The sequence below is a fragment of the Pongo abelii genome, chromosome 2, assembly GCF_028885655.2.
Source record: "Pongo abelii isolate AG06213 chromosome 2, NHGRI_mPonAbe1-v2.0_pri, whole genome shotgun sequence".
Taxonomy (NCBI): domain Eukaryota; kingdom Metazoa; phylum Chordata; class Mammalia; order Primates; family Hominidae; genus Pongo; species Pongo abelii.
The window spans coordinates 194532517-194602639 of record NC_085928.1 but is presented as its reverse complement, the minus strand read 5'-3'; the positions used below and the strand labels follow the sequence as shown (position 1 = coordinate 194602639).

The following is a 70123-nucleotide window of genomic DNA, read 5'->3' as shown; positions in this document are numbered from 1 at the left end:
ATATTCTTTCCTCGGCCAAGCATTGAGAGGGGCTGTGGTGTAGTGTCAGAGGATGCCAAAGTGAGGTGGGACCTCTGTAAACATCTACTTCAACCTCATGGCCCCCGCATCCTGCACCCTGGGGGATGGAGACCAAGGCCTGGAGAGGCGAAATAACTTGTCTGAAGTCACAGGGTTCCCCAGGAGTTGAACCAGGCCTCAATCCATGGCAATAAAAGTGTTCTGAATTGTAGACAAGTGGGCACCCCCCTTCCCCATAGATCTGTCACAGCTGTGAGGGCTGGGCTCCCATAGTTGTGAGGCCTAATTCTCAGACCCTTCCCCCACCACACACACACCTGTTGTTTTGGGGGGCTGGAGGCAGAACCCTCTGGGCAGGATGCTGCCCCTCGAATCAGCCTTTCCTCTCCTGAAGTCCATCTGATGATCTGCGCCCCACCCCCACATTGGCCCCCAAGGGACCCTGGGTCTCTGGTTTTTGTCAGGCCTGAGACGTTGGTGGGATTGATTTATGAGAGGAGCCCCTACCCCCCCTCACCCTGAGCCCTTGGTCCTCCTCCCCCTTCTCCTCCTCTTCCTCTTCCCACTCCTCCTCCTCCGCCTGACTGCCTGCTCAGTTTTCCACAGAGTCAGGATTTCCCTGGGGCTGGGGGCTCCAAGCCAAGAACAACAGAAGACCGGTTCCCCCACCTCTCCTGCCCCTCCCATCCCCCTCCAGCTCACTCCCCCACCACAGCAGGTCCCCCCTTCGTTGAGAGGAGGGGTTGAGAGTGGAGGTCCAGGTCCAGCCTGATCCTTAAGGAAGGGCCAGAAGGGAGTCCCCTCCCAGCAGGCGCCAGGGCTGGCCACCCACTCCATGGCCTGAGAAGCGTCTTTCTTCCAGGGCTCCCCTGGAAGTCCACGCTGGGGTGTGGAGACAACAGAGAGAATCCTGAGGGCTCGCTGGGGTGGGGTAGGGGTGTTGAGAGTAGTGAACAAGACTGAGACCCACACTCGGAGGGGCAGGTAGCAGATCCTGGGACTCCACGTGGTGGGGAGCAGAGAGGATTCTGGAAGCCTCCACTGGGGCTGGGAGGGGGAAGGGCAGAGGCCTCTGAGACCCCACACTGGAGGTGGGTAGGAAGTAAGGTCCCCTCTGGATGCTTAGTGGGCACAGAGAAGAATAAGAAGGGGAGGTCCCAACCAGTCTCTGGCTCCCTCTCCATGGGGCGAGACTTCAGTCTAAGGAAAGGCTATGGGGACAGAAAGTGGGAGTGCCTGTCGTGGAAACAAGGGCAGAAGCCTGCACGACGAGGGCAGTGTTCAAGGAACGGGATGCCAGACAGACCCCAGGATTGGGGTCGCAAGAGGGAAGGGTCGGGCAGGAAGCGGGAGGTCACGGCTTGTGTCTGAGTTCGGCTTCTGTCTGGCTCTGAGGCTTGATTTTGGCCCTTCAGTCTAGAAGAGGAGGCGTGGGGGCTGGGTGGCTAAGGAACCCTGTTTTCCTCCCTGAGAAGGGGCCCAGACACTCAGACCACTATAGGCAGACAGACAGAGCTTCTCCCTAGAAAGTACTCCCTGGGGCTCTGCCTGCAGCCTGCCAGCTGGACAGGAAGCTGGTCCTGGCCGAGGAGCCTACTGTCCTGCGCCTGGCCACTCCCCACTTAGTCAGTCCATCCCCAGCTGCCTCCACCGCTCCTCCATCAGCCCAGGCCTCCATCCCTCTCAGCGGCGTGAACCTGGCTGACCCTCCAAGGTTGCCTGTCTCACACAGCAGCTCCTTTGATGGGTCTCTGAAGGCCTCATTTTCTTCCATGCATACTCTTGCCTGGCCCCGCAGTGAACCCCTAGTGTCCACCCTCCCCAGTGTATGACCCAGGCCTATCCTCAGCTCTGACTAGGGAGGAGAGGCATTCCCCTAGCAACCCTACGAGAGGGTTCCAGACACCCCCCTAGTTAGGACAAGGAGTGAGAACCCATTTGTTAAGGCATGGGTTAAAGCCTCAGAGATTCACCCCTCCCTCTCTAGCCCCCAGCCCAGTTCATCCCTGGAGCTGCTGGCATGGGACTTAGAAGGGAAACAGAAAAGTGAGAATGAATACTTGCTGAGCTGGGGAGCCACAGGGCCTCCTCTGCTCCATAAAAGGGCAGGGACAGGACTGCGGCAGGGTCACAGCTGGGTGGCCCTGGAAGGTGTCAGCGATGGACTGGATCCCTTCGCTCCAGGACAGGCCAGAGGGTGGCTGGGGCGCCTGGCAGCTCCCTCCTAGGTCATGGCAGGCAGACCACAGAGTGGCAGGAAGAACAGGGATGACTGCCCCCTTTTTCCCATCACAGCCCAAGGCTAGGCTCCTCTTGGGGCCACACATCAGAGTCCTGTCCAACCCCTCCCCTGCTCAGCCAGGGCCCAACCTCCTCCACTCCCCGTGTACTCCCGGCCCCAGGCCAAATCTGGCCAATTTGTTCTGAGACAGGGTTCTGGTTTCATAGCCTCATTTGAATGATTTCCAACCAGAATTCCTGCCTCCTCCTTTGCAAAGCTCTGCCCTCCCCTCCCCCCAGCCTCCCTTCTGCCTGAGCTGCCGCCTCAGCCAAGGCTGGTGTGGAAGGAGAAGGGATGACCCACACACACACTTGAAATGACACCACTGTCCCCACCACTCCTTCCTGGGCACTTCAGCCTCTAGGCAACTTACAGCCCCCAAAGAGAGGCCCCTGAGGGCTGGCCACTCGCACTGTCTGCCTCAGGCTTGAGAACGTGGGAGCTCAGGCTCTGCTGGCCGCCCCTTCGAGTACCTCAGTCACCCTGCCTGTGCCAGGAGCAGATGATCTAGAGCTGAGCCCAGTGTCCAGCCTTGACCACGGGAGGGTTTAGCTGCCACAGCAGAGCTGATCACTATCCCAGGAGCCATGCCTGCCTGCCCCTTAACACATCCTCTATTCCTGCAGGAGCAGATAAGGCTCTGTTTCAGATCCCATAGCAAGGGTACGAAGAGGAAGCTGCTCTTTATGCGCAGGCAGAGCTGTGAAAAAAAAATTCCAGGCAGCCCCCAGGGTGCTGTTTCGTGCTTCCTAACACTCCTTGCCAACGGGCAGATCGTGCGGAGCTCCCGTTCCCCCACCTCTTTCCAGAGACTGGGTTGTGATCCACAGTTAGATCCCCATGGGGTAGGAGGTCTCTTTCTCCAGGCCCTTTGCCCAGAAGGTAGACAGAACACATTTTCTCCTTTTGTTTACAAAAGAGGAGTATGAGGCCCAGAGATATTTAGCAAATTGTCTAAGGTCACACAGCAGGACCTGACCCACAGGCCCATGTGCCCACCACACTACACGGCAGGGTCTGGGCCATGGAGGGCACTCCTCCACCCAGGAGGCCTGGGCCTCCTCCCTGCTAGGGGCTGCTGAGCCACCATCTGCAAACCCCTCCCCTGGGAGGTGATGCTGGAGACGGGTCCAACAATCTGTTCTACATTCAGGTGTGTCATTTCCTGAGCCCTCTGGTGGGGGCTGGGGCTGGGTATGGCCCTGTTGGCACTGCTTCAGCATCTTCATTTTGCACACAGAGACCTGGGGCTCCTGGCGCAGAGCTGCACACTGAGCCAGGAGTCCTGCCGCTGAGTCAAACCGAACAGTACCTGGGTCCTCATGCCTCCAGAGCCTCTCACCTCCTCTCTCAGTCCCCATGGGGTCCCTGTCCTCAAGGCCCTCTCTCTAAGGTACCACTCTAGTCAAGAGTCAGACACCCTGGGTTCTATCCAGGCTTTAACCCTTACCAGACATGTGACCTTGGGTAAGTTACTTCCCTGAGCCTCAGTTTTCTTGTCTGTAAAACAGAGTGGCCGAGCGTGGTGGTTCACGCCTGTAATCCCAGCACTTTGGGAGGCCAAAGCGGGTTGATCGCTTGAGCTCAGCAGTTCGAGACCAGCCTGGGCAACATGATGAAACCCCGTCTCTACTAAAAATACAAAAAAAAAAAAAAAAAAAAAAAAAAACAGAAAATAAAGTAAAATGGAGCAATAAAGTCATCCTTGCAGGATTGCTGTGAAGATGAAATTACATAAAAAGTCTAGTGTAAGACACAGTCTTTCTCCACCTATCCTATGTACAAGGTCAGTACAAGCCAGTTTAGGAGGAGGAAATGCCTCCAGCAGAGCCAAAAGTCCAGGTGTTGAATATTGTCAATATCTGCAAGACCCAAGGCAAGCTTCCCAGCCTCTGTTCTTCCATCTGAAAACATGTCAATGTGATGGAGAGAAAATGAAACAAGGGAGGTAAAAGAAAGTCGTGGGGAGGAAAAAGGTATAAATCCCAGTTCCTGGCTCCCTTTAATCCACATGCTCCACAGCGAGGTCCAGCTGTGGGAGAAGTCATGTTCCTGGGGATGGGCTGGGGGAGGAGCCCTCTCCCCACTTCCACCCAGGGCCATTCCGGGGTCTCCATGACTCATCCTCCACAACAAGCAGCTCTTCTTTGTTTCATACAGAGCTGGGTGCCCTGCCTGCTGGCACCTGGCCCAGAGAGGGAGGGTCGGGCTAGAGGGAGGGGCTCCAAGGCTAGCTCCTGCCCCCACCCGCACCCTGATGCTACTTCCTCCAGCTCTGGCCTTGGGAAATCTCCAAGGACCCGAGCCTGCGGGAGCAGGAAGCAGGACGGGGCTTCTCGAAGAGAACCCTATGAGGCTGTGCTAATGCCCAGAGGCCATGGGGACCCTAGACCATGATACCATCATCCCCGCACACCAAACTCACACTTCTTCCTAAACAGACACAAAGTGAAGCTTCCTTGGTTTATCTTCCCCTACCAAAAATGAAATCTACATATTTTATTATTTCTTGAAGGCATTTGTGCTTTCTTTGCAACATCTTGTTTTATTCTCTCAGTGACCATGTGAGGTAGATGTTGCTGGTTCATTTTACAAACGAGGAAAGTCAGAAAGGTTAAGTGAAATTGTCCAAGGTCACACAGCTCCTAGATAGTAGAACTGAACTGAAGGCCCGCAACTGGGCCTATCAGACTATGAATTAGGGATTGCCACCACTTCTCCAGATGCCTTTGGAGGTAGGTCCTATCTTTTAACTCAGCAAGTCCTCATTGCTTCCTGCCTGCCTGAATGCTACTTCCTAAAAACCACTTTTTTACTTGGGAATAGATATGGCTGTCCTAGCAGCCCCACAAAACACTTTTCCTTCCCCTGACACTTTCTGTCATGCCGATAAGTTTCCCACTCTAATCACAACCCTCCAAACCTGGCATCTGCTTTGGTCCTGGGGTTTCTGGATTAGGACTGTTAAAGAGATTATAACAGGGGAGAGAGGGAGATGCCATCCACACATCCATTAATCCATCCATTTACTCATCCACTCATTGATCGAACCATTCATTCATCTAGGGATCCTGCTATCTAGTCCTTCAATTATCCATCCATTCATTCATCTTTTCATCCATGTTCCCATTGTCTATCCATTCATCCATCCTACCATTCATTCATCTTTCCGTCCATCCATCTATTTATCTACTCATCTATTCATTCACCCATTCATCTACTTATCTATCTTCTCATTTCTGCTTGGGTATTGATTTAGTTTTCATTTCTTCTTTCTTTTTTCATTATTCTTTCTACTTATCCGTTCTTCTATCTATTCATGTATTTCTCTGCCTACCCATCCATCCATCCACCCATTCATCCATGCATTCTCTCATCCACACACCTGCTTGTCTATTCTTTCATCCATCCTACCATTCATTCAACCCTCCATCCATTCACATGTCCATTTCCCTGTCCACTCACCTACCCATCATCCATTCAGCCAACTATTCATCATTCATACATAGTTTGTCTATCTACTCCTCTACTCATCCTTCCAATCATCTTCTGATCTGCCCATTCATTCACCCATCAACTTACCTACTTGTCCATATGTACATCAACATATACATATTTTACTCATCCATCCATCCAGGTACTATATCCTCACATCCATTATTTCATTCATCTATTAATTCATTTATGTTAAATGGAATAACCTAATAAGGTTCTTAGCACAGTGCCTGACACGGTAAGCGTTCAGTAATGGTAATTGTAGTTGTTCTTATTCTAAGATCTCGTTTGAGAAGCTGATGGTGTGGGAGTAGACAAACAGGAACATTTACAATGCGGTGTGGTGAAAGCTCTTGGAGAGGCATGAACAATGCCTGCATGAGCAGCCAGGAGGCATTCCTTCATACCTACCTCGGCTTCAACTCTTCTCTCCACAACTCTCCCAGGCAATCCTGCCCACTATCCATACTTCATCCCGGGCTTCCATGCTGTGCCTAGTGGCTCCAGATCAGATATTCAGTGGCTTATGGGGCATCTCTCCTGGCAAGCCTCAAACTGAACTCATTATTCTCCTTCGCACTTACCATTCCTTCTCCTGTACTTTCTGGATCCACAAGTGGTGCCAAAGTGTGCCCTACCGCCAGTCCCCAAAATCATCCACGCTCAGACATCTATTATCTCTCCCCTCCCGCACCCCATCAGTCACCAAGCACATTGCTACTTACCTTTGCAAGATCATTCACACCCGTCACCTGGGCAGCACCTCCTCCTCACCCCATCTCCAACCAGGACTTTCTTACCCTTCACCTAGACTGTGGCATCTTTCTCTGCCTTCCTGCCACTATCTCTACATCCTCCAGTCCCTCCCACACCTGCCTCACTCCTCTTCCCTAAACACTGTCCTCATGACGGCACTATCCTCAAAATCCATCAGTGACACCAAGAATATTCCTATATCACCCTGTCGCATTTCCTTCTCCTCCATTGGCCTGTGGGCTCCTTGAGGGGGCTCACTTATCTCCATTGCCTGGCAAAGAAGTCTCAGTGAGTGTTTGTTGAGAGGCTGCATTATTTCAGTACATTTGAAGGTGAGAAACTCCGCTGAGAATGGAAGAAGGTACAACTGGGGCCTTGAGTAGTGTAGAAAAGCCTGTACCAGCTGCTGTGGGGGAATGTTCCTGGAAATTAGCAAAACAAGAAAAAGATTATTCAGAGAGATGGTAGGGGGGATGTTTGGGAGTGGGAGTAATCCAGGTTGGGCTGGGAGAGAAGAGCATCTCAGAAGGTCCACAGGTGGGGAGAAGAAGGGGTTTGGGGACCAGATTTTGAAACTAGGCAGAGAGGAGGAATGGATGAGAGCCTGCAGTATCTGACTTGCAATCTTGGAGGAGATGGTTACGTGATGACCAGGCTCAAAGGGTAGCCCAATGTGCTGTCAGGAGGCCAACTAGGAATGGAGGAAGTCACGGCAGGTGAGAGGTCAGCATCGGGTAGGAAAGCCAAGAGGCTGGAGCCAAGAAGAATCTGGTCAGCCAGATACCAAGTTTCAGAAGCCGGAGTGTGAGCTGACCTGGGCTTGGAAAGGCCATGGGAGGTGAGGCTGGGAAGAAGGCAGGAGCAGGGAGTATAAAGGAAGACCTCTGTAACAGAGGGGGCTTCGAAAGGAAGTGTAGGGGATGTTTGGAGAACAATGGCCGGGAATGGTGCTGGGGTGGCTGTGGGGAAGGAGTGGCAGGGTGTGTGGGAGGCAGTGGTGTCTGGCCAAAGCCAACTCCAGTACCCCTCACATTCCTGCAGACACACCCTTTCTGGTCCCTTCAGGCAAGTGCCACCTTTCTTACCTGTCCCAAGTTCGGTGCCCCAGAAGGGAGAGGGATTCAGGGAGAGTTGACTCTTGCCTTTCTCCTTCTCTCTGCCAAGCCACGACAAAGTAGGGAAGGAGGTCTCTTCAGCCCCCAGTAGTCAGGGTCAGGGCAGCCACCTCTGGGCTGATGTCACCGAAGGCCTCCAGCCAGATCCTGAGTCTGTTTTCATTCCTGCTTTATGAGATGGGAATAATGAATGAGAAACAGAGAGGGGCAGGGAGAGACGGTGGAGAGAGAGAGCCCCTCGTCTGTCTGCCCCACCCCCAAGCTAGAACCTGGGCTGTGCTCTTCACAAGTGCCTTCAGTGTCTGGGTGCCCAGCTTCCCTCCAATCTCTCTGCTCCCCTCTCTGAAAAAAGAGAAAGCTGAGGCAGCCCTTAAAATATGTGCAACTGAGGGGCAGGAGGGATCACTCCAAAGTGGACAGGAAGGGCCTGAGTGTGTCATCCAAGTGGAGCACTTCTGGGTTCCCCTGGACCCCCTTCCTAGGTATCCTGATGTAGGAGAAGAACACAGAACTGGGGACAGGGTAGATGGGATCTGGATTTTGTCTCTGTCAGGGACTGTCTGTGATCTTCAGCAAGTCATTTAACCTCTCTGAGCCTTTCCTTGGAGGCACAGAGTGCATCACATATTCAGAAACCCTTGTGGACAGATGTGCCTTGCAGCAGGGAAGAAGTAGAACAAAGGGCTGAGGAAGTAGCAACATAGAGGGTGCCCGAGGAACTCTGTGGAACCAAGAACTGCTGAGGCCAGAAGCCCAAGACTGCTCCTCTGAGCTGTGAGAAGCGGGTGGCTCCCGCCTGGGGATGACTTATGGAAAAGGGAAGGCTTGGGCAATATCATATGTTCATGACCGTGTTCCTTCCTCATCCTCTGAGCTGGAAAGAGGGCCCCTGGCCTGCCCTGCTCTCATCAGCCCTAGGACCTCTGCATATACCACTCCCTTCTCTCTTCTTGCTAACTGCAGCAGAGCCACCAAGATTGAATTCAAGAATTGGGTTCAGCGGCTCACGTCTGTAATCCCAGCACTTTGGGAGGCCAAGGCAGGCGGATCACTTGAGGTCAGGAGTTCGAGACCAGCTTGGCCAACGTGGTGAAACTCTGTCTCTACTAAAAATACAAAAAAATTAGCCAGGCGCGGTGGCAGGCCCCTGTAATCCCAGCCACTTGGGAGGCTGAGGGAGGAGACTCGCTTGAATCTGGGAGGCAGAGGTTGCAGTGAGCTGAGGTTGCGCCACTGCACTCCAGCCTGGGTGACAGAGCGAGACTCCATCTCAAAGAGTGGAAAAAAAAAAAAAAGAATCACCTTCTTGGGCAGCCCTTTTTGACAATATTTTGGCCTAGGTCCCTTCCTTACAGCACTTGGAATGCTTACCCAGGTATAGAACTTACCCTGTGGCACTTACCACATTGCATTCATTGGTTTATATATCAGGGACCCTCTCAGCTGTGCACACCTCCAGGGAGTGGGGGCTGTAAGCTGGTTTATCCCCACATCCCCAGCTCCTTACACTGGACCTGGTCTATAGAACTCCCCAGTTAAAGTATGTTGAATAAATGAATGAATGAGTGGGGGAGTGAATGAAGATATGCTCAGGGTCAGAGACTAAAAGGTTAAAAGGACCTGGAGGGTAATGGGGGGTCCCAGCTCCCTCTGCTGGGCATCAAATAACTGGTCAGAGAGCCCCCAGCCCTGCCCAAGACTAGCTGAGGTCCCTAGAACTGTGATTTAGTTCCACAACACTCAACTTGGTTTCTGTAACATTTACCTCGACCTGTAATTAGATACAATTATCTGCATGTATATTTGAATCACATCCCTGTTCCCTATTAGACTTGAAGCTCTTTGAAGCATCGATCTTCTATGTTCTTGCTCATTGCAGTATCCCCAGTGCCCAGCACAGTGCCTGGCACACAGGAGTTCTCTAGTACACACTTGAAGAATGACTATCGGAGGGAAACAGTTCCATTTCCCCAAGCGGGCCCAGGATCAGTGTGCTGAGAAAAAGCCGGGAGCCTTGAGCCACACTTGCCCTCTCAACAATGAGCCACACTCCTGTGGCCTTCAAACGACCCCCAGCAGCCCTACCCCAGGAACTGATCCAGGGCCCGGGCTAGGCCTGCAGCAAAACATCCAGCAGCTCTACCCCAGGAACTGATCCAGGGCCCGGGCTAGGCCTGCAGCAAAACATCCAGCAGCTCTACCCCAGGAACTGATCCAGGGCCCGGGCTAGGCCTGCAGCAAAACATCCAGCAGCCCTGTGGGTGGGGCCTCTTTCTCTGCCCCTGTAGCTTCCTCACCCTCTTCCCTTCCAGAGAGACCTGAATGGAGTTGGTGGATTTCTCCTAGCGCCTTGGTTTATTCCGTCCCTGCTATGTGCCAAGCACTGTTCAGCATTTTCCTACTTGCTTCTATATTTTCTTCAAACTTCATACAAATAAAAAATAGCTAACATTTTTGAGCACTTACTACAATCCTGGCACATACTTTACGTGTATTTACTGATTTGACAATCTCATGATATAGAAATGATAACTATACCTTTTTATAACTGAGGGCATTGAGGCAGAGAGGTATAGAAACAAAAGAGCTGGGCTTTGAACCCCGGTCTGCCGGTACATAAATAGGCAGCCCTTCCCATGGCACTACCCACATTTTCTGGGTTATAATCCAGGGTCTGGCCACTCAGGCTTAGGTCTAAGGACTGCTATCCAGGTCCCTCTCCCTCACCTGCTGTCCTGGGGACCTCTCCCTGTGCTCAGGGGCTGAGCACAGACTAAAGCACCTTTGCTCCCTAGCTGTTCCTATTCTCTGAGCTCAGGCATAGAGAGGGCAAGAGGTGGTTCCTTTGCGGCTATAACTGCCCCCCATGGGGCAAGTGGAATGAGGGAATCAAGGGGGAGCAGCCCGTTCCTAAGCCTCAACAACCCCTCACCCCCACCGACTTCCTTTTAGCCCTAACTTGGGAGATCTAATTTTCTGCCCCCAGGACGTGTGAAAGTAACCAACACTAGGCCTACTAAAATCTCATTCCCTCTCACTCCTTATCTGTCCCCAGAAGAGCCAGACAACTCCTGAGGCGCCTCTCTCTTCTGTCTCTTCCTCTGCTTTAATCATAGCCCTCCCTCCTTGCAATCCTGCTGGGGGGTCTGAGGACTCCTCCCGGCCCTTTCCAGTGAGACACAGGTTAGCTAGGTGAAGCGGTTCGGGTAGGAAGTGCGCTGGGGGCAGGAGGCGCCTTCCAGGAAGTGGATGGCTTTTCTTCCCTCTCTGCATCCCTTCCCCTACCCGTTCTGTCATGGGAGGCTCTCAGGGCGTGTGGACTTGGAAGGTGAGGCCTAGAGGGTCAAGTGACTGAGGACGAATGACCGTGAGTGAGGGAGTAAGGGCTGTGCTGTGGTGTAGCTTGGGTCAGTGAAATGTGCCCTTCAGCTGTTTCCGTGGGTAAGTGGCAGGAGAGGGCGCGCATGCAGGCGAGGATACCTGGATACAGGAGGAGCGAGGTATGCGTAGTGGCTGCACAAGGCACAGCCGACAGAGTACCTTACTTCCCCCAGACCTCTGGGCTCAAGACGTCCCTGGAGATCCTCGGCCTGGGGCGCACAGTCCAAGAGTTCCCCTGATTGTCTGGCTTCCAGGGCCCCTCCCGCCTTGGCGCTAAACGACCACGATCTTGCCCTCCCTGCGGACCCAGTAGAGAGCGATGTCACACTTATGCGGGTGGAGCCCCCACCCCAGCATCTCCGCGCCCTCCACCCAGACTCCCGCTATAAAGGTCAGGGCGACGGCACAGGATGGCGAGGGAGGCTTCGCAGGACTCACGGGCCACGGATCCCTCCCCATTCCCTAGCTTCGAGAGTAGGAAGTGGATTCTTGAGCAGGAGCTCCGCGCGCCCCTTCCGCTTTATTTGCGCCTGCAGCCGGGGAATGCTGAGCGGCTGTGCAGGAGGCCACTCGGCACCGCGTTCCCTCCCCCGGCCGCCCGCCCGCCACACCTCGCCCCGTTGACAGCTGCGGCGCCTAGTCCAAGGGCCACCTCGGGCCCCCTCATCGCCCCCCTCCGCCCCCGCAGAGCCCCTTCCCCCAACTAGGGGAGGAAGGAGGCCTCGGCCGAGAGGCTGCTTCCCCTCCCCTCCCCTCCCCGAGTCCGCCCCGGGGAACGCAGAGAGTGTAGCCGTGCGGGGCGCCCCTCCCCCGGGCCGGCTGCGGCGGCGCGACTGGGCTCCGTGGGGGGAATACTAAGGAGCGGGCGTCGCCGAGCAGCCCCAGCGCGGGAGCGCGCGGTGAGGGACGGGGGCGGCCTGAGGAGCCCGCGCCGCCGCCAGCTGTGCCAGGGCCGCTCCCAGGCTCCTCCGATCGCCGCCGGCTTCCGGGGCCGGGACTGCGCCACGCAGCAGACCCTGCAACCTTCGCCCGCGGCCTCCTCCGCGCGGCCTCCCTGGGCCTTCACCCCAGAGCCTGAAATCACGGTCGCATGCTTCCAGGCCTGCGGCTCCGCCGACCCCTAGGTGCAGCCTCTCGCTTAGATTTCCCCTGGGAAGCTCTGCGCTGCCTGGACGCGTCCAGGGAGAGGTGCGGGGCCGCGACACGTGAACAGCTCATCTACATGGCGTGGTGTCTGTCCATGCCTCTGTGCCTACCCGGGGACCCTACCCAGGGTATGCAGGTCTCTCGGAAAGCACAAAGGTTTGCTGCCCAAGGATGCCTCCCGATACTGGGAACATGACTGTACTTCCCCCCTCCCCCGCCTGTTCCTGCGTCCGAAGGGCCTCTGAGGGCCCCCCACCACGCTTTCTCCTTTGACATTTCCAGAAGCTGTTTTCCTAACCCTCTCCCCGATTCTTGTTATTTATCCTCTGAACCTTTCAAGTATGCAGGCAGTCTCTGGGTGGGAATCACAGCCGCGGGCCTCACTTACTGGCTCAGCGACTTTGGGCAAGTTACTTAACCTCTCCTTTTCCTCTTCTGTAAAAAGCAGTTAAAAATACTTCTTTGCCTGGCTGGGTTGTTGTGAGATTAAATAAGATCCGTGTATAAATGGAGCATTTAGCCCAGCGCCTGGGCATAGGAAGCCTCAGTGAGGAGCAGCCGAACTTCCGGGCCTCAGCCTCTGAACACCAGTGGCTCTCCTTCCCTTTGTCCTTGGTCATGTGACCCTGGGAACTGATCAACCCCCTCTACCCTCAGCTCCCTTAAAGACAAAGGCTGGGAACCGACTCAGTAAAACACCATCCAGACACAAGAGCCTGCCCCCCACCCAGGAAGGCCTCTGCCTTAGAAGGAAGGAGCTCTGGGGTAGTTTGTTCTCCATTGCCACTGACCCACTTCCAAGAAGTGTGTTAGATGTTCAAAGCAGTGAGGTCCAAGCACAAAGGGGAAACTGAGCCTGGATGGGCCCGGATCTCGTTTCCCAGTGCCTCCAGGGAGTTGTGAAGGGTTGGCAGCCAGGGACTGTGAACTCTGAATCGGGGAATCTTGCTTTGGGAGGAGGAATAAGAAGGGGCAAGAGAATCATCTTATTGCCTTTATTCTGCTGTCCGCCCAGCTGGCCCCATTGCAGGGCACAGGGCCAAGCTTTTACACGCTCACCCATGCTCTCTGTGCAGGCCAGTGCGTGCACACACACACACATGCGCACACACACACTCACACATCCCATCTCTGGCTCTGAGAGTCAGTCTCTGGGGGGCAAAGGGCAACTCCTCAGCCTGCCCCTGCCTGCCCTTTTATGACAGCACCAAGGGCGGGGGTGGGGACAGGGCCCTCAGCCCCCAGAACAAATCCCTGTGCAAACTGGAGGTGCCAGCTGGCTTCAGGATGGGGGTATCACATTTCCCCATTCCTGGAGTCCCCTCCTCCAGTTCCTGAGGGAGGGACTGCTCTCCGCCTACCTGGGGGGCCACACCCCTGCCAGGGCTGGGCCCTGTGGTACCCCGGCTTACCCCAACCTGACCCTGCCAGGACCTCCAGCACTGAAGAACAGACAAGTGTGAGGTTGTGGGGATCCCCTGCTGGACAGCAGGAAGGTCTGGGCCCTGAGGGGCTTGGGGAGGGGTCATCACCCCCTCTCCTAATCCATCTTCAATATGAAGAGGTTTGGGGCACACTTCCTGGGGAGGGAGCACAGGCCTGGAGAAGTCCCAGCTTGGGCCTTTCCCAAACTTCCAGCTTCTGGGCCACAGCCTAAGGCCAGGCATCCAAAAGTCCAAGAGTCCGAAAGTCCAGCCGGCTGCTTGGCATCCCTGCACGGTCCTCAGCGTCCCCGTGGGAGCCGGTGTCAGACCTGCACAGGCAGCGTCTGGTTCATCTGCAGCCGCATGTCCTGGATACTGCTCAGGATCTTCTTCTGGTGGCCGGCCAGGGTGACCCCAATACGGAGCAGGTCTCTGCAGATGGAGCAAAATCAGGATCAGTCCCTTGCCTTGTGCCCTCAACTCTGGGCCCAGCCTAGGGCCCCCTGCCCTGCTCCTCCAAATCTGAGGCACACTTACTCTGCCGTCATCTGGGCCACCAGGTCAAATGATGCAAACCCCGCACTGACGAAGCTCTCCTTGTACCGCCCCATCTTGATGGCATCCAGCCAATCACCAACTGTCGTGAAGGTTGTGTAATCTGGGACCGTGCGGTCCAGGAGGGGCTGTGACATGCTGTGGGAAGAAGAGAAGGACCTGGTGAGTCTTGAGGGCGGGAGATAGGGCTACTGGCTTGGTGGGAGCAGAAGCAGAGGTACTAACCCAGACTGAGCGCTGGCGATGACCTTGAGGCTGGCAGCATTGCGGATGAGCTTGTCTAGGGTATTGACAATCTGGGAGAATTTGGGCCTGAGGTTCCGGTCCCGCACCCAGCAGTCCAGCATGAGCTGGTGCAGTGCTGTGGGACAGTCCATGGGTGGTGGCAGCCGGTAATCCTGCTCCACGGCATTGATGACCTGGGCCGAGGGCAGGGAAACCCAGAGTGAGCCGCTGCCATGATCCCCAGCCAGCACCCACCTACCCAACCACTCTGGCTTAGCCTCACTCACATCCTGGTTGCTCATGTCCCAGTAGGGTCGCTCTCCATAGCTCATGACCTCCCACATGACAATTCCGTAGCTCCAGACATCACTAGCAGAAGTGAACTTCCGATAGGCTATGGCCTCCGGGGCAGTCCAGCGGATGGGGATCTTCCCTCCCTGGTGAGGGGGGCATAGGCCCTTCACCCTGTGACTCCAGGCTGCCCCCCAGGCCCGAGCCCCTGGCTGATAGGCCCCGCCCCCAGTCTCCCTCCCAGCGGCTTCCTGTACCAGGGAACTGGTGTAGGTAGGATCGGAGGGGTCATCCTCCAGGAAGCGGGAGAGGCCAAAGTCTGAGACTTTGCAGACCAGGTTGCTGTTGACAAGGATGTTGCGAGCAGCCAGGTCACGGTGCACATAGTTCATCTCGGACAGGTACTTCATGCCAGCAGCAATGCCCCGCAACATGCCCACCAGCTGGATGACCGTGAACTGCCCATCGTTGAGCTGCAGGCAACAAGCAGGCTCAGGTGAGCCCACTGCCCCCATCAGCCCATGGCCTGCCCACCTGCCTTCCCTCTCCGAGTACTCAGACTCCACCTCGTCTCTCCTGCAACCATGTCCAGAGTGCCCTGAGGGTAAGTGAGCTGCCCTACTATGTGTCAAGTATCTTGTAGACAACATCCCAATTAATCCCCATGACGACCCACTAGCTCTTACCACTCCCATTCTACAACCAGGCAGCTGAGACTCAGAGAGGTTAAGTCACTTGCCTGAGGTCGCACAGGCAGTAAGGAACAGTCAAGATGTGAACTCCCATACTTATGGCTATGAAGGCCCTGCCATTTCCCTGCACCAAGCCACCTCAGTAAATGCTTATGGACTTGAATAGGGGCTATCTGACTTGTGGGAGGGGATGGTGAGCCCAATCCAACTCTCTGGGGGAGGGAGAGGGCCTGGGGGCTGGCTCTTACCCGGAGGAAGGAGTCCAGGGCGCAGTTTTCCATGAACTCAGTGAGGATCATAACTGGCCGACTTTTGGTGACCACGCCCTCGAGCCGGATTATATTGGGGTGATCAAACTGACCCATGATGGAGGCCTCACTTAGGAAGTCCCGCCGCTGCCTCTCGGTGTAGCCCACCTTCAGCGTCTTGATGGCCACAAACACCTCTCGGCGGCCAGGCTGTTTCAGTCGACCACGGCACACTTCTCCAAACTCCCCTGCAGGGCACAGGGCACAGGGCACAAGCTATGACTCACCCCTGTACCCAGCCCGCCTCAGCTTCTCATCTCTACTGTGCCCCGGGAGGCTCACCAGCTCCGATCACCTCCTCGATCTTGACGCAGGACACGTCAATCTCCTTGGCAAACTCCCGAACAGCCTCATTAGGGTCCTCGTAGGTAAAAGGGTCAATGTAAACCTTCATTCCAGGAGCAACTGGAGGGAGAAGAGGTGGGCGTGAGAGGGTAACAGTCAAGCCAGCCTCTCCCTGCGATGGGCACAGCTCCAGCAGGCTCCCTGCTGAGCCCAGCCCCATATTCCTCTGTGTTGCTGCCCTAACCCTCCAGCCCCCGTGAGAACTCCTGGTGACCATAAAGGCTAGACACCTAGGATTCTACTCCTAGTTTTTCTCTCTCATCTCTCATCACATCCAGACCTCTCTCAGATTCATCCCTCCCCCGGTTCCCACTGCCCCGACCTTGTCCAGGCCTTCAACACTCACACTATTCCAATCGCCTCCCAGCTGGGCTCTCTGCCCCTGGACTTTTCCCACTGAGCTATCCTGCATACCGCGCTGTCTTCCTGAAACAATCCTTTCATTGTATTACTCCCCAGCTTCAGAGCCTTTCCAATTACCTATGGTGGAGTCAAGTCCAAACTCCTCTGCCTGCCTTTCAGGACCCTCCAAGGGCTGGCCACAGCTACCCAGCCTGGCTTCCCAGCAGCTGTCAAACCAGTCTTCTCGCCGCCCCCACAGTTGGGCTCCTTCCCCACCCCACCCACTACCTTCCAGAGGCTCCTCTGGCCAGGAATGCTCCCCCTCACCTCCCAAAACCCTGCTCATCCCGCCTGGCTCAGCTCACGTCCACCTCCTCGAGGAAGCCTTCCTCTTCTCTAAACTCTTAGTGCCCTTTACAACAGGAGCACCCAGCTCAACCCTTAATTGTTCTCGAATTGTTTCCTGTGTGTATGCGTCTTGTCTTTCCCACAGGACTAACTGCCTTTAGGGGCAGGGGCCACATCTTAGTCATTTCTGGGGCTAGCAGGAGTGAGTAGGGGCCCAGGGTACCCGGAGTGAGATACGGGTCAGGAAATGCCACTTGACTGGAAGTGGGAGGGGGCATTCAGGGTTTATCTCTAAGGAATGAAGTCCCAGGCAGGGAGAAGGGTGTCTGCGAGCCCTGCAGGGGGCTGGGAGAGCTTGGGGAGAGCGGCGGGGACAAACTCACTGTACTGCTGCAGCTTCTCCGTGTACTCCGAATCAGAGCCGTGTCGCTGCTTCCTGTAGGGTGGCAGGGTGGAGGGCAGGCCTGAGACAAGTCATCTGCCTCCCTTTGTTCAGGGCACCCTTGGGCTCACAGAAGGGGCAGAGAGGATACAGGGGATGGCCTGGGGCCTAGTCCCACAGTTGGTGGTCACAGCAGTCTCTGGGTCTCTGAGCAAGGGGCTCAGTGGACTCAGTCCCTAGGGGACCTGCCCGGAGATTCAGGGAATGGGGTATGGAGAAAGGGCAGGATGAAGACACAGGCAGGGACGGGAGAGGGCTTCTCCAGCAACGGCTGGCCCCCGGAGGGCTAAGGCCCTGGGTCTGAGGGAGGTGGTGGCGGCTCATCTCTGTGACATGAGGCCTCTAGGATGCTAAAGGCAGTTCGAGTCGGCCCATGGAGCAACAGTGGGCCTGGGAGTACCTGAGGCAGACGATAGCGATGACCACGACAGCCACCACGACGACAAGCCCAGCTGTAGCGGAGCCCACGATGAGGGGAAGCTGCTCCTGGAGCTGCTGGGCCCCGGAGCCTGGAGATAGAGAAGGGGCTGCTGAGTGGAGGGACAGAGAGTGAGGGCCGCGATGGGGACAGGCGCAGGGGGCTACTAACCTCTCTCACTTGTGGTCTCAAACTCGGCAGGGCGGCTGTACTGCCCATAGCCGGCTACTGTGCGGGCACGGACCTGGACCACATAGCGGGCGTCGGGCCGAAGCCCGTCCAGCTGCACGGAGTTCATCTGGCTGGTCACTGTGGAGGCGATGCCCTCACTCTGCAATGCCAGGAGGGAGGGGGCATCCTCAGGTGGGTCCTGAGGCCAACCGGCCCCTATTCACACCCAGGCCTGACACATGCCCCCTCCATACCCAAGGCCTTGCTCCCAAGGGCCCCGTCATGATCCGGGGGTAATTTTCTCAGCCCAGCTCAGCCCAAGGCCTCCTCCTGCCCCTTGAGGTTCTGACCTTCTCAAAGTACTTCATCTCGTAGTCCAGAATGACTCCGTTGGGCCGCTCTGGGGGTGCCCAGGATAGGGTGAGGCTGCTGCCTGAGCTGCTGTGCAGGCGTAGTGTGGGCACTTCAGACGGGGCTGGGAAGAGCAGAGGGCTCACCAGGGGCTCCCTGGACCCTGGCATCCTTCCCAAAGACCCACTTCCCATGGGACCCCCAGTGGTCCCTTAGTAGGCCCTGGGACACCTCATCCAGGAGAAAGTGACCCAGGCCCTACCCTCCAGTGTCCCCTCCTCACCAGCCTGGTTTGTGGTGATATTCACAGCCGCATAACGAGGCGGCAGAGGGCTCTTGCCCGAGACACCGTTGACCGCCTGCACCTCAAAGGTGTAGCGTGTGTGGGCCAGCAGATGGCTGATGTGGACCCGGCGCTCCGTCAGGCCCAGCTGCCGAGGCACAAACTCCACGTTGTCATCACAGCGTGAGCAGGCTGAGGCCCCTCCAGCCCCATGGCACTTCTTGCAGATGACATTGTACAGGAGGTCATCCCGGCCACCCAGGTCCCGGGGCTCACTCCACTCAAGGATCAGTGAGGTTTCATTCACGTTGGAGATCACACCTCGGGGTGGAGATGGCACGGCTGTGAGGAACATGGAGGGAGAAGGTAGTGAGCTGGGGGCTCTAGGACCATCCCTCTGCCCAGAGTTCCTGCACACTCCAACCTGCTTTCTACCTCCTTGCCTTGCCTCTGCTTTGAGAAGGAGAATAACGTTCCTACATTTCTTCACCAGGCAGACTCCTATTTATCCTTCAATATCCAGCTTGTGATATCACTTCCTCTTGGAAGCCTTCCTTGATTCGTCCTTGCCCTATACTCTACATGTACATAAAACAATTCCTAGACAGCCTTCTAGCCCAGCTGTTAGTACATTACGGTCATTATCTGTTTTTACACCTATTTCTCCCACCAGGTTGCGAGCTCCTTTAGGACAATGACTGTATGTTATTCACCTCCTCGCCCTCGATACCCAGCAGAATGCCCGGCACACCAAAGGCCAGGGCAGAGAGGAAGTGGGGCACCAGGCCACCCTCAGGAGGTGAGGCCCCCTCCATGGTTAGAGTGGGGCTGGGGAGAGGCACCTCTATACAGACGGAGGGGCAATGGACTAGAAGGCCAACTGCTAAGCTCCTAGCCAGTTCCTAAGCATGGCTAGGAACAGGTAGGTGCTTAGCAAGTGTTGGTGGAAGGGATGAGCCAGCTGACCTGGATTCTGGCTCAGGGGCAGTCACCTCCCACTTGTGCTATCTTGAGCACAACATCTAACTTCCCTGAGCCTCAGCTCCTTCTCTGGAAAATGGGGCTATTCATAGTGACTGCTTAGGCTTCCCAGGCTGGCCCCCCAGAGGGAAGGCCCGCAGAGAGAAAGAGAGGTCGCGCGTTCACTCACTGGTGCAGGCACTGTCCGCAGAGTCCGAGTCTGCACGGTAGAAGTTATTGTGGCAGGCGCAGATGCTGGCAGCTGGGGAGGTGGTACGGCTGTTGGGGGGACATGGGAGACAGGGCCCCTCTCCCTGCTTCGCCTTGTAGCTCCCAGGGGGACAGGCTGTGGGGGAGAAGAGGATGGATGGGGCTCACCTCCCTTCCCTGCAGACACCAGACCTCCACAGCTCCATGAGAACCTGGCTTCTCCCCAGCCTAGGTCTGGCCCCTCCACCTCCTAGACTGTGGGGGCAATGCTGGGATTGCCTAACTCCAGCTGCAGGTACAAAAGGCCCTATTGCCCCATGGAAACCCCACGTCAGCGGATTCCTCCCCGCCCCTGCCCCCCTCACCCCTACCCTGGGGCCTCATGGACGAAGACGTCAGCCCCATCACCTGGACAGCCTGGGCTTGTTGAGGCAGGGAAGACAGAGAAAGGCAGAGGAAGAGGTGGGGATGGGGAAGAGACCACCGGTGGGCTAACATCACCCAGCACTGTGGAGATGCCCCACCTCTCCCTGAGGCTCCAGAGAAATCATTCCTGAGGACCCTGAAGGACACCCTAGAACACCCAGGAGACGGGGCCTTCACAGTGAAGCTCTCGCCCCACCCACCAGGCGCAGGCAGCAGCTCCTGTCTGCCCTTGGGCAGGGATGGGGGCTGAGAACGGGTGAGAGGAGGAGAGAGAGAAAGCAGGCAGGAAGGCTGGGGTCACCTGGAGTTCAGAGGCCTCAAGTGTCCACAAGGGGACTCACCCCAGAGCAAGCCCAGGGCCTGAGCATCCCTTCTCCCCAGTCTCCCCTCCTGCCATCTACCCTTGGCCCCCTGGACACAGGCTCTGTGGATTTATGGTAGCCTTATCGTGTATTCTTCACACTGGAACATTTGCAAGTCAAAGGAGGCACTAGTAATAACTGTGTTAGGATAATGGGCATAAACCAAGACCCTCCTAGACACTAAAGTGGGTCACTGCCTCTCCATATGACTGCCTGTGGAGGGGGACACCCACAGGGGAGAATGCCCAGCGCTAGGGCTTGCCCTTTTCTGGGGTTTCATCTGCCCTCACGAAGGTGGTATTCCACCCTAGCTCTTTTGAGCTAGTGGGGGAGGGGGCAGAGGCCAGGCCAGCCTGGTTGCTATGGGAACCAGCATGCATTTCCTGCTGGGGACCTGCAGAGTGTTAGCCCCTCTTCAGGCTGTCAGGCTCATCAACCCCACCCCCTTTCTCCACTTAGGAAGAGGAAATCTCAGGACAGATTCCCATCGAGAAGTGGAGAGGGCCCGGGAAAGGCACTGTTCACCTTCCCATGACAACATGGCCTCGCAGCCAGCTTCATGCTGCCAAGCCCCTCACACCTAGGGCTGCCGTAAGAGTCATCACCTATCCCTCAGAGCTGTAGGCTGCAAGCCCCAAGGAAGAGAATCGGGCAGAGGGAGCGAAAGACAGGGCCCTCAGCATGCCATCCCGCATGGCAGAGCACAGGAGGAGGCTTCTGTGCCAGCTTCCACGTTCCCTAGCTACAAGGCCTGTGCACAAAGCTTCTCCAAGACTCAGTTTCCTTATTGGTGAAATAGGGAGATGGCAGGAATCTACCTCACAAGGACTGGTGAGGCTCAGTGAGAGACCCCCTAGGTGGGCAATTTTGATAACTCCGAAGCCTAGTACATAAGTCTTGGCAAGCCATCGGAGGCAGGCCTCCTGAACTCCTCATGTATACAATAAGGGCAGAACAGCCCAGCTCTCATGGATCCCAGGGCTCTGGAGACTCATGGCCAACACTTAGCTGGTGGCTGTTCTCCCATGTGCCAGACACTGTTCTACGGGCAAAGCATTGCTCACATAAGAAGCCTCACTACAGCCCTATGAAGGAACCTCTATTATTGTCCTCATCTTGCACATAAGGAAACTGTGGTTCAAACAGTGAAGTAATTTGCCCAGGGCCAGGAGTGGTGGCTTACGCCTGTAATCCCAACACTTTGGGAGGCCGAGGCGGGTGGATCACTTGAGGTCAAGAGTTCGAGACCGGCCTGACCAACATGGTGAAACCCCATCTACTAAAAATACAAAATTAGCTGGGTGTGGTGGCACACGCCTGTAATCCCAACTACTCAGGAGGCTGAGATAGGAGAATTGCTTGAACCTGGGAGGTGGAGGTTGCAGCAAGCCAAGATCGCACCATTGCACTCCAGCCTAGGCAACAATTGTGAAACTCCATCTCGAAAAGCAAAAAAAGTAACTTGCCCAAGGTCATGTAAGCGGTAAGTGACAGAGTCAGGACTCAACTTCAGGGACTGGACCCCTAACCACTGTGCCATTTATATACTGCCTCCCAAGGGGCAGAGGAGAGCCCAGGGTAAAAAGCCATGCACAAGGTACCCACAGCCCCCGTGCCCTCGGTCCTGGGGCTGACCTTCTACTTTCAGGGTGAAGCATACACTCAGGCCGGGACAAAGCGAGCATCTCTGCCAGCCTCCTAAGCCTCTGACTGCGTTCTTCAGGTGCCTGCTTGCCAAGAATTCTGCATGCTTCTCTTCCTCTCTCTTTAATTTCATTTTTTCTCTTACTATCCTTGTGTCTCTCCTCATTTTCTCTCTCTTCTCCCTCCTTACACCACATTCTCTGCATCTGATCCCCACTCTTCCCTCTCCTGCCTCCACTGTGGACCTGCTCCCAGACCTCCTAGTCAGATAGCAAGCAGGGGCGGTGGGGCGGGGCGGTAGGTAGCTGTGGCCCAGGCCCTCCCCACAACCCTTTCCCCAGGACAGTCCCCACTCACGGCGGCACTGGGACTCCTTGGCAGCTGGCTCATGGCCGGTGGCACAGGTGCAGGCACCCACAGGCACCATCCATTCCCCATCGCCGTTGCAGTAGAGCTTGAGTGGCACCGACACCTCCACGGCGTTAGGGATGCAGGTGCCAGGAGCAATGACCAGTGAGGTGGGCTCCGCCCCAGTGAGGGTCTCGGGGAAGAGTGCGAAGCCTGCGGTGGTGGATGCACACTTCTTGTAGAAGGCACGCACGGAGATGAGCGACATGCAGGCGCCCTGGTCCTGGAAGGCCAGGTAGAAGCCAGCCTTGGAAAGTGGCCCAAAGCTGCGCACCTTGGTGTTGACACGGCCGGCATCGAGCCGCGAGAAGCTCTCATCGGGTGCGATGGTGTCCACTTTCACGTAGGGATTCTCCATCCAGAAGGGGGAGGAGGCTGAGGCCACATCGCTGTCAGCCTCGTAGTAGAAGAGGTTGAAGGTCTCCTTGCAGGAGCCAGGGATGTTGGGGATGCTGTTGCAGTCACGCACAGTGAACTTGAGTTCCACGTAGACCCGCTGCACATCCCGCCGCCAGATGAACCCCGTGCGAAGCCAGTTGTTCTGGCTTGACTCGCGCACATTACACACCTGGTATGTGCGGATGGGATTCATGGCCTCATCGTAGCCACTCACCTCTTCCCACTGCGCATGGACCAATGAAAAAGACAGAGTGAATGCCTGCATTTGCCAAGTGCTTCCCTCGTGCCCAGATCTGCTCTATTTACTTCACAGGGATGCTTCTATGGTGTGCAGTGGCTGAGAATACAGGCTATATGGGTTCAAATTCCAGCTCTCTGCCTGCTGTGTGATTATGGGTAAGTCACTTAACCGCCATGTGCCTCAGTTTCCCCATATGTAACATGGGGATAATAAAGATGTGTAAGGAATAATGACTTTAACTGAATAAAGCATTTAGGACAGGACTCGGAACTTGGTGCGTACTGCAGGAACATCGGCTATATTTGTTATCTTTATACCTCAGTTTCGTCATCTGTAAAATGGGGCTGCTTGGAACTAAACGAGGCTGTGAGGAATTAAATCAGGCTAATAAATGTAACGGGCTTGTAACAGTGCAAGCACTTCTGGGATACTGGCTGTCACTATTAACTTCGCATTTAATCTTCGCAACAACTCCATGAGGAGCCGCATCTGTTGTCCCGATGTTTAGAGAGGAGGAAGCCAAGGCTCACAGAAGGGAGTTTTGCCCAAGGTCACACAGTCAGGCCTGGTGGCTGCAGGACCTGTCGTGCCATCGTACTCCAGGGTTCTAGGGCTTACAGCAGCCATGAAAGCCATCTAGGGAGATTAATTAGAATATTTGAGAGAGGTCTGGCCTGCAGGAATTTAACAGTCAAGAAGTGGCCACCCAGAGGGGTAAACGGCCTTGCCCAAGGTCACACAGCAAGTTAAAGATATGGAACTAAGGTTTCCAAGCCAGTGTTTTCTCCAGGGGCCCAGGGAGGAGGGAGATGGTGGGGGTGGACATGCAGAGGGCTGTTAGGAAGAGAGGGAGAGGGGAGCGGGAGCTGGGGGGCACAGGCAGGCAGAGGAGTGAGAGATAGAAATGCCCACAGAGAAGGACCATGAGGTGCTTCAGAGGGTCATAAGTGAGGATGATGGGGATAGCACAGGAAGTGAGGGTGACAGGCAGAGGGCAGAGGCAGCCCTCCTCCAGGCCCTGGTGAGATGAGGGGGCACAGAGGCTGGAAGTGGGAGGAGGCCTAATGGCAAACAACACTCAGGAGAATGATGGGAAAGTCTCACCCCACTTTCTGGATGAGATGTCCACGCCAACTCAGATGTAACCCATTTTGTGTCCATGAGGGTCTCTGCAGGGACAATGGAGAAAAAGGTCAGGTACTAATCTCAGGATGAGGAGACAGAAGAGATCACAGCTGAGCGAAGTGGCTCACAGCTGAGCGAAGTGGCTCACAACTATAATCCCAGCACTTTGGGAGTCTGAGGCAGGTGGATCACTTGAGGTCAGGAGTTTGAGATCAGCCTGACCAACATGTTGAAACCCCATCTCTACTAAAAATACAAAATTAGCCAGGCTGGTGGTGCACGCCTGTAATCCCAGCTACTCAGGAGGCTGAGGCAGGAGAATCGCTTGAACCCGGGAGACGGAGGTTGCAGTGAGCCGAGATCGTGCTACTGCACTCTACCCTGGGCAACAGAGAGAGAAACTCTGTCTAAAAAAAAAAAAGGAAGAAAGAAAGAAGAGATGGCTCAGGAAAGGATTCCCACCAGGCTCCACTTTCCACAAGTCCTGAAAGCCCCCAGTTTCCCTACCCTAGAGGAGACCCTGCGGCCATCCCCAGAGATGTCACAGTCCCAAAGATGTCAGGTCGGGCAGGCTAGGGGTAGGTGCCCTGACCCCAGGCCTGGGTTAATGAGGCGAGAGCAGAGGCCGGTCCACACACCTACAGGCTCTGCTAATCTCCACACAAAGGAGCCGGCAGGGCCTTTATCCTGGAACAAAGGGCTGTGTGCTTCAGACCCTGGCCCTGGCCTCCCCTGACTCCGTTCCCAGCACAAAGGCCCAGACCCACACAAGGCCCAGGGGAAGGGGAGGGCAGTGACAGGCCAGAGCCAGCTCCCACCCAGCACCTACAGGTGATGGGGCAGGGATGTGCTTTGAGGGTGGAGAGGGGACCACCAAAGCCCCAAACCAGCTCTTAGTTCAATTCTTCCTGCAATCCTTGGAAGAAGGTACTGTTGGTGTATCCCTTTTACAGAAGAGAATACTGATGCCCAGACAAAGAAAATACACTGCCTGAGGTAAAGTTGCTAGGACTTGGGGTGAGGGGACAAGGGTGGCTCAGGTTCAGGTGTATCTGACTCTATAATTAATCCCTTGCACTCTGACTGCAATATGCCCCTCTGTAAAGGAGGGATGAAAGAAAGCCTAGAAAACTGCCTATCATTTAAGTCCCAACAGAGCTGTTGCCTCCTCCAGGAAGCCTTCCGTGAACCTCCAAGTCAGGGTAAGATGCCCTCCTTTGTGCATCAAGGGCCAGGGGCTTTGTCATAGTACCCGGCCTGTGTTCTGAGCTGGTTTCTAGTCTTTTTCACCTTGTTTGGTCATAGGAGGGGCCCGTTAATATTTCTGACATACACTTGCTCCCTTAGGAACCTGGTTCTGGGCTCTGGCTGGATGTCACTACTCTCTGAAAGACAGTGTGACCCCCAGATTAGACCTGGGGCAGGAAAGGAAGGAAAGAGGTGCCAACCCCTTTCCTGTGGCCTGGAATGGGGCACGGTTGCCCCAGGACCTCCGGAGCCCTCTACATCATCCCCTCTGGGTGCCCAGGTGGGGAAAACCCAAACCCCGCGGCCACAGGCTTGCAGCCTTCAGTGGTTTCCTGGAGGCTGGGTCTGAGCCGAGGACGGCGGAGAACCCCGTGGGTGGACAAGGCAGCTGTGACCCCAGCCCCCCTCCCCCATGTCAGGCAAAGGGGCCGCAGGCAGCAGCCATTCACTGCAGGGAGGGAGGCTCCTCCCGCTGCCGCAGCCCCTGGTCCCCTGAGGGCCCGGCTGTAAGGGGAGCGATCCTGGCCTCTGGCAGACAGACAGACAGACAGACACAAACATTCGGCCGGGGGGGTACTCGAGGGAAGCCGAGATGCTCAGAAGCCGGGGCCCAGAGACTGGCGGGGAGGGAGGCGGGCGGCGCAGCGCCTGGAGCGGGCGGGCGGTGGGCGGCGCGGAGCCGGAGGGATGTGCGGAGCCGGCTGGCGGGGATCAGACAGCCGGGATGGCCGGCGGCTGACTACAAAGACGGGCAGACCGAGAGACGCGGAGGCCCGAGGAGACAGAGACAGAGGGAGGTTGCCAGGCGGCCTCGTCCCCAGCCGGCAGCCCGAGTGTCCGTCCCGGGAGCCGGCCCAGCGAGCGCGCCCTGCCCCCGCAGCCGGTCCCCCCGCCGGTCCGCCCTCCGCCGCCCGCCGGACCAGGCCGGGGCTCCCGCCGCTCCCTCGCGCCGCCTCCCTCCTCCCTCTCCCTCACTTCCTTCTGCTCAGCCTGTGCCAAACCCATCTGGAACTGTTTAAACCCAAATATTCAGCCCCCTCCCCCTCCAGCCAGATTCCTCCACAGTTTAAAACAAGCCCTGCGCTGGCTCCGGGAGGAGGGAGCGGAGGGAGGGGACGGCGGAGAGGCGGCGGCGGGAGGGAGCGAGGGAGGCAGGGAGGCTCTTCATTTCTCTTTAATTTCTGGGGAGCGAGAGAGGGAGGGAGGGGATCGGCCCTTGGCCATCGCTCAGCCTTGGCCATCGCTCAATCTCGCCACATTTTTCCCATTAATGAAGAGAGGACTTGGGTTTCGAGTCATGTGTGCCTGAGGAAGGGCTCCGGTCACTCCGGTGGGGAGGGGGCCTCATGCTCTCGGTTTCCCCGTTTCTCAGGGGGAGAGGAGGAGCCTGTTCCCTTCAGCCTGCCCAGGCACAGAGGACAGGGCAAGGCCCTCCTCAGCCCTAGGGTGCCTGGTCCCAGCCTTCGGCAGGAGGTGAGGGGCGTGTGGGGCGGTCATAGAACCCCTCTGTTCGTGGTATTGGGAGAAAGAGACCCAGCCCACCTTTTCTGTGCTGTGTGTACGGCGTGTGCATGTGTGTGCACGTGTGTGTACGTGTGTTGTCCATACACACGTTGGGACGGGGGTATGCGGGGCAGCGGGTAAAGACAAAAGAGGAGTGAGTGAGCAAGTTCTCAACTCCCCCAGCTGCCTGCTGCACCCTATCCCTCGCCGCCCTGCCATGTATCTGCAGGAGGCAGAGGGGAGAAGAGGCTGGCCACCCTAGACACTGGGCTCTGTCAGGCAGGAAACCACAACTGCCAGGCAAAGTCACCAGGGAGGTAGGCACCAGGCCTGGGGTCTTTCGGGGACTGGAGCTTTGATGCTCAGGAGCAAAGCAGCACCTCTTTCAGGTTTCCACAGGGCCATGGAGAGCAGCCACGTGGCAGCAGCTGTGTGGCCCTCGCCCATGCACAAACACACAGATGCACGCGCAGCATCCAGTCCTCGGGGGGCTGGGCTCACTCCCCGCCACTGGGGCTAAAGAGTGACAACACATATGGTGGACAAAAACACACAAAGCCACAGCCACCCACAAACACACACCCAGCTTCACACAGAGCCATGGTCTGTCTTTCTCAGACACACGGATGCATATGGTACAAACAGATTAGTCTTCCTTAGACATTCATATACAGTGAATCTTTCTTACACAGAGATCTGGCTTGCCTTAGGCGGACCCACGCTTCCAGCCTACCTATGTGCAGATTTCCTGAAACATATGCGCACACAGAGGGCATGCACCCCCAACCCTGCAGTATGTTCTCCTTACACACCCAATTGCACATGCTATCACCAGCTGCAAGTCACACAGTCTTCGGTGTAAAGTGCAAACACAAACACCAGTTTCCCTGTATAGACTTGGCGACATGCTCTTAGTCACACAAACTACAATCAGCTGCAAAGTCACAGATGTCCAATGACACTGGAACATGCCACAGCCCCTGCAAAGGAGCATCCTGACATGGTGTAAGTATCAATATCTAGATTTGTGTAAAGCCTCACAGGTGCATCCTCCATGCACCTGCAACACACACACACACACACACACACACACACACACCCTGCAAGCATGGTTCTCTTTATGGGATGTCTTCCAGTGGGGTAGAGGAAGAGTTACTGGGAGAGGGCAGTACCCCTCATCCTGCCCCCAACACTCTGGTGCCTCTCACTCAGGCAGGGCAGCCACATGGGCCAGTCTTGCAAGGGAAGCAGAGGTGCTGGGGCAGCCTTAGACAGAGGTGTAGGGAAACAGCCCTAGCCCTGCTTCCTGTTGTCCTGGCTTGGGCAGGAGCTGTCAGTCAGGTCACGAGGCTGGGGTGGGGCAGGGGCATGATGATTCTGGGTGTGGCTGGGTGCGGCCTCCCCAGGTATAGCCCCTGCCCAAGTAACAAGCCACTTCCCTGCCAGCACAATGGCACCGTCTCCAGGGCCCCTGAGCCCTTGGTAGAGGGTAGCACCCTGAAGAGATTTGGCTTCAGAAGCTCTGGGCAAGGCTCTTCCGCTTGCAGGTCGAGGACCTTGAGCAGGGCATGAGGAGGACATCATGGGCACCCTGGCCTGAGGGAGGGGCACCAGCTGAGGGCCTACCACCTGCCCTGGTGAAGGGCCAGGCCCCATAGCACCCTGGGAACAAAAGTGTCATTGAGACCCAGAAAACAAACAAACAACAGAAAAAAACAAGACAAAACAAAAAACAGAAACACAAAACTAAAGACAGAAGCAGCAAGCCTTCTACCCAAATTCCAGACTAGGGACTTGGAGGTGGAAGGAAAGGTCAGCACTAGGGCTGGGCCCGCAGAGTGTGCAGCGGGGCAGGAGGGCAGGGGGCCAGGGTCTGCGCAAGGAGGAACACCCTGGAGCAGTGCTATGCCACCTGAGTTGGACACCCTCCTCCTCTTCATGGAGTCCCTTCCTCAGCCACCAAGCTGAAGGATCTGGCTCCCCTCCCATGGGTCAGGATGTGTACACATGTGTGCCAGCCTGTACCCACAGGGTGGTCAGCGTGAGGATCAAGGCGTCCTGGGGGGAGCCTGCCATGGGACTGGAGAAGATACATGTTGTGGGGGAGCCTAACTCACCCAGGGCCACCTCCTCCTTTCCTGCCACAGCCCCTTGGCCCCCATGTCTGGGATAGGGGGGAACATCTCAAAACAGAGAACACATTTTGTTTTTCATTCTTCCCCTCAGATCATGGAGGTTTATAATTAAATAAACCTGAGAGGGAGAAGAAGGGGAAAGAAGCCCAGGGAGGGGAGCCCAAACGCCTCAGCGCTCATCCATGCCCCCATCCCACTGGTGGCCCTGCCAGCAGCCAGAAGGATGGGTGCACAGCTAGCCCTTAACCTCAGCCCTTCAGCCCTTCCTTGTGATGCTGGCCACACTGGGTCTGGCCAGGAGGCTGGGGGCAGAAGGGAATAGGAGACCTGGCACCAGGGCTAGCCCTTGGGCAGGGGGTCTCTCCCACCCCATCAGGTGCCCAGCTGTATCCAGTCTCCCTCCACCCCTCACCCCCCCCAGCTGCCCAATCCCGACAAACCAGTTCGACTCAGCACAACAGGCAGGGCTACAATTTTCAAACTATGCAGGCCTGGTGATTCAGCCTCTTCATGCTGTTTAATTAGTGGAAGGCCGTGCGGCAGAGGCCTTGCCCACGGCAGCTTCGGCAGCTTCGGCTTCAGCTCGCAGCAGCCGCTGAGGCTACAGTGGCGGCAGCAGCAGCTGTGGCTAAAGACAGGGCAGTGCTGAGCAAACTGGTTCTTCCAAATACCTGCCGGCCCTCAGCAGCCGCTCAGAAGGCCAGCTCCTGACAGAAAGGGATGGGGTTTGGGGGTGCCAGAGGCAACTCAAACAAGTGAGCAAGCCCTCCAAATCCCGGCCCGCTGTCCCCTCTCAGTTCCCATGTTCTCAGGGGTCACTCCTGCTGCCCCTGTGGAGGAGGTGGGCTCTATGCTGTCTTGTTCCCTCAGGGACAGGTTCCACTGCAGTGACAACTCAGCTACCAAGGCTTGGCTAGAGGGGGACGTGCTGGCCCCACCTCCTGCGATCGGGTAACTGTTTCTCTTTTCTCAAAAGGATCTCTTCCCAGCAGGGATCTCTCCATCTTATCCCAGGTATAGGGGTGTTGGGGTTCAGACACCTTTCCTCATCGCAGGCCCCATTCCTAGTCTGTTCCCCATTGGATCCCACCCCCCGACCCGCTGATGGCCCTGAGGGGAGAATAATCTTGGCTTTGGGGAACTGGGAAACATTACTCAAAAGGCGAGTGGGCGACAAGGTGGCCCTGTCTCCCTGTGGCTGTGGGTAAAGCCCAGGGCAATTTGCACAGGGGAAGGGGACAATCAATCAGAGGGCAAGGGGAGGGCATGTTTTCAACCACGAGGACAAGCAAGGACCCAGGCTCCATCCACATGGAAAACTGATGACAGCCTTGGATGCAGAGTCTTGGTGACCCCCAAGTGTGCAGGAAGGGAAGAGGGACCAGGTGCTAGACAGCATCTAACTAGTGGGTGCATGAGAGGTAGCAGCCAGGGCTCAGGGACCCTGGGGCTAAATAAATGTCATGCCCCAGACACAGAGAGCCACAAGGCCAAGGGCAGACCAAATCCTGACGAAACCAAATGGTAGGTTGGATGGAGAAAGCTAGACCCCCCCACCTGTCAAGCTGGAGGGGCTGAAGAGATCTTCAGTGCTATGGAACCCACATATCCTGGTCACAGCCCAGGACCTCGAAGTCCACCCATCCACACGCCAAGCCCCAGAATACAGGAGGGAGGACAGGCAGAAAACAGCTACCCACTGGGCCAGCTCTCTCCCCATTCCTTCCCTCCCTGGAGCTGCAGGGAGATATGGGGGGGACAACCCCACCCCCGGCCCCCTGCACCAACCTTCCCTTTCATCTTTCCTCCCTCTAATCTCCCTCCAGCAGGATAAGGGCACACGCTCGTTTCACTCCTGAAGCTCCCCAAGGAGCAGACCCTAGGGTAACGATAATAATAACAGCTAATCCTTGAATAACAATGCCTATGTGCTAAGCACTTTGCACACATTAACAATTCAGTTCTCAGAAGAACTCTGTGAGGTCGGTGCCGTTCCTATCCTGTCTCCCAGTGAGGGAGAGGCAGAGGGTGAGTAGGTACAAGGTCTGCGCTGGGGTCAGCACCTTGCATTTGTTCCCTCACATTCTCCCACACACGAACTGGAGACCAGAGGGTCTGAGGTATTGCAAAAGTGAAGGAATTGGTGAAACCACCCTTGTAGGCACCGCTGCTTCCCAGAGGCATCCCATGCTGGCCTGGCCTCACAGCCAGGGAGTAGCCCTAGCTCCTACTTCACAGCGGAGGGGAGGTGAGCAGGCCGGGAATGGGGAACGAAAGGTCCTGCTGCCCCCTCTTCCCGGGCTGCCCCAGCACATCAGGACTTGGCCTTCTGGACAGCCCCCCAGCTGCTTGGCCTGGAGGCTTGGTAGCTTGGGCTCCTGCTAGGGCCTGGACTCCTGAGGGTCCAGTAGGTGATGAGGGTTGAAAGACAGAAAGGAAGGGAAGGGGGGAGGGAGAAGTGAGCCTCCTCAGGTAGCCCCTGTGCACCTGACCCAAACCACACCCCCACTCCACACTCAGCACCAGCACCCACCACACCCACAACAAAGGCCTTGTGGCCCGACACACACAGGTGACACACAGCCCCATAAGTGTATGAGTGTGTGTGCGCCAATGTCGCCTCTCCTGGGCTACGACACAGAGACCCAGACACAGATCTGGCAACTTGAACAGGCTCCCTGGCTCACACCCTCAAGGCAATCAACAACAAAGCCCCACACTGGGTTCTCACACCTGCGATCCTATCACACACATGTGGGTGAGTGTGTGCGAGTGTGGGCGAGACCTCGGTGTGTCAGTCTGAATTTGCATGTGTCCACCCGTGGGACTCGATCTGTCAGCACAGCAGGCTCAGAGATGAAGGGGGTGGGGGATCATAGGAGGTCTTTATCCTGGAGAACATTAGAACGCACCAGAGGATGCCTTTCTCTCTGAACTGTGTTCTTTTTTCCTTCCAACCTTTAAGTTTACCGATTGTGAACATAAGAACAAGCCAAGTTCCACAGAATTCGTGTTTTCGTTCCTAAACTAAGAAAGTGACTAGATCTGTTAAAGATACCCAAAATAAGTACTGCCTTTATTCCAATTGCCCTCGAATTTCTGTGGCGTCCCTCCCTCCACTTTAGGGAAGGTTCTGACCCCCTCTCATTTAATGGCTCCGAAATTCTTGGAAACGGGGCGTGAGTGTGTGTGGGCCTCCCTATTGTTTGTGGCTGGTGTTGGGGCCTCTGTCCGCGGCAAGCTTGTGTCAAGTGGCATGCGTGTGAGCTCTCCTGCCAGCGCCAACAACGCGGGGCTGTTCATCCAAGTACAATCATTTGGAAGTTGGAGCTGCCCCCCACAGCAGTCTTGGCAGGTTTCACAGAACCCATTGAGAAGCCGGACCTTTTCCCACCGGCTACTGAGGAAGGCGCCGGGCTCTGCTGCTACCTGGGGCAAATCCCGCAACTTCAGGGGTTCAAATGGAGACCCAAGCCCTGCTAGAAGGCGGAGAGGGAGCCTCCCAAAAGGGTGCGGGGGCCCGCGCATACAGCACCTGGGTTGTAATTGGCGCCCGGTAAACCATAAACAATAACAGGCCCCCGCCTGTCCGCCCCCGCAGCGGTCCCCTGACAAAGCGGGGTGCTCGCACTCACACTCTCACAGTTAACTCCAACGGGCTCCTAATTAGCGCCCCCCAACCCGGAGAGTCCCGCTTCGCCCCCACCCGCCACAGCCCCGCGGCCCTTGCCTTGCCTGGGGGGTCGCCCACACGTCCTCGACTTCGGGGGGTGCCAGGAGCCCCGCTTCTCTGCAGTGAGTGTGGGGGACTCCCGCGAAAGCTCACGGCAGGGCCAGGACTTTCGGGGACGCTCGTCCCGAGTCTAGCTCCCCGCGATCCCCCAACCCGCGGGCTGCCTGCCTCCGAGCCAGGTCCAGCCTCCGAGGCGGCTCCGGGGGCGGCCTCCCCACCCCATCCCTGGGCCCCGGAGCGGGTGCCGGTGGCGGGGCCTCCTCCGACGTGGGCTCAACACAGGTCGGACCCACGCTGCCAGCCCGCAGCCCCGCGACCCGGGGCACCTTATTCCCGGGAGCGCCCCCCGACGCCGCTCACCTTCCAGCGCCCGGCAGCCGGCGGGCAGCAGCAGCGGCAGCAGCAGCAGCTGAGGGAGCAGCGGCAGGAGCCCCGGCGGCGGCGACGGCGGCGGCGGCGGTTGGGCTCTGGCCATGGCCGGGGCAGCTCTAGGAGCCGAGCCGGGCCGCGCCGGGCCGGGCCGCGCCGGCGGGGCTGCAGGCACCCGAGAGAGGGTGCGCTCGGCGGGCTCCGGGGCAGGCTCGCGTCCGGTCCCAGGAGATCCAGGCGAGGAGGGAATGCAATCCAGGCGGGCGGCTCCGGGACCGAGGCGGTGCACCGAGCCCGGCGATCCTGGGGATGCGGACAGGTCGGTCCCGCGGGAATCTGGACGGACCGGTCCAGGAGGATCCGGGGCGCCGGGGAGCTCGGTGCCTGAGGACTTGGGGGGCGGGCCGGGGCAGGAGGGTGAAGGTGGTCGTGATTCGGGATGCACAGTAATCTGGCGGTCAGCTGCGGGCCCGACTGGGATCCGGGGCTTCGGGGACGCGCGCCGTCAGGGGTCCGAGCTGGGATCTTGCTGCGCCGCTCACGTACTCACTTCTGCTGTCCCCAGCGCCGGCGCGGCCGCTCTGGGCGAGAGGGGCGGGACGGCCTGCCTGCCCGTCAACGCCGAGGCCCCGCCCCTAGCGGCTGGCCACCCACTCACAGACCGCCAGGCCCGCTGGTTCGGCCTCGAGAGCACTCAGCTGGAGTTCAGTTGGCGGTGTCTCCGCCATGCCCACCCTCGGGGTCTCAGGGGCCCGGAGTGGGCGGGGCTAAAGAAAAGATGAATTAGATTGGGCGGAGCGATGCTGTCCATCAGAGGGAGAACCCCGCCCCCTGGCGCCCATTGGCGATTAGTAACCTAACCTGAGTCCGAGGAGGTGCCAACCAGCTAAGACGGACCGGGGGCGCCCCCATGTGGCCCGCGTCTGCCCTGCGACGCCCTCATGTGGCTGTAGTTTAGCGCTACCTGGGGGGACCCCCACAGCGATGTATCCTGCGACCAGGGACCCCCACCGCGATGTATCTGCGACCAGACCATCGTTTCTTCATTCTTTCATTGAGCTGCGTATTTAGTCATTCATTCAGCACATCTTTGTGAGCGCCCACAATGTGTCAGACTCTAGTACCTGCGGGTGCTACCGCAACGGACAAGACAGAGGCTTGTGTTACTAGCTTAGCAGTGGAGGACGTGGGATTAAGTCATCGCTGTAGAGTGTAAGGAGCTTTATTGCAGAGGAGGAAGAGTTCCCCGAGCGTACGTGAGGGCGACGGCCAGTGTCCGGCCCTGAAGAACTGGCATTCAAGCTGAAATAGGAAGGATGAGCAGTGAGTGACGGATTGCGTGTTCCGGGGGAGTGGGGAGGGGAGCAAATACTCTTTGTGTGAAGACCTAGGGGCAAGAGAAACTGTGATTCACTGGAGGAATCCGAAAGAAGTTCAGAATAGCTTGAGTGTAAGAGGGACTGAAAGGAGTTCTTAGGAGTAGGTGTTGGGGGAAGGAGGAATTTTTTTGGACTCGTGATAAGGCCTTCCTGAGAGCTAGGGTTTGAAGTAGGGGCATGACCTTGGATGATCATGGCTGCTCTGGGGAGCATGCGTGGGCAGAGTCCATGGTAGCAGCAGGGAGACCAGTGAGGGGGCTGTGCAGTGCGCAGGCAGGGGAAGATGGTGGCTTGGGCTAGCGTGGTGGCCCTGAGGATGGAGAGAAGCTGGCAGGTGTGAAGTGTATGTAGGAGGTAGAGTCCACAGGAATTTGTGATTGGTTGGTGGAGAGATGTGGTAGGTGAGGACGTCAAGGAGAACAGTAGGTTTCTGGTTTGGGCAAATGGACTTCTGCCCCATTTATTCCACAAACATTTACAAAGTGCAATCAACACTCTGAAACAACAACTCGAACTTATTGAAAGTTATTTTATACAGCATCATTTTACAGAAAAAAAACTGACATCCAGAAAGGCTTAGTGACTTTCTCAAGTCACATAGCTAAAAAGTGGCAGAGATGGGATTTGAACCCAGGAATTCACAGCTTTTAAATACATTTCATCAGAAACCTACAGAGGACCTGGGTACTTGTTTAAAACTCAGAATTCTAAGCCACCCTTTCTTACCTCAAATCTTGGAACTCAGAATCTCTGGGGGTGGGGCCCAGGATTCTGCATTTTTAACAAGCAGGTGGTTCTGATGCACCTACATTCTGAGAATCACCATCATCGTGCAGCTCTCCCGTCCTAACTGGAGAAACCTCCCTCCATGGTCCCTCAGAGCCTTCCCCAGCTATCTTGATTTCTGCAGGCAGAGAGTGAGAAGTTAGATTCTGAATGACCTCAGAAGCAAGACAGGCACACTTAGTCCTCTCACCATGAAGTGCCCTAGCTCTAGTCCTGGAAGTTCCATGAAAGTGAATGAGGTCATAAATCCAGTGCTCAAGGGCATTTCTCTGAAAGAGGTCAGTCCTGCTGGTCAGAGACAGAGGCATGTGTGGGTACATGGGGCTGGGGTCCAGGACTGCCATGAGTCAGAGGCCTGGCTTCCAACCCCACACCACCCTCAGCATTTCTGCCACCAAGATCTGTTCTCAAGTCCTAGGGGCTTTCAGAAACATCACTCAGGGCTCCAGACCACAGAAGGGCTCTTGGAGATCATCTTGTACAACTCTCCCATTGTACAGCCGAAAAGCCTAAGGCTCAGAGATGTGTCCCCTTGCCCTGCAGTCCCCCATGCCCCGGAGTGCTGGCTGGGGTTGGACATGGAGATATTTCAGCAGGTGGCCTGGCAGCAACACATCCCCTAAAGCCCCGCTCGTTGTAAGGCGGATCTGTGAAGCCGCACTTCTGTTTGCTCAGCATCTGTGCCAGGCGAGGCCTCACCCTGGACAAACACAGCCAGCCAGGCGGCAGGCACCAAGCTCCTTTGTTCTTGGGTCTGATAGCAGAAGCAGCAGGGCCAGCAGGTAACGGAGGGCCCGTCCTCACCGGATGTTGGCACTGTGGTTCCCACGGGAATGCTTCCTGGAGAAGACTGGGGTACTGACTATAACAGCCCAGGGCAAGAAGGTGACCACCTGGCAAAAGAAGGACTTGGGAGGGGGCAGAAGGAAGGATGAAGACTGAAAGCTAGGCAAGATAAGGAGAGCTGGGATGCCTCATTTCTTTGGGGATACGTGGGCAGAAGGTCCTACCCCTCCTGTTTCCAGGCTGAGGCTGAGGTCCCAAGGAACCCAGGGAGGAGGCTCTGTCCTTTGATTTTGGCATAAAAGGGGAACATCCGGACCGAGGTTGATGTGTCTCTTTCTGAGCCCATCATTCTTTGCACATCTGAGTCTAGGAGGAAACTTGATGCAGAAGTAAGAGCTTGGGCTTTGGCATCAGAGAGACCTAAGTCCAAATCCTGGCTCAGCCATTTACCAGCTCTGGGACTTCTGATAAGAAGCCGAACCTTTCTGAGTCTAAATCTCCACATGAATGAAAGTGGGATGGTAATCATGCCATCCCTGCAGGGCTATTGTGATGCTCTGGCCAGGGAGCCAGGAGCACTGCAGGGGCCTGATAAATGGTCCTGTGATCATTAATACCCAGTCCTCATATCCACTCTGGAAACACTGTCTGTTTGGGGGCAACTAGAGGAATGTGTGTGGATTGAATTGGTGCTTAGTGCTCTCATGGCTCTAACCAACTTCAGATTCTCTTTTTAAAAAGATGATAAAGTATCTGTCCCTGGGTTCGTGGGTTCCTGGGTTAGGGATAGCTGCAAAAAAGACAAAACTGGGAGGAAGAGAGCCTTGGGCAGTAAGCAATGAGGGGATTGGTTCGATGAGTGCTTTGGGGGCTTCTGTAGATGATTAGGGGGAGGCTGCAGGAGAGAGTTGATGGTGACATGGCCAGGGTTGTAGCACAGTGGACCAAGCAATAGGGTGGCCAAAGATGTCATTTGCTGAGAAAGGAAGGGAAAGACTTGAGGAGGAGCAGGTTTTGTTGTGTGTGAAGCGGGGTGATGGGGAGGGGGACTGAGAGTGTCGTGCTGGACTGGCTAAGATGGGGAGGCCTGTCAGACATCCACATGCTCACACTGAGAAGGCAGCTGGCTTTCTCGCTGCTCCTACTCGCTCCACTGGCCCCCTTGCTTGCCCTCTAAACAGCCTCAACTCTGGTCTCTCTGTCTCTTGGAGAGTTTTTGCATTGGCTGTTCCCTCTGCCGGGACGCTCTTCCTCCAGCTCCTCACAAGGAGGCCTCCTTCTCGGTATCTAGGTCTCAGCCTAAATGTTGCCTGCTGGCTGCCTTGTTCTCCTCCCTCCTCTCCCACACCATCACTGCCTATCCCATTGCACTATTTTATTTTCCTTATACTTCTTAGGACTAGCTGGGATGATATTATTTAGTCATTTTTTCACATGTATATTGTTTGTCTCCCCTTCTAGAATGGAAACTTCCTGAGGGCAGGAGCTGCTCTTGTTTATCACTGAATCTCCAGTATAAGGACCAGTGCCCTACATGAAGGAGCCTCTCAATAACAATTTAGTAAATAATTAGTAATTACAGTAAATATGTGGTGGTCTTGCTGCCATTTCCTCTTCCCAAGCGTGTGGCAGACATTGCTAATAGATCACAGACTCTTTCCTCCACATGATGCTCCCGACAGCCCTTGCCAATCTATCAGGGTTGGGCATGAAGTTAAATCTACCTGACATCGCTGTAGTAGAGAAAGCTTCCATGCTCACTACCTGTGTGACCTTGTGTGAGTCTTTTAAACCTCATTGGGCCTCGATTCCCTCATGTGATGACTCATACAAGATGTAGGGGTAGACCTGCCACCCCTTTAATATCTGGGCCCCCAGTCTAGAGCCTGGATACTACTGTGCGGACATGCCCCATCCCCCAGACAGGGGCTCAGTGCCTGTCTTTGAGTTATAACCACTCTTGGGCTTTCCTCTCCTGCTTCCCTGTTTTCTCACCAGCCCCAGAAGCCAATGCTGAAGAGACCTTTGATATCTGGTCCAAAAAAACTCTCATTTTCAGATAAGGAAACTGAGCTAAGAAGAAACGTCAATGGAGCCAGAAACTCAGCAAAGACCACTTGTCCACACTCAACACTTTAGCAGCAGCCATCCCTGTCCCCCAGCTCTGCCGGGGCACCTCTCAACACCTCCTCTCAGTAATGCGGAGATGGGGGCTGCAGCTCCTTATACCCGGGCACACTCCCAAACCCCAGGAGGTGAGCCACCTGGCCCCCCTCCAGGCCCCAGGCAGCTGGCGGGAGAAGGATGCCCTGTGGATTCCTGGCCCTCTTTCCCACTTCCGAGCTGCCCATTCAGAGGAGGTGAGAAAAGGGGCAGGCCTCTCCCTCCACCGTTGCTTTCGGAAATTGCCTCGGGGTTTTGGGGCCAGGGTGAGGCTCTTAGCTGTTCCAAAGCCAATTAATGCCCTGTTGGCAGCTTCTCGCCTTCATCTTCTTCCTCTCCAATATGTATCATCCCCTCTACTCTCTTGAAGCTGTTCTGCGGTCGGTACCCTCTCTGACAAGAGCTCAGTTCTGGCTTCCCTTAAGGAAGGGTGGAGGAGGAAATGGGTGAGTATTGACTAAACTTCTCTGTGATCTTAAATGAAGGTGCTTTAAACATCTCCCAGAGAGGGAACCGCTTCAGTTGCCTTTGAGCCTGCCTGCGCAGAGCCCTTGTTTGCAAACTGTCTTTTCTTGTGCAGAAGCCGTGCTTCCTTTTCTAGGAGCTATTTGGGGAAACGCTAATGTTTGCAGGAACAGAAAGCCAGCTCCCTGCTCAGGAGGACAGGGAGAATCCAGAGGGATTCAAAAAGCGCTAATTAAGGGCCAATATCCATAGACATTTGGGGAAAGTTAAAAAATGGAAAAGACGTGGGCTTTCATGTTTAATTAGGAAGGTGGGAACATCGGGGACTAAGGGAAATTTTTAGGAAGACAGATTTTAACTTGATATTTAATATTTCAGTCCATTTATTGAACGGTCATCATATGTCAGGTGCAGGAATGCAACTGTGAACCGCTAGATAACGTCCCTGTCCTCAGGGAGATCACAGTCACAGGGAGAAAGGTGAGTGTCAAGCATTTCCGGACAATCATAGGGTACCATGGGAACACAGGCACAGATGGGCCACCCAACCCATTGTGCCAAATACAACTCTGGGAGAGGGGTCAGGGAGGGTTTCCTCTGGAATAGACCCCGCACAGAAACGTGGCTGAGGCCTGGAGAATAGGAGGACTTGGGCAGGAGAGGATGGCGGAGAAGGCCGAGCGGCAGGGGTCTCAGCCCTAAACACGCACGGAGTCACCTGGGTAGATTTTTAGGAAGAAGGACGCCACCCGCAGAGATACTGGTCTGCAGTAGGCCCTGGGCACAGGTGTGTTTCCAAAGCCCCCAAGGTGGTTCTGACGCTGGGGGGAAGGGGAAGGGAAGTCTCGAGAACCACTGCATCATGAGGTACGTGTTGGAGACAGGGACAGTCAGGTGGGGTCAGCAGCAGCCACAGCGCACAGGGCTTTATTAGCTGTGTTAGGAGTTTCCAGTTCAGCCCAAGGGAGACACAAACTCCTTGATGGGTTTTAAGGTTTTAAGCAGAGGCCTCAGTCAGTCACAATGCTTTATAAAACAAAACCTTTTAGGAAAATCTCAGTTACCTCTTTCTTCTCCCTCCATCTCCCACTACTGATGCAGAAGATCCCTGGATAGAGGTTCACTCGGGGCCACCAGGGCCAACTGGACCTTCAAGGTCTCCTGGCTCATCTCCTTCCCAAAGGAGGCCTCCTCGGGGCTTCTCCTTTCCTCTGCAGAGCTAAGGCCTTTGCCAGGCCCTGCCCGGTGTCTCTGGGCAGCACGGGGAATGGCCATCTGAATGTCAGGCCCCTTCTCCCCTTTTGTCCCCACTCTGCCCAGGTCCTAGGTCTGGCCAGGATCCCCCTGGGTTTCTTTTTTTTTTTAGTTTTTTGAGATGGAGTTTTGCTCTTGTCAGCCAGGCTGGAGTGCCGTGGCGCAATCTCGGCTCACTGCAACCTCTGCCTCCCGGATTCAAGCGATTCTCCTGCTTCTGCCTCCCGAGTAGCTGGGACTACAGGGGCACGCACCACCACACCTGGCTAATTTTTGTTTTTTTAGTAGAGATAGGTCTTCACTATGTTGGCCAGGCTGGTCTCAAACTCCTGACCTCAAGTGATCCCCCCGCCTCGGCCCCCCAAAGTGCTGGTATTACAGGCTCGAACAACCACACCTGGCCACTCCCTGGGTTTCTTTCCCAGAGCAGCCAGAAGTGGCTGGCACATGACCTGGCCCAGCGCGCAGTACAAATGAGGCAATTCCTTTACCCTGGTTTCTGAAGCTGCCCCTCCTGGGCCAGGCCTAACGGCCTTTTCCTTCAGAATGCCTTTTGTCGGGCCTGTCTGGTTCCCTCCTGCTACACACAGAATCTTCGCTGCACCTCCTGCCACCGGCAGGAAGGAGAACAGCACAGTGAAAGGAAGAAGGCCTTAGAGACGGACTTGGGTTCGAGTCCTTGACCCCATTTCCCATTAGCTTTGTGAACTCCAGCAAGTCACCTATCTCTCTCATTCTCAGTTTCCTCATTTGTAAAATAATGGCACCAACCTTATTGGACAACTGCGAAGAATGAGTGAGAGAAACATGTAGAAGCCTGAATGGAGTACCTAGCACATAGCAGGTCTTCAGGCAATGGTAGCACCATTTACTATCATTCATTACTGTTAATTATTGTTACTCGTGCTGGGTGCTTTGCCAATGATAGGATTTCTTTGAGCTTGTGTCCCCTTTTGTAAAACAAGATGTGCCACCCAGCTTGTAGGGCTGATGTGAATTCCAGCATGTAGGCAGTTTCAGAGACTTTTAAAGACATTTTATTAGATCTGGAGGCTACTCATGGGCCAAGAAAATGCTGAATATCCAACAGACCCGGCAGACGTTCCGACCTGCGCTTAGTTTTTATTTTTATTTTTTGAGACTGAGTCTCGCTCTGTCACCCAGGCTGGAGTGCAGTGGTGTGATCTCAGATCACTGCAACCTCAGCCTCCCGATTTCAAGCGATTGTTGTGCCTCAGCCTCCCAAGTAGCTGGGATTACAGGCACCCAGCACCACGCTCAGATCATTTTTGTATTTTCAGTAGAGATGGGGTTTCACCATGTTGGCCAGGCTGGTCTCGAACTCCTGACCTCAAGTAATCCTCCTCCTCAGCCCCTCAAAGTGCTGCGATTACAGGTGTGAGCTGCCGCACCCAGCCCAACCTGTGCTTTGGTTGCAGAGGTTTATACCACTGCCTGGCTGGCAGATTGACAAAGAAGTCTTCTAAATGCATGAGGATGAAGCCTGGGAACTGCTGTAACAGGGTCCATCGTCTGCCACATGGCGCCATGGGAGCAAAGCCCTAGATCCATATGGTATCTGAATGGTCTAGTACTGGATCTCCCCAGGGACAGACGCTTGTAAGTGATCATGACTCTAGAGTCGAAGCTCTGCTCTGTGCATCTCTTTCCTCCTTTCCTTCATCCACTGAGCAGGGGTTAAACAAGGGAAAGGGTCTATTCAGTGGGATTTCATCAGAGGACCTGGGAATGGCCAAATCTTGGCCTCCAGTGATCCCTCTTTTCATAAAGTTTCCAAGGCTGTGAGGGTAAAAATAAACGAGAAACCAAAGTGCCTGTTTGTTACAAGTTTGGGTGACTGTGTGATTCCCCAAGGCAGGCTGCTTTTGGCATGGGGTGGGCCATGTGCTTCAGCCTCACAGCCCAGATTGGGTCTTACCAAGGGCTGCAGCCCAAATGAGGATCCCTGCCAAGTGCCCAGGCACTCTGTGGGAAGACAAGAGAGAGAAGATGCCAGCTTGCAAGAGAGCCCAGGCTGTCTTCCTAACCCAGTGGGCCTGATGAAGGAAGCTGAAGAAGGACCACAGAAATGTGGGTCAGTTTCATACACTGATTGTGATTCTGTCCCTGTCTACGCCTTGGAAACTCACAGTCAATCCACATCCCTGGAAAAGGTGGGGCACAGGAAGAGAGTGAGAGGGGGAGTTTCTCCACCTCCTACAAGGATACAACAGTGAGCATGGTGGGCATGGTCTCTGTTTTCAGGGAGCTTACAGTGCAGCAGGGGCGATCGTCACGGACATAATTTTGTTATTGCAAAGTAAGAAGTCCCGTGCTGGAAAAGTGTGGGAGCCTGTGAAAGCATGCTTGGGGGGCCAGGCAAGGCTGTGCCGAGGAACGGCTGTGGACACTGAAATGTTAAGAATGACTTACCCTGGCCGGGCGTGGTGGCTCACGCCTGTAATCCCAGCACTTTGGGAGGCTGAGGCGGACGGATCACCTGAGGTCGAGACCAGGCTGGCCAATATGGTGAAACCCCGTCCCTAATAAAAATACAAAAATTAGCTGGGCTTGGTGGCAGGCACCTGTAATCCCAGCTACTTGGGAGGCTGAGGCAGAAGAATTGCTTGAACTAGGCAGGCGAAGGTTGCAGTGAGCCGAGATTGAGCCATTGTACTCAAGCCTGAGTGACAATAGCAAAACTCGTCTAAAAAAAAAAAAAAAAAAAGACTTACCTGGGTAAGGCAAAGCCGGGGGAGTGGACAGGGAAGGAAGAGGCAGACAGAATCAGACTCATGCAAGGAAAGAATGAGCTACTGATGCTTTCTCACCTGAGAAGGCTTCCCTGCCCCTAAATGCCATGATGCCCAGGCTCCGTCCTCAGGCCTTTGCCAGCCTCACACTATACCACGCCATTGGGGGATACCAGCTCCACCTGTGGCTCTTTCCCATGCTCCACAACCCATGGACCCACTAAACACTGGGCATTTCCACTTGGGTGTCCTGCAGGCAGCTCAAACCCAACATTTCCAAAATGAAACTCCTCTCTCTCCCACCTCCACTGCCACTGCTTCCTCCTCCTGAGCTTTGCACCTCAGTGAAGGACAGTTCCATCCACCCACTGCCCAAACCAGAAGCCTGAGGCCAATGTAGACCCCACTCCTTTTTCCCTTCCCAGTCCTATGGGTTCTCAATCGTGACAGATTTCTTCTCACACTCTCTGGCATCTACTGATTCATGTCCTCCTGTCATCCTATCTACTGTCTTGGGACAGGCTAGTCCTTTCCTCTCTTGCCTGTTTGACTGTAGTGACCTTCTAACAGGTCCCCAAACTCTTAACCACTATGTTATTCTGTTAAATTACGATTTGTGATCAAATGAGGTGTCCCCACCAGGCACCCATTGTGATTGGGTGGGGAGCAAACACAGTGATTAAGAATGCAGTGCTGCAGTCAAGCTAGTTGGGCTGAAGTTCTGTCACTCACTGTCACTGTGATGTTGACAAGTCCTGCCCCCTCCCTAAGCCTGTCTCGTCACCTGGAAAATGGAGCTAGTGGTGCCTGAGAGCTGTTGGTTTTGTCTGTCCACAGTATACTTCCCTCCTTCTCACCCTTCCTTTGAGTGAGTGGCCCCTCCTCAGCTCCGCATGGTGGGGTGGTCAATCACAGAACCTGATCCCTGATCCCAGGGGCAGGCACCGGCCCGCGTTAGTCCTGGGAACTGGACTCCCAGGGCAGTCACAGGGACTGAAGGGGGTTGGTCCTGGGTTGGCAGAGCAGCAGGCTTTGGTCCTGCCCCAGTCTATCCCAAAAGCGGCTGTTCGTCTTTTCCTTCAACAGTCCCGTGTCCTTCTAACACTTTCTCTCTCTGCCTCCCTTTATCTCCTCAGTCTCTCGTCTTCTGTTTCCCTCCCACCCTTTCTGTCTTTCTGTGCTTAATTTAGGGCCTGTTTCTGATTCTAAATCCTAAAATCCACATAACAGCACTGTTGGCAGGAGGCAATGGGGCAGTGCCCAGGGAGTCTGGTTCCCAGAATGTTAGCTACTGCTGTGAGAGCCACCACTCGGTCATCCCGGAGCCAGCCTGATGGGAGGGGGCCCTCTGTGGGGCCGCTTAGTGGACCACGGACCCCCAGCAGATGAGCAGGGGTTGGCTGCTGACTCCTGGTCCCGCACAGGACCTGGCCTCTGGGTGTCCCCAGTGAGGGTCCATTTGCTGCCACCTCATGCTCAGAGCCTGCAGATCAACCACTCGCGGTCCTTTCTGAGGCAGTGGTCTGTGTAAACCTGCCTGGCCCAAGCTCCTCAGCCCATGGTTGTTGGAGATTTCAGTCGTTCCTCTCACGGGAGCCCTCCAGGTCTCCAGGTCAGAATCTGTCCTCCTAGAGGTCCCTCAAGCTCCAGTGATTTTCTCCTGGATGTCTGTTGTTTTTTTCTCTTCAGGGCCACCTCAATCGCCCCACTTTGGGGAACTTCTGTACCCTCACTCCAGTCATGGCATTCTAGTGGACTCTCTAGTCACTGTACTCCACCTTGTGGCCACACAGGTGATCAAGGGACGGGGGAGAGACTGTGGAGCTGCCTTCATTTCCAGAGCTGCAATGTTGCCAGTTGGGTTGCTGGTGACCATCTTCCCCAACATGGAGAACATTCATCTACAGTAACAGAAAAGAAAAGAAACAGGGAAGAATTCAGGAGCAAAAAGAGACAAGACAATATCATCTGAATTCCTCCATCCAGTCTGCTTCTGGGCCCAACCACTTCCAGGTGAAAGACTGACTCCGTTCTTCATTTCACAAGCTTTTACTGAGCTCCCAGTGCAGGAAGGAGAATGCAGAAGAGTAAGGTAGTGTCACCGTCCTTGGGGGAGTGATTGTGCTGTGACAGACATGTACATGTGCATGGATGCAGATACACATATGCACACACTCATGGGGGTAACATGGGGGCACAAAAGCAAAAGTGTGTAACTCTCATCTGGGCGAACATCTGGGAGGCGGTGACTCCACAAAGACTTCATGGAGTTGGGGCCCCAGAGGAGTCTTGAAGCTCCATTGGCAAGAGCAATCCTCAATGGGCCTGCCCTTCCAAGTAAGAGCCTAGGTTTCCAAAGCTGCTTAGTTGGAAATCCTTTGTGGACCTATTGCTAAGAATAAGCCCTTGTCACATGAGCACACTGCCGAGCTGAAGGCCTTCTCTCAGAGGTGGCACAATACGGGAAGGGAACCATCAAATGCGGATGCCCTGAGCTGTCACCCCCACAGACTCCCATTGTGTCCCATCATTTCCTCCGGAAGTTTCGATGTTGGAAGGCCGCCCTGACCTATCTCTTCAGGTTGAACAAATGGCCCAATTATCTGTGTACGATCCCAGATTGTCTTGAGCTGAATGGATGGGAATGGGGGGGCGGCTGTCTTGAAAAGAAAATGCCAGAGGGAGTCCAGCCATCCACAAGCTGTTAGCTGGAGCCGATTGCCCACAAAGGATCCCTTTGTTATTCCAGGAGGTGTTGTCACAAGAGCTTGGCCACAGCTCTCGAAGCACATCCAGGAACTGTTCTAGTGAGAGCGCTGGCAGGGAGCTCTGTCTGGTGGCCTGGAACAGATTCTAATCTTGAGGAGACTGGGAGGGGTAACACCCGCCAACCTGCTCAGCACCACCTGCCCCGGGAGCCGGCCATCCCATGGGCAGTGACCAGGGAGCATGGCCAGCACTCCGCAGTGATGTGGCCAGAGCTTCTCAAGGAAAGGGCTTGTGAATTTCTGGCTAGCTTCTTCTCTGAAAGCTTCCAGGGGCTCCTGCTTCCATCTTAAACAATTGCGAGACAATAGCAGAAACAATGGCAAGTGTTCCCCTGTGGTTTGTATAATAGGCTCTCCATCATTCAGTCATCCCCACGTTGGCCACAGCAGAGTATCTGTGGATAGGAAATTGATGTGAATTTCCACCCTCCTACAGTAGGTGGCCATATAAATTATCTTTCAAGCCTGAACACCTTGAAGAGTCAAAGGTGGTGCTATTAATAATTACACTGGGACAACTGGCCCGAATTGGGACCACTCTGGGCAAATCTAGGAGTTTGGGCTCCCTACTTAGTCCTTTAAACAAAAGGTCAAGACGAAAGGATGATGCCTTGAGGCAGATTGTTGGTGGAGATGGCCAAGAAACCTTTCCAAAGGCCTCTTTTGCTTCATGTCTTTCACTCCATGTTTTGCAACAGGATGTTCTGAATCAATATTGGCTCAGCTTGCCTCAGTGACCTCCATCCAGGCTTTGCCGAGGATGTCACAGCCAAGAACATGGTCTAGCTGTGGTTCTCTGTGCAACTATTCTCCCAAAAGGTTGTTAGGGACGGTATAAAGAATATAGGCTTGTGGCCAGGTGCAGTGGCTCATGCCTGTAATCCCAGCACTTTGGGAGGCTGACGCAGATGGATCACCTGAGATCAGGAGTTTGAGACCGGCCTGGCCAACATGGTGAAATCCCGTCTCTACTAAAAAAAATAAATAAATACAAAAATTAGCAGGGCATGGTGGCGGGTACCTGTAATCCTAGCTACTTGGGAGGCTGAGGCAGGAGAATCGTTTGAACCCAGGAGACAGAGGTTGCAGTGAGCCGAGACCGTACCACTGCACTCCAGCCTGGAAGACAGAGCAAGACTCTGTCTCAAAAAAAAAAAAAAAAAAGAATGTAGGCTTGTACATGTGAAATATGGCGATACTAACTGTGAGTGAGGGCACAGAGCAACAGAAACTGGCACACGCTGGCATGAGGGTAACCTGCACAACAGACGGGAAAAGCACCATACCCTCAGCCCAGTAACCACCCCGGGTGTACACCCTTGGGAAAGTCTCACACATGTGCAGGATATCAGAACAAAAATGGTTGTAGCAGCATTACCTATAACAGTAAAAAATGGGAAGCAAGGCCGGACGCGGTGGTTCACGCCTGTAATCCCAGCACTTTGGGAGGCCGAGGCGGGCAGATCACGAGGTCAGGAGATCAAGACCATCCTGGCTAACACAGTGAAACCCCGTCTCTACTAAAAATACAAAAAATTAGCCAGGTGTGGTGGCGGGCACCTGTAGTCCCAGCTACTTGGGAGGCTGAGGCAGGAGAATGGCGTGAACCCCAGAGGCGGAGCTTGCAGTGAGCCAAGATTGCACCACTGCACCCCAGCCTGGGAGACAGCAAGACTCTGTCTCAAAAAAACAAAAACAAAAACAAAAAAAAAACGGGAAGCAACCTGAAACTTCATCAGCAGAGTCATGGATTTTGAAAAGCAGTAACAATACACAAATTAAAGATATATGTATTCACATGGATAAATGTCACAGACAATTTTAAGAGACAAAAACAAGATGCAGGAGGAGGATTTCTTTCCTATGATGCTGTCTCTACAAGGCTGAAAAACATACCCTCAGATGCAATGTACTGGGTATGGAATCTTGCATGTATGGCAAAGGCATATAGACATAGATGAAAATGATCAACACAAATTCAGGACAGTGGTTGGAGGGGAGAGAGGCGAAGAGGAGCAGGAGGGAATACAGACAGCTATACTCTAATAGTTTCCTTTTCCTTTTTCCTTTTTTTTTTTTTTTTTGAGATGGAGTTTTGTTCTTGTTGCCCAGGCTGGAGTGCAATGGCACAATCTTGGCTCACTGCAACCTCCACCTCCCGGGTTCAAGCGATTCTCCTGCCTCAGCCTCCCAAGTAGCTGGGATTACAGACATGCGCCACCACGCCTAGCTAATTTTTTGTATTTTTAGTAGAGACAGGGTTTCATCATGGCCAGGCTGGTCTTGAACTCCTGACATCAGGTGATCCGCCCGCCTCGGCCTCCCAGAGTGCTGGGATTACAAGCATGAGCCACGGTGCCTGGCCAATAGTTTCCTTTTTCACTTGGGCAGTGGATATGCAAGACTCATTCCAGGCTTTTGTATGAGCTAGGTCTGCATTCTAGTTCCGGTCCAGTCCTTCACTTCACATGGCCTTAGACAGACTATGTAACCATTTCCTTCTCTGTAATGGGGGTACTCAGTTCCCATTTCATAGGGTGGCTGTAAAAATCCTTTCATGTTTTGTGAGGATTTATTTTGTTGCCTACATAAAGGTGTGATCTTGGCTCCTTCTGCAATAAACCCTGACAGCAGGTGCTCTGCAAAGGAAGACGACTGAGCGGGTGCCACAGCTGTACTGGTGGCCTGGTGTACTGGGGTGCAGCTAGGCCTGGTGATGTGACCATTTGCAAAGACACCCCCAGCCCCACCCTGGTGTTCTATGGTCAGGTGCACTGCTCAAGCTATTTCTCCTTGTTTCCCTTTCTCTCCCTCCCTCCTTCTGTTTTTTTTCTCCTGCTCATTCACAGGACTAGAGAGGCAGATACATGACCACCAAGCTGTTAAGTGGCAAAACTGGGATTTGAATCCAGGTGTCTCAGAGATGAAGCACTTCCCAACTAAGCCAGGGGCCCACGACTTTAGTCACCTTACAACTACCTGGGAATCTTTAAGAAACATCAAAGCCACCGGGTGTGGTGGCTCAAGCCTGTAATCCCAGCACTTTGAGAGGCCGAGGTGGGCGGATCACGAGGTCAGGAGATCGAGACCATCCTGGCTAACACGGTGAAACCCATCTCTACTAAAAATATAAAAAATTAGCCAGGCCTGGTGGCAGGCACCTGTAGTCTCAGCTACTCAGGAGGCTGAGGCAGGAGAATGGCATGAACCCGGGAAGCAGAGCTTGCAGTGAGCTGAGATTGTGCCACTGCACTCAAGCCTGGGGAACAGAGCGAGACTCTGTCTCAAAACAAAAAACAAACAAACAAACAAACAAAGAAAAAAAGAAACCCCAAAGCCTGGGCCCTGCCCTCACAATCTCTGGATGCTCTGACCCTGTGGGTGTGGGAGTTTTCAGATCTCCCTGGGTAATGGTGATGCCCAGCCAGGGTTGAGCTCTCCTGCACTGCAGTTCCTGCGTGCTCTGCCCTTTGCAATACCCCATCGTCCTTGCGGCGCTCCTGCTATGAATGAGCCAGCTCCCTCTAGTCTGTGAACTTCCTGACAGCAGAGTTCGCACTTTTCATCTTTATGTCCCCAACATGCAGCACAATCTCTGGCACACTTTTGGAAGAGTGCTTAGAACTCTGCAAGACAGAGGAACTGAGACTGAGATGAGGAAGTTTCGGGGAGGCAGACAGACTTGGCCTGCCCAATACATGAAGTGTTGACTGAAAGGAAGGGCTGCCCACCACGTATTGAGCTCGCCACTGGAAGAAGTAATCAAGAAGACGCAGAAGCTGATGCTTCCTAAGGGACTACTGCCTATGTTCAGATTCTATTTGTTTCTCTCCACCATCACCAAAGTGAGCATTTCCACCTCACAGTTCTTATTCCTAGAGGCACAGAGTCTCCTGCAGGAAGGCAACAGGGAAATCTACTTCAGCCTCCAGCCAACCCTGTGCAGAAATCCCCTCAGCTGTGGCTCCGTCCTCTCTGTAGTGGGGACCTTATTCTGCACCGCAAAGTCAGCTTGGACAGCTCTGATACTAGAAAATTCCTCCTTTCTTGGGTCAAGGTTCATGCTCTGCAACTCCTGTCATTTGGCCCTGGTTCTGCCCTCTGGAGTGGCATCATTTCTTCATCCCACTCATAGGGTTGCATAGGCTGCAGAAAGGAATTTGGATTTTATGTCAAGTGAAATGGGGGCCAAATGAAGTATCATTAAACCAGGGGGCAGCGGTGGCAAAGTGATTTGATTTCCAATTTCAAAAGAACACTGTGGGCCAGGTGCGGTGGCTCACACCTGTAATTCCAGCACTTTGGGAGGCTGAGGCGGGTGGATCACCTGAGGTCAGGTGTTCGAGACCAGCCTGGCCAACACGGTGAAACACTGTCTCGACTAAAAATACAAAAATTAGCTGGACGTGGTGGCAGGCACCTGTAATCCCAGCTACTTGGGAGGCTGAGGCAGGAGAATCGCTTGAACACAGGAGGCGGAGGTTGCAGTGAGCTGAGATTGCACCATTGCACTTCAGCCTGGGCAACAAGAGCAAAACTCTGTCTCAAAAAAGAAAAAAACTCTGTCTCAAAAAAGAAAAAAAAAAAAACCACTGTGGTACTGTGTGGAATCTGGATTACAGGAGAGTAACAGGAGAACCCAGCAGATGGGTTGGGAAGCTCCTGGAAATCATTCAAACAAGAGATGATGGTAGCTTGGGCAGTGATGCTAACAGGGAAGATGGATCTGGGATGTGTTTTGGGTGCAGAGCCAGCAAGACTCGCTGACGGATTGGATGTGCATGTGCGAGTATTTGCCTAGTATAAGAAAATCTTGGCCTTTATGTGTCATCTTTATTAACAAGAAAAAGCTAAATTTAAAATATTCATATTTTCGTATGCAGAGGATGGATAATTTAATCTATTCATGAGTACTGAGATCGCTTTTGTTTTGATTTCTATCTTTGCGTTGTTGTTGCTTTTCTGGTTATCTTTATTCTCATTCCTGATTTTCTAGATTTATTGTCTTGTTTCTTATCTCTTCCCCTATTTTCTTTTCCCCTTTTAAACAAGTTACTTATAACATATCTGACATACAAGCATTCATGTCTTCCTTCTTTTTCTACATGGATAATAAGGGAATCTGTGGAGGCATTTCTGCCTGAAAAGAAGAGAAAGCAGAGGAGGAGGAGGAGGAGGAGGAAGAGGAGGAGGGGGAGGAGGAGGGGGAGGAGGAAGAGGGGGAGGGGGAGGGGGAGGGGGAGGAGGGGGGAGAGGAGGAGGAGGAGGAGGAGGGAGAGGAGGGGGAGGAGGAGGAGGAGGAGATGCTTCCAAAGGGGTGGCTGCCTGTGTTCAGGTTCCATTGGTTTCTCTCCACCATCACTGAAATGGGCATTTCCACCTCACAGTTCTTATTGCTAGAGGTACAGGAATAACTGTACCTCCGGACTCCCAACATCAGTCTCCTCCCCAGCCTGACCCCAGCCTCACCCTCACGCAGCCTCAGCTCCCACTGAGCCCCACTCTCTGCAAGGCGGAGGGCTGACCAAGAGCGAAGAAGGCGAGGCGGCTAAATTCCCAGGGCCGACTTACCTGTCAAGGACGAGCGGAACTGCAAACCTAGAGAAGTTCAGAGAAAATCCACCAGAGGGCACTGCAGCACCGCCCTGGAAAGAACATCCCGCGACCGCTTTTTCCCAATTAGCAAAGTACTACCGTATTGAGCACCCGTTTAGCACAAAGCCCTGGGCGAGATACTGAGATGCAAAGATCAGGGCACAGGTGCTGCCCACTGCCACGTCGAGAAGGGGCGTGGGGGGGGGGGAGTGCTCAGAGCCCGTGGAGAGGGGTGAGAAGGTGGCGGAGAGGGGTGAGAAGGTGGCATCCAGGCAGGGTGCCCTGCTTCTGGGGACTTTAATTATAGGATATACACATACGTACAACTACACAACACATACATACACCAAGTAGAAAACACACATGAGCAACACCCACACTCACACCACACAAACAACACACACACACATACACACACCACACAAGCCACATACTCACACCCTGCAGCCCTGGGCACCTGTGAGGGGCCAGCTGTGGGCAGACCCTGGGCCACAGAGGAGGTGGGTTAGAGACTCTGAGGAGAATGTGGAGCAGAGCATCGGTGAGTTTATAGCTTGAGAAAACAACCCCCACGGCCCCCAGACAATCCACACATCATTAGAGTTGCTGTAAAATAGCCCTATTAAAATGCACACATGTTAACCACATGCTACCCAAGGGTTCTATGAACTCATCGATACCCACTCGCACATTAGCACAGATTTGCTGAGCGCTGAGGTTGGGGTGGGGAATCTTTTGTCAGAGGGTCACAGGCAGGAGAATGCTAGCCAGCATTTAAGGAGTGCTGATTGGGTGCAGACACTGTGCTGGGGGCGAGGGGTGCTTTCCTTCTCTTAATGTTCACAGACCACTGTGCTGTGGGCTAAAATATTATCCCCATTTGGGGCTGGGCGTGGTGGCTCATGCCTGTAATTCCAGCACTTTGGGAGTCCAAGGTGGGCAGATAACAAGGTCAGGAGTTCAAGACCAGCCTGACCAACATGGTGAAACCCCGTTTCTACTAAAAATACAAAAATTAGCCGGGTGTGGTGGTGCGTGCCTGTAATTGCAGCTTCTTGGGAGGCTGAGGCAGGAGGATCGCTTGAACCCGGGAGGCGGAGGTTACAGTGAGCTGAGATCACACCACTACACTCCAGCCTGGGTGACAGAGCGAGACTCCATCTCAAGAAAAAAAAAAAAAAAATTATCCCCGTTTTACAGAGGAGGACACCAAGGCTCAGAGAAGTGAAGTGGCTTGCCCAGGATCACAGAGCTAGTAGGTGGAGGAGCTGGGATTCTAACTCTGCCCTGAAGGAACTCACAGTTAGTTGGGGCAATGTAAACAGAAAAAGACCCTAAACGACACAAGAGCATCTAACAAAGAGCAACTTCATTTTCTTTCTTCCTCCCCTTTCTTTCTCTTCTCCCTTTCTTTCCCTCCTTCCCTCCCTCCCTCCATTCCTTCCTTCCTTCCTTCCCTTCTCTCTCTCCCCCCTCTCTCTGTCTCTCTCTCTCCCCCTCCCCCCTCCTCCCGTGTGTCTCTCTCTCTACCTCTCTCTCTCTCCCACCGCCTTGTCTGCCTCTCTCTCTCCGCCCCCCCACCTCTCTCTCTCTCTCTCTCTCTCCTTCCAGGACTTAACATGCTCCGTTTGCATTCACAAGAGCTTCCCCTGAGAAGGAAGCGGCAGCCCCTGCTCAGGCTGCCCTACCCTAATGACTCCAAGTAGCCTGGTGTCACCTACACATGCAACCTGTTGCCTGAAGCCTCTGGCCCAGCAGACATTATGGTGCTGAAAGATCAATGGTGGGGAAAGACGCCTATGGAGTTTGTGCAGGCTCCGGTGGGAGACTCACAGTGAGCCCTCTGAGATTCTCTAGCAAGGCCATGCCATCTGCAGCGAGGACTACATGCCAAAAAATAAATAAAATAAAATAAGAAACTGCGACGGGGCACCAAGTGACTGTGCCGCCAGAACTGCCCATTGTGAGCTGGGTCTTGTCAGTCCTCCCAAGCTGTAAGGCCAAGCAGGCTCAGCAGCAGCCCATTGTAAGACGGAGGTGCATCCGCCAGGATTGAAGTGGGTGGACAGCAAGCCACAGGGCCCCCACCCCAGCTCTTGCCCATGATTCTATGGGTTCCTGTCCAACCAGCCAAAGCGGGGAGGAAAAGCCTGAACTTGAGGTACAGGTGGGTCAGCTCCACATGTATGTGCAAACCAAAAATGATGACAGCCTCACTCAGGGGTGGATTGGAAAAAAATTATTGGAAATCATTTTGGAATTTCCAATAGTTTTGGAATTATTTTGGAATACTTTTCTAATAATTTTGGAAACGATTTCTCCAAAATTATTGGAGAAAATCCTCCAATAAATAGGCAGAGTTTCAGATGGTGCATCTAATCATCCCCTTCGTGTGGAAAGAGAAGGGTCCCAAAGTTAAGATATGTACAACTCATGGGCAGTGGCTGATGGCTCGGCTGACTCGTTGGAGGCTGGGATCTGAAGGAAAAAGGCTGGAAGATGAGGAGCAGCAGGTCTGGGCTGGAGGGCGTGTCTGGACAATTGGGAGTGGGCCCAAGCGTGAAGGTCTTTGTAGCGCATGTTAACAGCTGCCAGAGAGCATCTACTGCGGACAGGCACTGAGCAACCAACTAGACAAAATGACCTGGTCAACCTCCATCAGCCTTCCTTTGCCACTGGACAGCCCATTGCTGGCATGATGGGTACAGTGGCCACGGTGCAGAGATGGAGGCTACTCGAGACCCAGCAGCTTGATTCCTCCTCACCAAGCCCCATCTAGGTGCATCTAGATACTTCCCTTAAATTCCAACCTGCTCGGATGCCAGTGAAGACAGGGCACCTCGTAAGAGTCACCAGCAGGGGGCGGTGGCGGAACAGGTACAACCTTTGGCAGCAAAGGACTCACCTGTGGAGAAACTCCAGCGGAGGGAGGACGCATGTTTCCCTTTTCCTTGTTACAGAGAGTAGAGCCATGGAAACTTCAGGAACTGGGGAGAATCTCAGTTCTACCCCGGGTGGGCGAAGTGAAGATGGCTCTTGGTACGTTCAAGAGTAGGTTAAAAAGCTTGACTAATGCTGAACTGAGGGGCTAGAGGAAAAGGTGATTTCTATTTTCTTTTTTGTTTAAAAACCCATTATATTGTATTAGAGTTTTAAGGTTTTCTTTCTTTCTTTCTTTCTTTCTTTCTTTCTTTCTTTCTTTCTTTCTTTCTTTCTTTCTTTCTCTTTCTTCTTTCTTTCTTTTTTTTAGACGGACTTTTGCTCTTTTTGCCCAGGCTGGAGTGCAATGGCGCAATCTCGGCTCACTGCAACCACCACCTCCCAGGTTCAAGCGATTCTCCTGCCTCAACCTCCCAAGTAGCTGAGATTACAGGCGCCTGCTACCATGCCCAGCTAATTTTGTAGTTTTAGTGAGACAGGGTTTCACCATGTTGGCCAGGCCGGTCTCGAACTCCTGACCTCAGGTGATCCACCTGCCTCGGCCTCCCAAAGTGCTGGGATTATAGGTGTGAGTCACCGTGCCTGGCCAGGGTTTTAAGGTTTTCAAAGCACCCTCATGTAGTTTTTTTTGTTGTTGTTCGTAGTGAAGCTGCTAAACAATCTTGAGAAGCGGATATTATCATCCCCAAGAAAATACAGGCTCAGACACGTTAGCCAACTTGTTTCAGGTCACAGCTGGACAGAGAGGCTGGACCTGAGCCCAGGCCCTTCCAAGTCAAATGACTTGGATTCAGAGTCAATTTCGCCACCACTGGATTTTTGGTCCTAAGAGAGAGCCTCGGCTTTCTCTGGGCCTTGGTTTCCCTCCCAGTGAGGGAGAACAGCAAGCTTAGTCATCAGTCCTCAAGCTTTGGCCTTACCACACCTGTGCAACCGGTGGCAGCGCTGGAGCCTGCTGGTACCAGCCTGCCCCAGAGCCCCTTGTTGAACATCCACAGCACTCCACTGCGTGCAGGGCAAGGTGGAAAATGGTTGACATACTTTTGAAACAAGAAATAGATGTATCGTGTACAAAATTTTTTAAAATAAATGTCCCTCCCTGTCTTGCCCCCGGTAACCCTTTCCCCTCCCAGGAGGCCACTGCTGTTACCAGTTGTCTTGTGTGATCGTGTTCATATCAAACAGCTAGCTCTGCTGGTCCAGGCGGTTCCCCTGCGGCCACAGGCGTCCCAGGATGTGCCAGGTTCAGGTTCAGCTGATGCCATGAAGCACTTCTCTATGGTAGGCTCTTACACAGATATTGCCACTTTTTTTCTTTCTTTTTTGAGACAGGGATTCACTCTTGTTGCCCAGGCTGGAGTGCAATGGCACAATCTTGGCTCACCGCAACCTCCGCCTCCCAGGTTCAAGCGATTCTCCTGCCTCAGCCTCCTGAGTAGCTGGGATTACAGGCATGTGCCACCACACCCAGCTAATTTTGTATTTTTTGTAGAGACGGGGTTTCTCCATGTTGGTCAAGCTGTTCTCAAACTCCCGACCTCAAGTGATCCGCCCGCCTCGGCCTCCTAAAGTGCTAGGATTAGAGGCGTGAGCCACCGTGCCTGGCCCTGCCTCTTTTAATTCTAAAGAAAAACACAAAACCTGTAAGGTAGCGTTAAGACTCCTAGTTTGGCTAAGGTCACCCAACAAGACAATGATTCCACTTGGGCCCAGCTCTAGGTCCTGTAACACCCTTGCCTGAACCACTGCTCCAAAGCCACCTGCGAAATCAGCCTATGCATGCCCCCACATCTCCCACCCACAAGCAGCAGCGGCACTGCTGGAAACACCACAGCTCTTGAGTTTGCCAGTTGCTAGTTCTCGTCATGTGCTGCGTGTGTGGATGTGCTCTGTGTGTGTGTGTGTGTGTGTGTGTGTGTGTGTGTGTGTGAGCCGGCATGCACCTGCACGTCTTTCCTTTCTATGGAGACTGTGAGCTCCCTGAGGGAGGCAGCCTGTGATGCCTGCTGCCAGCCTCCCAGCACCAAGAGCTAAGGTTCCAATGACTCCTCGGTGACAAGTGGAGAGAAGCTCGTGTGGCTGGAACCAAGGCCCCCTTCCACACCACCTCCACCTCACTGCACAGTCTGGCCCTGTTTTTCCTGGAATCTCCTCCCCTGTCCCACAGTAGGCTGCCACAATCCAGGTGGGGACACCAGAGGCCATGGGGCCCCAAATGTAGGGCGTTATCCTAAAGCCAAGCTCATCCGGTGTCTGACTGTTCTCAGCTTCACCAAGTACTCACAGGAGCACTGGAAAGACACCACAGCTCCTTATCCCCGGAGCCTGCCTGCACCTGTGACCACCTCCCAGTGAGAGCTCAGCCTCTGGTGGTGCCTGAGCTGAAGGACAGTCATCACGCGAATCAACCGCCCATGGGGCACACTTCTCCTCCATGCGAGGCACGAGTGCTGTGCTCCTGGGATAAGGGTTGGGGTCTGGGGAGGAACTGCTCATTTAAATAGGTGGGGAGCCCTTTGGAAGTCAGCCTCTCCTTTCTGAGTTCAAGAAGTTTCCACAGGGTTGTGGCTTGAATGGCAGGGAAGGACTGAGGTAGGTAGGGAAGGCTGGGCCTGGGAAGAGGCTCTGGGAGAGCATGTGGGAAGAGAGGAGAAAGAAAAGGAAGGAGGGAGGGATCCCGACGCTTGGTGGGAGGGCTTTGAAATAGAAAACAAGCAAGTGACAGAGAATGAAACTCTGCAATAGACTTCCTGGGGGGCCTCTTCTCAAAGGCTCATCAATCAATCAATCAATCAATCAATTAATCAAATGTCCTTTCCAACCTCAGCTTTCAAGAAAATCTAGGTTTTCACCATACTTGTTAGCCTTCTATATTATCCTTTTTTTTAACCTGAGAAACTAATAATTTTAGAATTTGGGAATTATTTACCTGAGTGGAATCCCCACGCCATCTCCAACCTTGTCAAAGAATCTAAGATACAAATGATGTTAATGGATTGCATGAACTGTTTCGTCGGGGTGTTTTCTGCTTTCAAAAGTCATCCTTATTTAACCTCCCTAAGCTCGTTTCCTCCTTTGTACAATAGAGATATTAGCAATATGCACCCCCTAGATGGGCTGCAAGGATTCAATGACAGGAAGTCTGTAAAGTGCTGAGCACGGTGTCTGATGCGCAGTTAAGCACTCAGTAAATGTTAACTATGATTTGGAAAGAGCCAAATCACTTCAGAAGCTGAGGCCCAATTTGTCAGCTTGCAGTTTTCATCCCTTTCTGCATCTCAGCTTTAATGGCTGCTAATTGTTCACAAGCTAAATTTTCACTTACTGAAGCATTTATCGTAGGCTCTCTTTGAGAGCAAGTGCGCTGCATAAGTAAAAATAAATGTGATTCAATTTATAAAATTTCTATTTTCGTTCAGCTGTTTTTAGAACTATCTTTCTCCAGTGGCTAAGGAATTGGACCAGATAAGCTGTGAGATCCTTTTCCAGTGAAAAATTCTGTTTCTCTCTTGCCTAAGATGAGAAACTCATGTCTATCTACTCAAATATCATGAGGGTTCAAACATCAACAAAAACAGATTAATATTTTATACAGAATCATTTGCAAACTGAGATAGATGAACCAAAATATTTCATATCTAATGATGAATGTCTTGTCAATAATGAGATCATTTGCATGCAGTACATAATTTGGAGAGGAAATAGACTTTTTCAGCCTAATTTTGTGAACTTTAAGAACTAAAAAATTAATCCTAAGGAATCAATTCATAACATAGGGAGAAAAAAACCTTAAGATGTTAGCTATGGCCTGGGTGCGGTGGCTCATACCCATAATCCCAGCACTTTGGGAGGCCAAGGCAGGCAGATCATTCGAGGTCAGGAGTTCGAGACCAGCCTGGCCAACATGGTGAAACCCCATCTCTACCAAAAATACAAAAATTAGCTGGGCATGGCGGTGCGTCCCTGTAATCCCAGCTACTTAGGAGGCTGTGAGGCAGGATAATTGCTTGAACCCAGGAGGCAGAGGTTGCAAGTGAGCCGAGATCGTGCCACTGTACTTCAGCCTGGGGAGAGAGTGAGACTCTGTCTCAAAAAAAAACAACCAAACAAACAAACAAAAAAACCAAAGATGTTAGCAATGCATTATTTGCAGAGCCCCAGTCAAGATGTAATCTACATCTCTAGCGATATGAAAAAGATTAAATAAAATCTGGCTCATCCAAAAATTTGGAAGATTATGCAATCCTTACATGGCTGCAGCATGGAGTAGTGGTTACAAACACCTGCTCTGGAGTTAGGCTGCCTGAGTTCAAACCCAGGCTTCATCTTACCAGCACTGTGCCTTGGACAACTCCTTGATTTCTCTATGCCTCAGTTTCCTCACTTGTAAAACAGAGATTAAACTAGTATGTACCTCAAAGAATTGTTGAAGATGAAATGTAAAATTTTTAGAACAGTTGCTAGTGAGTAGTGTTTAATACAAGTTAGCTTTCGTGATATTTTAATCACAGTGTGGCAGAGACTGTTAACAATATCAAGTCATGTTCTCTTCTTCTAGAGCTCCTAGCTAGACTACGGTTCCCAGCCTCTCTGGGATTAGGTGTAACCACTTGACTAAACTCAAGGCCACAGGATGAGAGTGGAGGTGAAGTGAGCCCATCAGGCCTGGCCCATGAAAACATTCCATGCACAAGCTCTAAGCTTCAACCTCCCTTCTTGTTTAATGTGGACAAACGCAATGACTTTGGATGCCATGTATGGAGATGGTGGAAGCCATGATAGATTCTTTTTTTTCTTTTTTGAGATGGAGTTTCACTCTTGTCACCCAGGCTGGAGTGCAATGGTGCGATCTTGGCTCACTGCAACCTCCGCCTCCCAGATTCAAGAGATCCTCTTATCTCAACCTCCCAAGTAGGTGGGATTACAGGCGCCTGCCACCATGCTTAGCTAATTTTTTTATTTTTAGTAAAGACAGGGTCTCCCCATGTTGACCAGGCTAGTCTCGAACTCCTAGCCTCGGTGATCCACCCCCTCGGCCTCCCAAATTGCTGAGATTACAGACGTGAGTTAAGTTAAAACTTGGAGGAGAACTCCGTATGGATCATGAGCACCCATTTGGGGCCTCATGTGAATGAGAAACATTTTTGTGCTAAGGCAGTGGGATTTAGGGATTCATCAATTACAGCAGCAAACATTGAGTACTGCACAAAGGAAATTTTTAATATTAAGTGAAAAAATAAAGGATATGTAATGATAGACCAGAAACTGTGAGTTAGTCCCTTAGTATTTGTTCTTCCTTTCTTTTTCATTGAGGAATACTTATGTACCGTGAGTGAAACGCAAAGATCTTAGTGTATGACACAAAAGGTTTTGATGAATTACACCTATGTAACCAACACACAAGTCAAAATGTATTTTCATTACCCTAGAAAATTCCCTTATGCCCAATGCTTACAGGCAACCATCATTCCAATTTCTATCACTACAAATTAGTTTCGCCCCTTCTTGAACATCATATGAATGGGATAATACATTATGTACTCATTTGTGTCACTCAGCGTAATATCTTTGAGATTCACACGTCACACCTATCAGTTGTTTATTCATTTTAATTGTTAAATTGTACTTCATTGCTTAAATATGCCACAATTCGTCCATTCTCCTGTTGATAGACATTTGGGTTATTTCTAGTTTTAACTATTGTGAAGAAGGTATTACAAACATTCATTCATGTACAACTATTCTTTTTTTTTTTTTTTTTTTTTTTTGTGAGACAGAGTCTCACTCTGTTGCCCAGGCTGGAGTGCAGTGGCACGACCTCGGCTCACGGCAACCTCTACCTCCTGGGTTCAAGTGATTCTCCTGCCTCAGCCTCCCAAGTAGCTGGGATTACAGGTACGCGCCACTACACCTGGCTAATTTTTGTATTTTTAGTAGAGACGGGGTTTCATCATGTTGGCCAGGCTGGTCTCAAACTTCTGACCTCAGATGATCCACCTGCCTCGGCCTCCCAAAATGCTGGGATTACAGGCACGAGCCACCGCTCCCGGCCTGATTTCTAATTTAATTGTATTGTAGTCAGAAAACATACACTGTGAAATTTCAGTCTTCTGAAATATATTGAGGCATATTATCCTCCAGCATATGGCCTATCCTGAGAACAATCTGTGTGCACTTGAGAAGAATGCACAGTTGTTGGGCATATTGTCCTATACATGTCAGTTAGGTCCTGTTGCTAGTATCTTTCAAATCTATATTCTTACTGATTTTTTTTGTCTAGTTATTTTATCAATTACTGACACAAAGATGTTAAAATTTCCAACTATAATTGTGGATTTGTCTATTTCTCCCTTCAGTTTTGTCTTCCTATGTTGCCCAGGCTTGTCTCAAACTCCTGACCTCAAGCCATCTTCCCACCTCGGCCTCCCAAAGTGCTGGAGTTATAGGCAGAAGCCACCGCACTAAGCCAAAATGTCTTTCTTTTACCCTCATGTTTGAGGGATTTTTTCACAGAATATAAAACCATGGGTTGTTAGTTTTTTTGGTCAGCAATTTGAAGCTGTTCTCCTATTGTCTTGGTCTTGTGGCCTTCCTTGCTTTTCTTTTCTTTTTTCTTTCTTTCTTTTTTTTTTTTTTTTGAGACGGAGTCTGGCTGTGTCCCCCGGGCTGGAGTGCAGTGGCACCATCTCAGCTCACTGCAAGCTCCGCCTCCTGGGTTCACGCCATTCTCCTGCCTCAGCCTCCCGAGTAGCTGGGACTACAGGCACCCGCCACCACGCCTGGCTAATTTTTTGTATTTTTAGTAGAGACGGAGTTTCACTGTGTTAGCCAGGGTGGTCTCAATCTCCTGACCTTGTGATCCGCCCGCCTTGGCCTCCCAAAGTGCTGGGATTACAGGCATGAGCCACCAATCCCAGCCTCTACCTTGCTTTTCAAGAGATGTCAGCCATCATTCACATCATCCCTTATATATAATGTGTCTTTTATCTGGCTACTTTTAAGACTTTCTCTTCTTCTTTCTTTTTATTTTTATTTATTTATTTTTTGAGACGGAGTCTTGCTCTGTCACCCAGGCTGGAGTACAATGGCGTGATCTCAGCTCACTACAACCTCCGCCTCCCAGGTTTAAGTGATTCTCCTGCCTCAGCCTCCCAAATAGCTGGGACTACAGGAACCCGCCACCACACCTGGCTAATTTTTATATTTTTAGTAGAGATGGGGTTTCATCATGTTGGCCATGCTGGTCTCAAACTCCTGACCTTGTGATCCGCCAGCTTTGGCCTCCCAAAGTGCTGGGATTATAGCTGTGAACCACTGTGCCGGGTCAAGAATTTTTCTTTATATTTGGTTTTCAGCAGTTTGACTGTAATGAGCCCAAGTATAGTTTTTTTTTCTTTTTCTTTCTTTTTTTTTTTTTAATCCTGGGAGTTCACTGAACTTCTTGCATCTGTAGGTTGATGTTTTCATTAAATGTTGGGAAAATTTGGTCATTATTCCTTTGTATGCGTTTTATTCTATCCCATCCTCTTTGTCTCTTTTCTTTTTGAGATCTCTGCTTTAAATCTGTTAATTATGGAGAAGAGATTTTCATAGACAACTAGCAATCACAGCCATAACATTCCCACCAGTAGAAAAAGAAAACAAAGGGAAGCAGAGACACGCTCCTTTGCTACTGCTTATATTCTATTGGCCAGCACCCTGGACAGCTGGGAACTGAATAAATTCCCTAGCTACAGAAGGAAGGGGAAAAGACTTCCAATTATAGCTCTGAGGGAGTAACTGATACCAGGTTCCCACCACCACCACCATAAACAACTACAAAATCAGACAAAATATTTGAGACAACTGTTTTCAGGCACTGGGCAACAGGCGATACCAGATTGTGACCCCTGAGAGAAAGGAAACGAAACGTACGAGGTGAATTCTACATTGGCCCTGGCTTTCTTTCTGGGGGCGTTTCTGAGTCACAGTATGGGGAGATGAAGCTTACACAGAGCATCACATTCTTGCTGAGCTCAAGAGGCAGAAATTGGAGTTTGGTGCTGCCGAATTGGCTGGAATTTGCAGGGCAATGCAACAGAAAGGAGGAGCCGCATGGGAGTGAGGGTGCTTCAAGTCTACTTTGGGTTTCTCCAATGACCTTTGGCTGAGGGCTTGGCTGAGCACATGCCAGCAAGACATCATGAAGTCTAGAAGAAGGCTGCTAAGAGCTGGACAGGGCTGAGAGCTGGATGGGAATTCCAGAGGTGGCACAGTGTTAGGCGTTCCTGCCAATCCATAGTTAGGAGTAAGGACCATGTTCTGTCTGGAGTAAGGATCAATTCCTAAGACTAAGGACAAAACCAAAACAGACCAAGCCTGCAGGATGAATAAGATCCACTGGTAATTTAACCACCTACCAGAATAAAAGGGGCAGAGTCAAAGCCAGTAAATTAAAGAACAGACTTTTCCAGTGCAAAAGCTGTGCCTAACGAAGAGCTGCAACTATGGTTACTTGCACGTGATAGCAACACGGAACCTACTAACTTTTGGAAGAAATTTTATTGCCAAAGAAACCATGGATATGGTTGGGCATGGTGGCTCATGCCTGTAATCCCAGCACTTTGGGAGGCTGAGGTGGGTGGACCCCCTGAGGTCAGGAGTTCGAGACCAGCCTGCCAACATGATGAAACCCTGTCTCTACTAAAAATACAAAAATTAGCAGGGCATGGTGGTGGGTGCCTGTAATCCCAGCTACTTGGGAGGCCAAGGCGGGAGGATGGCTTGAACCTGGGAGGCAGAGTTTGCAGTGAGCCGAGACCACACCATTGCACTGCAGCCTGGGCAACAAGAGCAAAACTCCGTCTCAAAAAAAAAAAAAAAAAGAAAAAGAAAAAAAGAAACCACAGATATGGTCTACAAAAGCCTGGGATGGTTTTGACTCCTAAAGTAACTCTAGGGTCCCCAGACAGCACAGGCAGAAAGAGGATGTGGAACCTATGAGCTGCCCCTCCCCCAAAGGATATAGTCTCTAGTGCCCACTTGAGATGTGGCCAGAAAAAACAACCGACAGAGAATAACCTCCCAGAAAACAAGCCTGTCCTCTCTGGGGCCAGTGGACAAGGGACTTGCTCCCAGACAGCGATGCCAGTGGTGACTCCATGCAAGGGAAGGGAGTCTTTGTAGGATCTCATCATCGCTATGAACCAGTGATTAATGCGTGTTTTCCGTTCTTCCCTTTTCTGAAAGTTTTTATTAGTTATCCTGATCTTTCTCCCCCAGCGCATACTGGATTTATATGTCATGAGAAGCAAGAGAAGTAACTTTTCTTTTGGTTTATAGGTCAGCAGAGATAGAGTCACATCTGGACCTTTGGGAGAGGACCCAGAGAGTCTGCACTTTGCACAGATGCCATCACTGTAGACCTGTCTTCCTTGGGGAGGAGCAAGTGTGTTCTGTGGGTGAGACAGATGGACATTTGGGTGGCTGCCCAGCCTCCCTTCCAGCTGGATGTAGCAAAGTTACCTAGTTCTAGACAATGGAATGGGAGCATATGTGATATGTGTGACTTCCAAGTCATGCTCTTAAAGGGAATAGGGAGGAGTTTGTCTTGATTTATTGTTTTCCCTCTTCCCACCAGCTAGAATCCAAACATAATGATAGGAGCTACAGCAGGCATCTTAGAGCACGAGCTAGAAGTCCCACGTTGCGAAAAGCACATAGAGCTTCAGTCCCTGACCCCATCCAGCTGCCATGCCTAGTCTGCATTGCCCACCACCTGGCCTGTATTTTGTTTTGTTGTTTTTTGTTTTTTGTTTTTTTGAGACAGAGTCTCACTCTGTCATCCAGGCTGGAGTGCAGTGCTGCGATCTCGGCTCACTGCAAACTCCACCTCCTGGGTTCAAGCGATTCTCGTGCCTCAGCCTCCCGAGTAGCTGGGATTACAGGCATGCGCCACCACGCCTGGCTAATTTTTGTATTTTTAGCAGAGAGGGGGTTTTGCCATGTTGGCCAGGCTGGTCTCGGACCCCTGACCTCAAGTGATCTGCCTACCTCGGCCTCCCAAAGTTCTGGGATTACAAGCATGAGCTACTGCGCCCAGCCCACCTGCACTTTTATCTGAGAGAGAAACCAGCTCCTATTTTTTAAGCCACCATCTTCAAGATCTTTTTGTTGCGGCTACCCTACCCATGATCTCAGCTCATCCTCCTCCTGCTGCTTATTCTCTGAGATGGCATTTGGGGTGTGGGAGGTGGGTCTTAGCTGGTCTAGTGGTGAAGGTGAAGAAGGGGCCTCGGTTCCTGAGCACAGATACATGTGCTGCCCTATACCTCCTCTGATTTCTGTAGCCAGTTTCTTGTTGACCCTATCACAGGGCATGAATCTCGCTGACATCTGTTGCTTACATTGATAGCTGAGAAACTCTAGCTCCTCCGAGTCCAGGGGTCCTTTCCATTGATTCTTCTCCACTTCAGTCCTACCGTGCTTGATCCCCCTCAGGGAACTTCCATTAGGCTCCCAGCCTGAGTGACCACCCAGCCCTCAACTATAGGGTCGTCTCTCCTCACAGAAGCTCTTCCTCTGCAAGAGTATCCAGGAAATTCTGGACACTTTTCGTGTCAACGAATGGGCAGCTAATTGTTGGTGTTGTCTCTGCCTAATAGGCAGACAGATTGATATAGGGCAGGTACCTGGTGAGGCTTCTCTTCCCAGAAGCTCAAATTGAAACAGAGTCAGAGGCCTCTCTTCTGCTTTCAGTGTTTCCTTCAATCTGCCTGTGTCTAGAACTGGGGCTGTCAGGGCACATCTCTCACAACTGCTTCTCCCCGCTCCATCTTCCTCTTCCCCCCTCCATCTTCCTCCTCCCCCCTCCACTTCCTCCTCCCCCACAACCCTCCCAGGGAAGGGGGGCATTTTTCCACTTCCTCTTGATAGCTCATCTCCCATGTGGAGATTTCATGATTAAATCTACCCAGGTTGGCCAGGTGCGGCGGCTCACGCCTGTAATCCCAGCACTTCGGGAGGCTGAGGCGGGCAGATCACCTGAAGTCAGGAGTTCGAGACCAGCCTGACCCACATAGCGAAACCCCGTCTCTACTAAAATAAAAATTAGCCAGGCATGGTGGCGCATGCCTGTAATCCCAGCTACTCGGGAGGCTGAGGCAGGAGAATCGCTTGAACATGGGTGGCAGAAGTTGCAGTGAGTTAATGGGTGCAGCACACCAACATGGCACATGTATACATATGTAACAAACCTGCACATTGTGCCATGTACCCTAGAACTTAAAGTATAATTTAAAAAAAAAAAAGAAGAAGTTGCAGTGAGCTGGGATCACTCCATTGCACTGCAGCCTGGGCGAAAGAGTGAGACTCTGTCTCAAAAAAAAAAAAAAAAAGTCCGCTAAGGTTGAGCCTTGATCTATTAGAGTCTATTAGAGGACGAGCTTCAGGATAAAATCAAAATCATTCCTTTTCTTTTTTCCATAAAGGCTTGCATTTGAGCCTCTTGTCTTGCTAAACGGGTTAAGGAAAGTTAAGAAAGCCTCAAGGGTGCCTCTGTCCCAGGCAGTACCTGCCCTTCTTTCCCTGGGCAACGAGCTTCATGGCTAACCCTTGGGGAGGAGAAGCTGAAAGAGTGTGATTTACAGGGAAAATAAAAATATGTGGATTTAATATTGTTCCTCTTGCATAGTTTATCTCAGTTTGGCACTTGTATTTTTACTTTGTTTATGATGTCTTCCAAGGGCAAGCCTTTTTAATATTTATGGTGTCAAATCTGTCAGCTTTTCCCTAATGGCTTCTGGGTTTGGTGCCCCGCATACGAAATCTTTCTCCACCCTAAGACCGAACATAACTTTTAATGGCTGCAAAGCATGCCATTGTGCAAACATGCAAATAAGCCCTAATTTATTTACAGATGAATATTTAGTGTGTTTCTACTGTTTAAGTCATAATAAATAATGCAGCAAACATCTTTGTAAATACATTTTATCTTCTGCAATGCACATAGTTTCTTTAAGGATAGATTCTTAGAGAATTCATGGGCCTTCTTCACCATTTTAAAAGCCTTTACAACAATGAAAGAATTACCTCTTACAAAGCTGCACAGGTCAACCAAAATGTCAATTTTCTTTTTATAGAATTGCACCTGCTCAGTGTGGTTATATTTGCATTTCAGGTTGACTAAAAGCTCTGGTAGTTACAAATGACTTTGATTAATAAAAATATGAAAAATTATGAGTTAAAAAATGCCACTTGTCTGATAGACTAAAACTTTTCGAAGACAGAGGGGGAACTTAATAAAAGTGTTTTCTTTCTTCCTTTTTCCAGACAGGGTCTTGCTCTGTCACCCAGGCTGGAGTGTGGTGGTGTGATCACAGCTCACTGCAGTCTTCACCTCCCAGGCTCAAGCGATCTCCTGCCTCAGCCTCCTGAATAGCTGGGACTACAGGCACGTGCCACCATGCCCGGCTAATTTTGTATTTTTTGTAGAGACAGGGTTTTGCCATTTTTCCAGGCTGGTCTCAAGCTCCTGGGCTCAAGCAATCTACCCACCTCAGCCTCCCAAAGTGCTGGGATTACAGGTATGAACCACCACAACTGGCCAAAAGTGTTTTGTATTGTATAGAAATGTCCAGAGAAGAAAAAGACCATTTCAGGGATAACCAGTTAATTCCCAGGAATCAGGTTCTAGATTTCTTACTCACATTATCAGCCCTTCATTTAAACAAATACAGTCATCATCACCATCATCACATCCCCACCACCATCCTCACCATCACCCACCCCATGCTCTTGGCTTCACTCATAGAGAACCCATCTCTCCCCTCACTGGAACCTGAGCTGTACAAGAGAGATTCCACCACCCCAAGCTCACACATGAGAAAACAGAGTTTCAGCGATGTGGAACTGGAAGAGTGGGCTTCTGAATTTAAAGCTAGTGTTTTATTGATAATAAGAAAGTTAAGTTTCTAAGTTAAGAAATTAGGTGTAGAGGCCGGGTGCAGTGGCTCACGCCTGTAATCCCAACACTTTGGGAGGCTGAGGCTGGCGGATCATCTGAGGTCAGGAGTTTGAGACCAGCCTGGCCAACATAGCAAAACCCCATCTCTACTAAAAATACAAAAATTACCCATGCATGGTGGCAGGTGCCTGTAATCCCAGCTACTTGGGAGGCTGAGGCAGGAGAATTGCTTCAATCTGGGAGGCTGAGGTTGCAGTGAGTTGATATCATGCCACTGCACTCCAGCCTGGGAGATAGAGTGAGACTCCATCTCAAAAAAAAAAAAAAAAAAAAAAAGGAAAGTATAAATGACAAGAAGACATATATAAATGTAAGCAGTTATTCACTCTGTGGAGCAGTAAGTTCCCTAAGGCCCAGCATGCCCATATGATACAAGCAATACAAGTAATAGTCACTAAGAAAATGCTGCTTTAATGCTGCAGTTTAAAGAGTTTGCCATCACCAAATTCACCCCAGTGGGACCCTGTCCTCCATGCCCATGTACACCCAGCTGAGCACACATCTATTGATGGTCTGTGCTGAGCTGTGGCAGGGTCGAAGGTGAGCCCAGATGCTGAGGCATGCTGGCTGAAGGCGTCTTCCCACGCCGTGTGTAACTGATGCTCTGGGAGTAGAGGGTACAGGAGGAACAATTTATTCCAATTGAGGGAAATTGGGAAACGTCTGCCTGATTTCTCTCATTGGGGCTCAGAAAACAATATGAGCCTAAATGAAGGCCTCAGATGCAAAAGTTTTTCTCTGACCTTCTCCTGTCTTCCTGTCTCTGGCCCCTCATTCTCCCCGGCAGCTAGCCCTAGAAACTAGAATCCTTCCCCAAGACAGATCATAGAAACCAGAGATGTGGCCGGGCGCGGTGGTTCACGCCTGTAATCCCAGCACTTTGAGAGGCCAAGGCAGGTGGATCACCTGAGGTCAGGAGTTCGAGACCAGCCTGGCCAACATGGTGAAACCCCATCTCTACTAAAGATATAAAAAATGAGCCAGGCGTGGTGTTGGGTGCCTATAATCCCAGCTACTCGGGAGGCTGAGGCAGGAGAATCACTTGAACCTGGGAGGCGGAGGTTGCAATGAGCTGAGATGGCAACACTGCACTCCAGGCTGGGCAACGGAGCAAGACTCCGTCTCAAAAGACAAAACAAAAAGAAATTATCTAACCTACTGTTTTTTTCTTGTTTGTTTGTTTTGTTTTGTTGAGACATGAGTTTCACTCTTGTTGCCCAGGCTGGAGTGCAATGGCGCGATCTCGGCTCACTGCAATCTCTGCCTCCTGGATTCAAGTAATTATCTTGCCTCAGCCTCCTGAGTAGCTGGAATTACAGGCATGTGCCACCACACCCGGCTAATTTTGTATTTTTAGTAGAGACGGGGTTTCACTATATTGGTCAGAATGGTCTTGAACTCCTGACCTCAAGTGATCCACCCTCCTCAGCCTTCCAAACTGCTGGTGTGGGATTACAGGTGTGAGCCACCGCACTGGACTACTTTGTTTGATTGTAGTTCATAGTACCCCCCATTCCAAAGACGGGCCCTGCCCCATCCCCAGAAGGAAAGGTCAGGAGTTTGAGACCAGCCTGACCAATATGGTGAAACCCCGTCTCTACTAAAAAATACAAAAATAAATTAGCTGGGCGTGGTGGCGCGCACCTGTAGTCCCAGCTACTAAGGAGGCTGAGGCAGGAGAATCACTTGAATCTGGGAGGCCGAGGTTGCAGTGAGCCAAGATCGCACCACTGCACTCCAGCCTGGCGACAGAGAGACTCCGTCTCAAAAACAAAAACAAAAACAAAAACAAAAAACAGCTTCCCTTGTATCTTTGGGTTGTCATTCTGAAGGCTCCCATGTCACATAAACTATGATCAAATAAATTTATATGCTTTTTTTCCCATTAATCTGCCTTTTGTCAGTGATTTTTAGCAAACCTTCAGAGGAGGCTTTCCCTTGACTCCTACACTCTCCTTGAAAAAGTAACTTCCATGGTTTTGCGAGAATCTTTTTTCTTACAACAGGAATATATGTTTATTGAAGAAAATTCAGGAAATAAGAGATAAGCAAAAAGTAGAAAATTTAGATCGACTAGAATCCATCTCTTAGGGAAAAACATAGTTGGTGTTTTCTTGTTTTTTGCATCTTATTTTCTGCATATGTATATGTTTGTGTGTTTGTGTAAGAAACACATTTTTCAAAGAACCAAAATGGGCTCATCCCACACCTACTGTTTTCCCCTTTACCGTACAATCTAAAGCTAGCTCTACATCGATAGCAGGAGCCAGGGGGCTTGTGAGAAGAGCAGAATCTCAGGCCCGAACCAGAATCTGCATTTTCGTAAGCCCCCTAGAGGATTCCAGTGCCCCACACACTTTGGGGAGCATCGCCATTTTTAATGGCCACAGAGTCTCCCATAACAGGGCTAGACCATGATTCACTAGTTGCATCTCTCGGTGGTGAGGATTTTCCCTGTAACAAGAAGCTAGTCCCTCTGGGATCTCTGGGCCCTTCAGACGCTCCCCCTCAGTGCGTGCCCAGGAGACTCCAACAGCTGGGCAGGCGGCGTCCTTGCCCGTCCTCCACGGGCAAGATGCGCTGTCCACCTCCGCCCTCCTCTTGCTCCACCTGGCCAGAGGCCTGGGCTGCGCGCTCCCCGCGCTCCTGCGCAGGCTCCACTGGGAGCCCCTCCAGGGCGCAGTCCAGGCCTGACGGGCAAGCCCTGACCTGCCTTTCATCCCGCTGATGCTCGCGCCCAGCTCCCTGTGAATACCCCCGATTGCCCCCGGAGTCTCCCCGTTAGGCCCTCCCGCACCTCTTACCCCTTCCTCTCCTCCCTGGCCTCCCCAGCTCTCTCACCCGCCTTCTAGAAGCATCCTCCCCCTTCTCACCCACCTCTCTACTCCTCCCTTCCCGACTTCCTCAATTCCCACCTCCCCCCCAGATTCCAGTCCTCTCCCTGGGAAAGAGAAAGCGGCCGGGGTCCCACCCTGGCTGTGTGTGGCCCGCGGTGGGGTGGGGCCGCCTGCCGGCCGCCAGGGAGCGCGAATGGAGCGCGGGGCGCCGCGCGCTGCGGGCAGGTGAAGCCGAAATCGG

The 70123-nt window shown here is 52.8% G+C and overlaps 1 protein-coding gene and 2 long non-coding RNA genes across 3 annotated transcripts; 2 read left to right on the top strand and 1 right to left on the bottom strand.

The window, feature by feature from the left end:
* Positions 1-13176: 13176 nt before the first annotated feature.
* EPHB3 (EPH receptor B3) lies at positions 13177-33733 on the bottom strand. Its single transcript, XM_024244578.3, has 16 exons — positions 33145-33733; positions 24145-24209; positions 22350-23022; positions 19541-19696; positions 18391-18732; positions 18107-18231; positions 17757-17916; positions 17568-17676; positions 17109-17161; positions 15973-16095; positions 15631-15878; positions 14948-15163; positions 14687-14836; positions 14400-14593; positions 14157-14312; positions 13177-14051 (listed from the first exon to the last, which is right to left on the bottom strand). The coding sequence occupies exons 1-16, from the start codon at positions 33257-33259 to the stop codon at positions 13943-13945; spliced, it is 2994 nt and encodes a 997-aa protein (XP_024100346.2). The 5' UTR covers positions 33260-33733; the 3' UTR covers positions 13177-13942.
* LOC129058750 (uncharacterized) lies at positions 13454-16813 on the top strand. The gene is made up of 3 exons (XR_008524098.2): positions 13454-14336; positions 15092-15294; positions 15397-16813. It is a non-coding gene; the product is annotated as an uncharacterized LOC129058750 (long non-coding RNA).
* Positions 33658-55024, top strand: LOC129058751 (uncharacterized). Its single transcript, XR_008524099.2, has 7 exons — positions 33658-34476; positions 37566-37882; positions 38164-38464; positions 38580-38713; positions 39111-39212; positions 44533-44831; positions 52714-55024. It is a non-coding gene; the product is annotated as an uncharacterized LOC129058751 (long non-coding RNA).
* The last annotated feature ends 15099 nt before the right edge of the window (positions 55025-70123 follow it).

What these genes read in the sequence shown, in the direction of transcription:
- EPHB3 (XM_024244578.3), bottom strand. Translation starts at nt 33,259, where the DNA reads ATGGCCAGAGCCCAACCGCCGCCGCCGCCGTCGCCGCCGCCGGGGCTC. An exon ending in CAAGGAGTCCCAGTGCCGCC is followed by an intron (nt 19,697 to 22,349) that starts GTGAGTGGGGAC and finishes TCTCCCCCACAG; the next exon opens with CCTGTCCCCCTGGGAGCTAC. An exon ending in TGAGACCACAAGTGAGAGAG is followed by an intron (nt 17,677 to 17,756) that starts GTTAGTAGCCCC and finishes CTCTATCTCCAG; the next exon opens with GCTCCGGGGCCCAGCAGCTC.